The 72089-nt window shown below is 35.3% G+C and overlaps 1 long non-coding RNA gene across 1 annotated transcript; it reads right to left on the reverse strand.

The window, feature by feature from the left end:
- Window positions 1-16553: 16553 nt before the first annotated feature.
- LOC145681660 (uncharacterized) lies at window positions 16554-29687 on the reverse strand. The gene is made up of 3 exons (XR_014130851.1): window positions 29451-29687; window positions 20435-20573; window positions 16554-17711 (listed from the first exon to the last, which is right to left on the reverse strand). It is a non-coding gene; the product is annotated as an uncharacterized LOC145681660 (long non-coding RNA).
- Window positions 29688-72089: the final 42402 nt, after the last annotated feature.

Raw genomic sequence — 72089 nt, forward strand, 5'->3', positions numbered from 1 at the left:
TTATGTTCAAATCTTATAATAAAACATATTGTTGTTATAGTATATTATTATCAATGTTGTGATTATTGTCAGCGTGTTTTCTTGCATCGATTTGTTGATTGGGTGTTAAAAAAATAGAAAAAAAATGCTTAGGTGTACGGTACTGGGGCAAGTTCCTCTATACTCTATCTTTTCTTATAAAAACAATCTTGTTCTATCATATTTTTCAGAAAATAAAGGTGGTCATATCTAACAAGCTATATATGGTGGTAATAAGCTATATAAGGGGCTACCTGGTCGGGGAAAGCACAGTTACTTTTTCTTACATTATGCGAGGTGTGTTCAAAAAGTATTGAACCTTATTTTTTTCCGTGTAAATCAATGAAGGGCGAGAGAATTTCTTCAGTGTAGATGTAAAAGTGACACTCATGCGGAGTCATGAATTTTTCCAATCCCACAGGAATCGTCAGTTGCTGGCAGTCGGCCAACGAGTGAAGACGTGTAGTGAGTGAGTGGTCGTCGGATTTGTTTCTTTACAAAATGACAGAAAAACTTGAGCAGCGATATTGCATTAAATTTTGCCAAAAGTTTGGCGATATCCAAGCGGAAAGAACTCAGTCGGGTCAGTACACTCAATTTTGAACGAGAATTTGGGCATGAGGAGAGTGTCCGAGAAATTTGCTTCACTCTTTCATCGCCAAACACAACATTGCTGTGTGTCGTTAGGCTCTCTACTTACTCGACATGGCTCCGTGTGACTTTTAGTTATTTCCTAAGCTGAAAATGCCACTAAAATGGATCTGATTTGAGTCGAGAGAAGACATCATGTGGAATGCGACGGCACGGTTGCTCATCTTTCCAAAAACTGCGTTCCACAAGTGCTTCCAACAAGGCGGGAGCACTGGGAGAAGTGTGTGGATTATCAAGGAGACTACTTTGAAAGGGGATTAGTATTTCAGATTTCCAAATCAATAAATGTATTTTTGTCAATCATAGGTTCGATTTTAGAACACACCTCGTATATAGACCTGGAAATTTGTAAATCGTGACCTGGAAAACTTGGAAAAGTCACGGAATGCTTGCTTGCCAAATAAGTGGAAATCTTGGAGATACAGCGTAAAATTATAATTAGGCCTAATTTCTAAATGTTTAATTTCTGCTAAACCAAGACATTGTTCAAGAATAAGACATATATCAGACGATAGATCAGATCAAGTTGAACAAAATCTTATGCGTAGTTTTCCAGAAAACCGAAAAAAAACGTACTTTTGGGAGCTATAAAGTACCGTATGTCGTTTGTCGCCAATAATAAATGACAAATTTATTTTGCTTGACCGGAATTGTTATTAACGTACTCTATATGTAGCAAATTGCACTTTTTAACTAATAGATGGTATGTATTGTTGTTCGTCTTATTCAAATAGTAGCATATATAGGCTACTTTTTTCTCTGTACATACTACTTGTAAAAAGAATGAATATTGCAATAACGTTTTTTTTATGGTTTCTAATTCATATTTACAAGTATTATGCTGTCTGCTTAACTACAATTGCTTTAGCAGCACTCTTTAATGGGTGATACATAGGTTAATGGTCAGCATGGTTGGCAATTTTCAATTACTAATATGGGATAAGTTGAAAAGTATGTGGTTTAAAGTGTATATTGGCGAACCAACAGTTTGCCGCCACATTTCCAATAGATCCTCAATCGGATTTTTCTTCGTAGAGATTACGTTGGTAATGGAGTAGGTTGGCCAATAGTCGGCAAAGAGTCTAATCATAACTTGGGACCAAGCATGGGCATGCCCACCGGGACATGTACCGGTGCGCCGTCCGAAACGCGACACTATAAATAAAGGTACAAGTTTTTAACCATAAATTTCTACAGTTGTTATTGGTAAAGAATCCATGAGAGATGCAATGCGTTCTTTACATAAAGAGGGCCTAGCGAAAACACATCAAAGATAAACGGTTTTATTTAGATCTATTCGTCTGTATACCACAGTTCTGTACAATAAACACATATTGTTACTGTTGGATAAGAACCAGTGAAGAGTATAGTGCAACCTTTACATGAAGTGCAATTACGAAACCACACCAAAGATACAGATTTGATTTATTCTTCTGCATACCACAGTTCTATACAATAAATAGATACAGTTACTGTTGGTTAAGAATCCTTGAAGGGTACATTGCACCCTTTATATAAAGCGCCCTGCAAAACAATATACATTATAGATACGTGGTTTTAGTTGTTTTTGAAATGATATGAAATGAAAACTTCCACTTTAACGTTTAAATAATAAATTCATATAGTGGCTGCTGGTAAAAAAAAAAAAAAAAAAAAAAAAAAAAACCCTGTGAAGGGTACAGTGAGCCCTTAATATAAAGCGTCATGCGAAATATCACACTATAGATACATAAATTATGTTTTTTTATTCTTCTGCATATCAGTTTTGTATTATAAACTCATACAGTTTATATTGGCAGAGAACAGATAAAGGGTACAATCACTTTTTAAAAAAATACCTGTATGAAGTTACATACGTATCTATAAAACAAAATATTTATAGCACACACAGTAAATCACTTACATATAGGTCTATTTGGAAAGATAAAATATAAGTTATTTCCTGCTGCTATTATTGATTGCCCAAAAAATTTCAGAAGCTAAGCATAATCGATTATAACACAATTTGAACAATTTAAGTTCCCTTTCCTCCTTTCTTCTTAAAAAAAATGCTATTTGTTTAAAGATTTGATGGTTTCTGCGTGTTCTAGAATAGTGTTCGGATAATCAGTGTCTGTTGTATTTCTAAAATGATCAGTGGCCATATATATATATAGGGTGTTTCAAAACAACACCGACAATGCTTGGGAGGTGATTCCTGACACCAAAATAAGACTAAAAGTATAGACCAACCTGGGTGCACAAATGTTTCCTTTCGGAGTTATACGCTGCCGAAAACATAAAAACAATGAAATTTAAAGGCCCATAGCTCCAAAATTATGGGGCCTACCGTAGTCGGGTCAAGACTTTAGTAAGGAACTAATATGTGCTCTACCCAAAAATACATGTTTCAGAATCCTGCAGTACTTCCGCAACAATTTTTATAGAGGTAGTTAGTGAGTACTTCATATTATATGCCCGTAACCAAATTGCCTGTACAAAAAATTGTTGCGTGAGTATCTTAGGATTCCGAAACATGTATTTTTGAATAGAGCACATATTAGTACCTAAGTAAAAGTTTTGACCCGACAACGGTAGATCCCATACTTTTGGAGCTATGGACCTCTAAAGTTCATTTTTTTTCATGTTTCCGGCAGTCTATAACTCCGAAAGGAAGCATTTGTGCACCCTGGTTGGTCTATACTTTTTGTCTTATTTTAGTATCAGGAATCACCTCCCAAAGGTTGTCGGTGTTGTTTTGAAACACCCTGTATATATACCCATCGGCGCGAATCTATCTTCAGCATTGCACTGACAGAAACAAGCGGTAGCCTAGTGGAGGTTAATGGACAATTTGGCTGCTAGAGCCAATTAACAATTTGCAACAACCCTTCTGAGACAAAGAAGGTTAATTTTACGAGGTCACAGGTAATCAACCGAAAAAGGTTAGTGAAAAATACGTACAAACAATAGAGTGTTTTGATGTTACTAACCTATAAAGGAGGTTAGAAGAAGGTAACCAATTCAAGAAGGTTAATTTAATTTAAAAGACTCTGTTGTTATCAACGGATTTTCAAACAAGGTAAATTTAACCCTCCAGAATTTGTTTACTGGTAACGTTGCATTACTAGAAGCACAAACAGCAACGTCGCCATTTGTAATTTTAAGAACGAAAAGTTTTAACATTTGTGAATACATACGAAGGAATAGGTAAACAGTTATTAAAATATGGATTCTACATGAATTTCTTCATAGAGAAATGTGAAGGAAAATTTATTTATGGAGGTTTATGTATTTTCTGACATTTAAATGAATATAATGTTATGACACATGTTTCTAGTACAAATAATCACACTAGATGGTAGAACTACTTATCATGTAACTGCCGTAAAATAATTCATACACTCACAACGATAATCTCGGGATGTTTACAGGAAACATAATACATTGTACGTTGCTTTACGATACGAATACCAAAAACCTTGTACAGCTTTGCTTATAGGAAAGAGTAACAATCAAACAAATTCTCACTCTTAGTTGTGAGATACTTCTGATATGGGTAGCTACAAGGGTATCACATAAGTACAATGAACAATAACGAACTATAAACTAAAGTAGTTGTTACCTATTTTAATATTGCATTATTTTTATGTTCTCACATTATCAGAGATGGGATTGAAAGATTAATACAAATTATTGTAATTCATTAAATATGTTATATTAATCAAAATACGCGGTTAGAAAGTTCACACATCCTGCTTCGTTAACCGAGAAGTCGATTGTTCTAACATGCTAACTAGGTTACCGGTTACAGGCTATGATCGGTAGTGGTAACTACGTGATCTGTTAGTGTACCCCTGTGAGTAATTACACTGTAACCTAGCAATATTAACATGTAACACAAGATTGCAATCATCTTCTCTCCTTAACCTGCTTGACTTGGTTGCTGTGACACATGACTTTGTTGTCCCTATATTGACAAACTAACTTGGTTAGTGTCCACCTTTTTCTCGTTTACTAGTAATTTTTTTCTCTTTTTTTGTGTGTGGAGGGACGCGCAGGATCGTTTCCATAATCTTTTTTTTTTTAAGCTATGTTCAAAATATTTATGAAGTTGCAAAACAATGCTGTGAAGGATCAGGGGAGCAGAGTTGTCTCCAACATTGCGAGTAGGGCAGATTTGAGGCTTATTCTGGGGGGGGGAGAGCGGTAGGGGGAGAGATGAGAATCACATTACGGTAGATGAATCTGATTTCTGAGGTGAACTTGTTATATTTATACAGCAAGATACATTAATTTCATCTCACTTTTCTTTCATATATCTCCCCACAAAGCAAATTTCAAATCGGATTATTCAGAGGGACAATCCCCCTATATTTGCGCCAACCTATATATGAGCAGAATCATAAGTTTCGTAAGTCGTGAGTCAGCGTTTAAAGATGGAGATAGTTTTGAATCTATCTGAATCAAGATCAAAAACAGCAAATCGTTACCTGGTTTTTTACGTAATTTTAAAGATGAACATAACTTGCGTTTTTTTTTTTTTAAATATCCGAATACTGTCAAATGATGCTCTGGTTAGTATGTTAAACGAAATATTCTCAGTTTGTTGGAAATATGTACGAAAACACCATTGAGAACACACGAGGTTCAGATTTTACTTTAAACAGTAAGTGCGTTTTGGTGCTGCAAATGAATGATCGATTGAAATCTCATTTGCTTCAGACACCATCAAAATCGGATGTACACCTATATTTTATGAGAATATTAAGGTGTCAATATATTACAAGTAAATAAATATTATAAATAAACTATAAATGAGGTTAATTAACTGTTCAATTATTACTTAGTTTTTGCATCCGTTTGAAATCACATTGTTAATAATTATATATGCTAATGGGTGTGCAACAGAATCGATTAAGAAATTAAAGTTAAAGCAATAGTTTGAGAAATTGTGACATCAGTTACATTGCAGTTCTTAAATAGATTGAATTCTTTGTTCTAAGTAAAATATGTAAAATTACGTTAACTAATTCTTACGTGGGACATATATTGAATAAATGATTATGTAATGTCAAATTTGTTGATATTTTTCCTGCAATATTTGTTAAACTTACATTCAATGGCGTACGCAGAACATCTTCGCTCAATTTCATATCCTTTCAGGACAATTTTGATAGTTACAAATGTCTATTTTTCCACTTATATGTTACTCAAGAGGGATTTAAACCCCAACCTCTCTTCCATATTTTACTACACACATTACACTTTAGAAGATGTCTTCAAAGTGAAAAGTCACTGGAGGCCCCAAAGTCGGGGAATAATTTTGCGGCAGAGGAGTGCAAAGCTGGCTTCACAGTCATTGCGAATGTGATTTCCCCTTCGTACAATTCTGGATCTATCATTGTGAAACAGTAATTATTGGTCTCTTTGGTCATTCTTCCTTTGATTTTTCCTAAAAAGTAAGGGAAACTACATATAAACTATATCTTACGAGTTCAACCGAGCTAATCTGATCAAAATCAAACTTGATTATGGTGGTCCGGTAAATTTTCATTTGTAGGGTTTAGGATTTAGATTTCTGGGCTTTCGGCATCGAAGGTCATTTAGCCAGTCACGTTCTGAGGGATGACGTCCGTCGGTGAACACACTATCCGGGAAAAGGGAAGGAAGGAAGTGGCCTGGGACCTATAAGTTAGATACCACTCCGGCATTTGCCTGGTGTGAATGAAGAAAACCCAGGAAAACCTCATTCAGGGTGGCTGGCGTGAAAAGCGTTTTACACTTTTTCGACCGAGTGCCCCCATCGGGAATCAAATCCCCGACCGCTCGCACCGAATTCTCATTTGTAATATGAGAGTGTAAATTATTATGGTGTTCAGGTTTTCGATTCTCGAATTATGGGCAATCAATTCTTGTGTCATAACATCAACGGAATTCATTGGAATTCAAATCTTAAGCATGTAAAATATTATGTGGGTTTCTGAGTTATGGAGTATCAAATTTTCTGTCTTAACGTCATAGGAAATCATTGGGATTCAAATCTTAAGAGTGTAAAATATTGTGTGGTGCAGGCTTGCGGTTACTGAATTATTAACGATCAAATTTTGCATCATATATTTGGAAACAAAAGGCTATCAATGGAACTCATTCGATCGGAATTAAACTTGGCATTGAGATTCAGATTGACTTGCTATATAAGCGTGTGGAATTTTATGTTGTACATACTCGTGGCTCCAGAGCTATATGCGGTCAAATTTTGAGTTATTTTCGAAAAGAAAATTTATGCCGGAGTCATTAGATCAAGATCAAACTTTATATGATGGTAGACCTCGACCTACTATTATGTTGTACAGGCTATAGTTCCCGAATTGTGGGTAATCAAAATTTGAGTCACATTTTCAGAAACTAAAAACATCAATGGGACTTATGCAATAAGGATTTTGAAAAATTATTAAATTTTGAAAACAAAAACTTTGGTTATTCTTATCAACCAAACTATTCCTTGTTTTATTGCAACAAATGGAAATTATTCGATCTTTAGAAATTATTCTTTATTTAAAAGCTGTTACCAATGGAAAATAGCTCTACTCCATGTTAACAGGTGAGTCATTTTTATTTCAATACTTTCTATGTCTCTTAAGCAATCAGTTCGTAATGGTATTTTTAGCGTACCCTATAGTGAACAGGAAAACAATAATGCTAAATGGCTAGTCGCCGTTGAATATCTTCCTCTCAAAGTCATAGAATGGGAAGAAAGGCTAGGTCTCTTCGTCAGTGGATGGATGTACGGTCAGTAATGACATATTCATGATTTCCCATAATTAAAATTCTCATGGCTATTGTCTTCATTTGGCTTTCACTGACGTAGCTGCTACCACGTCATAGCATTTACCACGGAAGAGAGAGCGATTCTCATTACTGGGTTAACAACTAGCAAAAGAAAGACTCACAGAAAACATATTTACACTTATTTCCTCACCATGAGCACTCATATATAGCAGTTTTATTTTCCTAAATAGACAATTTTAAAAGTAAGCATGTGTTTACCCAGGGGTGCCATCCTATAATGGCTACTATATGCTTCCTCCAAATTATATTGTACTGTACTCTATCTTCCCTCCAAAAGTAGAAATATGGTACTACTTCTGAACTTACTGAATGGTTTTAGCTATCAATATCATCCGAATAGACGCGACACCTTGTTGGTCCTTGGAGTTTGACACTTTTCTCGAAGTTTAATAATTTTCGGGGTGGAATTAAGGGATGAATTACTCTGAAATTTCAGACGAACCATTAAGCAATTCATGCCACTCTTCGCTTATGCTTCGGCGAAACAAGATTATATTCTCCGACTTAAATGAAAACCAAAGTCTTGAAATGTTTTGAGAATTATGACACCTTCTTATTACATCTTGTAGAGAGCGACCCTGGTAAGCTATTACCATGGTCGGATTAATCCATCTAGAGGCCCGACTGATTTCGACTAAAAGTTTTCTGTGAAAGTTCAGTAGGGAAGTTAAGGGAATATGTTTCATATCTTTGGTCATATTTTATTTTATGATGATGATTGTATCTCCATGATTTTCTTTTAGAGAGCCAGTTGAGATTTTCATAAGAGTGGAGGCCCCTGTCCACCTGGAGGTTCGGGGCTATAGCCCCACTAAGCCCCCCTTAATCCGGCCCTGGTTATATGTATAAGTTTCATATGTATAAATTTCATATGTATAAGTTTTATGTAGGAGATATAGGAGTAAGAATAATAATTTGATAATACATATGAAATTGAAAATATGTCTAGCATACAGGAAAGTGAGTATGTTTGTGACTTAATAACTCTTGAACCATCCGACCGATCTCAATCAAATTTTCAATATAGATAAGGTTCGGGTCTGGGATGATTTTTTTTTAAATCATTGCACTTTAAGGTTGCACCTTAGGGGAGGAGGAGGGGGAGATATATAAAAATGATCGAAAATGACCGATATTAGTGTCGAATCCATAATTTCGAGGTCTCTGAGATGAAGAGTGACACTTCCTATGCAGTTTAAAACCAAATTCAGCCCACAATCGTAAAATTTAATTTTTAAGACAGAGAACATCGTCTATCAAAGAGCGCTTCAGTAACATTTGGCCTAAAACGTGTCTGACTAACAGAACATATTACTAATTTTTCTTATTTTTACCCAGCGAAACGGATAATTGACGCTAGCAATCTTTAAAAAAATACTTTTTTGCTATAGATCTTAATTACATTTATCTTTCTCAGCTCCCTTCGCAACCCTCATATAGACCCTATTCCGCTCGTGACCTCCATAGGGGTCCCGACTCCCAGGTTGATAAATCCTTATTTAAATTATTTGTTATTGGGAACTATCTTCCTGGAAAATTACGAAAGAAAAGAAAAGCAAAAGGAAAATGAAATGAAATCTTTGTTTTACGTCCCATGCTTATGCCGTTAAGGCTAAAGGAGACGGTGATAATGAGAAATGAATGAAATGGTGGAATGAAGAAAGTGGGAGGAAACGGGAAAACCCTGAGAAAACCCACGAGCACGGTGTTTGTCCACCACAAAAGCAAAAGGAAGCCCATCACTCATTCCTTAAGTATGACAATGTTCTATTGTTTAGTTTCTGGAGTAACTAGACACTTCCCACCCTCTTCTTCGTTCTATGAAATCTACTACTGCTTGAGAGAGCTGTTAGATTGGAATAGGTTGAAGTATACTGGAATAGTTTATGCACTATTGCAAGCAAACTCAGCCTATGACTTACTGAACTACTGTACTCTAAATGTCCATGATACACTTACACTTTGTGCCCTGTGTTAAATCTACTCCTCATGGGAGTGACGACCCTAACCTTATTTTTCATGGAATCCAGGTTCTGACTATGATAAATTGTACAGAGAGGCCAATAGTATAGTATTGTACTTTTGCCTTGTAGCTATTATAGTGTACATTCAAGGCTCAACGATATTCTAAAACAGCAATATTTTGAAGAAAAAAAAAAAAGACCACTAACAAATTTGACTGAACCATATCTTGCTCCAAGCGTTAAATCAGTTCAATAAATTATTTGATTGTTAGCTAGGAAACTTACATTAACTCTAGAAACAATTTGTCCAGGAAATAAAAATTTCATTAAGATTATTCTTATTATTTTAATGGGAAAACTGGCAACTGGACGAAGACAACTCAGTGGTTTCTCGCGCAACACTCAACTGCTGCTCCTGTGTTTCTGTCCCTGTATGTGGATGCTGAAAACATGATGTAGATCATGTCGCATTGGCTATTATAAACGCATTGGCTCGTGTGCGAATAGATCCTTAAGTTCTTAGCAGAAGAACGTTATCTAAACAAATTAAGCAAGTAGAACAATGAACTGTAGAAGTGGATAATAAAATATATAAAAAAGAAGAATGAAAGTAAGTGGAAATATTACACGGTAATATAATTGTGTCCTTTACAGATTATCAAAACTAAAAAAGAGTACTTTAGCGTTATTTGTAAGTTTCCATTATTGTGACTTTTAGGTATAGAAATGTTTCATTACGTTAAATTTAATTTTTCATCTCGATTTACAAACGTCCATCCCAATCTCGATTTTTTGAGATAAGACAGAAACTAGACTCGGTTTCGATATCAACCTAGGCAAGAGGCGCTCCTTCCTGCCCAAATGACTCTTTTGGGTCCGCTAGTGTCCTCTGATAGAATGAGTATCTGAATTCACCATTGGATTTCCTTCGCAACACAAACGAAAGCTTAACCGCTGAGTCATAGTGGAAAACAATGTAAAAACTAAACCAAGGTACTAAGAGATCACAATAGAGATTAATATTTGTATTTTATTACTTTTTCAATGCGGAATCACCCGTTTGCTGTCTGTTACGCAAATCGTCTACATTAGAATTACGTGTCAATGCGAATAAAGCCTTGACCCTTGGATGTCAATGTTTGCTATAGTTTCATTTGCGTTGTTCGTAAATTCAAAGAGTTGAAGGTAGTTGAATTGCTTGTCTCTCATGATCTTCCTGACGTCATAAACAATGCTAATATTTCACCAATTAATTTCCAAGATTCCATCAACACCATCAGCAGTAGTTAGCTATTGTTTATCTAAGACATCGTTTATAGTTGATATTCAAGTTATACAATACTTATGCAGTGAAGGCCCTCTTCTCTAATCTAGTGCCTTGTGTGCCTTTGGTGAATAAGGTCCCGGAATCCATTACTGAAGAAAGAGCTTCGAACGCACAATAGTCGTTCAGAGCTCATTTTAAAATGAGGTCTTACCCTATATAGCATCACTCGTGATAAAGAATGTAATTATACACAGTGTTGCTTACGAGGCGATAAATAATGTTTTGTCGTTTCCTCTAGTAAATTTTGAAAAAGTCTCGTCTCAATTCTTCAGGAATTCTTTCTCGTCTCGTCGATATTCCCGAAAAGATATTCTCGTCTTGTCTCAAAATGTTTTTCATCTCGTCTATATTCTCGAAAAGATTTTCTCTTATCGGGCTGCGGTGACTCAGTGCGTCCTACACGCTGGTCTACTGGTTAGCAGGTGCGCCTTTGGTGTAGGGAGTCACGGGTTCGATTCCCGGTGGGAGAGCCTTTAGAATTTTAATTGTCCTCGATGTTTCTGTGTTCCTGTCCCTGTCGTTCTAGATTACTGGAAAAAGGAAGCGAGTAAAATTAAGTAGACAACTTTAAAGAAAATAAAAAAGTGGTGGAGCGTTCATCTCTGGTGGATGGGGTCCCTGGTTCGATTCCAGCTCACTCCAAGTGAACTTTGTGGTGAACAAACGCAGTGTGCGTGCGTTTCCTCGGAGTTCTCTCGTTTCCTCCCACTTTCTTCATTCCAACGTTTCTAATCATCACCGTATCCTTTAGCCTAGGAGGCATAATCGTGGGACGTAAACTTAAGGGTAAGGATTTTCTCGTCTCGTCTCAAAATGTTTTTCGTCTTGTTTTGTTAATTTATGTGGGGGAGAAGGTCGTTAAGGATTTACTGACAGTTGACTGAGATAAATGAAATTTGGTATGGAAATTAATCCTTTTCTACATAGGAACCTCCAATGGCCACACGCTTTTCCCATTGCTTTAGACACGTGTACAGATCTTGTTTGTAGAAGTCCGCAGATTATATCTGAAGCTATAGTTTGGCTTCAGAAACCAACATTTCATCGTCTTCGAAATTATTTCCGTTCAAAAATGACTTTATGGTTAGGAAGATGAAAGTCAGATGGCGTAAAGTCAGGAGAGTTCGGGAGATGAGAAAGGAATTCATATGTGAAGGATCGTGATTCTACCTGGAGCATTGTCCCGAAGGATAGGGATATCTTTAGTCAGCATTCCTCGCTTCCTTTTTTTATTTTTAGTAATTCATAGTGTCTGCAGCAGTGTATGTTCCTATAATAGTGGTACCCTTCGCCAGGAAATTCATCATCACTATTCTATGCTGATGCCCAAGCTCTCAGCATGACCTTGTTTGCTGAGAGTTGGACACGGATCTTCCGGAGTTAGTAAGATGCTTAAGTTGTTTTGACTTTCCTTAGTCCCTGAGTCATAGTGATGGACTTATATTTCATACTGAGTTATTAGTTTGTCAAAAATGTCCTAGTTTCTGTGGTACAGAGCAGGACCGGATCTAAGAAATATTGCATCCGGGGCAAAGACGTATATCTGTCCTAATTTATCCCAATTTTGCATCGAAATGACGCCCCCTATGTACTCTCAACCAGCTGCACCCCGGGGCAAATGCCCCGAATTGACCACCCCTAGATCCGGCCCTGGTACAGAGTCAAAAATTGCTGGGAGCAAGTGACTCATTCCTGATATATATTTTAAGATTATGTATTTGTGTTATAGTTTCGGCTAAGTAACATAGCCTTTCTCAGACACATTATGAGAGAAATATCCAATTTCGACAGCTTATATACAATCTGAATGCAAAACACACCCACTTTCTCTTTACAAAACTTAAACTTTTAATTGCCTCTAAAAAGTAAATTCTTAATTAGTGTAGTCACTTTCTCTTTTTGCACACCTGTTATGGAACTCTTAATTAAGTGTTTGTCACTTATATTTTCTATTAGCTATTGCCCATCTGCTGTTTTCCATAATACACCGTATATCTGCTTCAACAGCTCGTGTTGATCCTTTTAATTCTTTCTTTCTATTTTGTCTATCATCTTTCCTATAATTCATGTATTACAAGCCCACTAGACCAATTCATCAACTTCTCCTTCCCATATTTCTTAATCCACTGGGCTTCTTTCCACTTTCTTATCACACTCCTTTTTCCCCTTTCTAATGCTTTTATTCCTTCCCAATCTAGCTCATGCCCCGTTTCTTTAATGTTTTTATATATAAGATTAGAAATGGAGAAAAAGAGTGTGATAAGAAAGTGAAAAGAAGATTAGAATTAAGAAATATGGGAAGGAGAAGTTGATGAATTGATCTAGTGGACTTGTGATATTTGAATTACGGGAAAAGATGATATACAAAATAGGAAGAAAGAATTAAAAGGATCAACACGAGCTGTAGAAGCAGATATACTATGGAGAACAGCAAATCGGCAATAGCTAATAGAAAATGTAAATGAAAGACACCTAATTAAGAGTTTCATAACAGGTGTGCAAAAAGAAAAAGTGACTACACTAACTAAGAATTCACTTTTTAGAGCCGATTAAAAGTTTACGTTTTGTAAAGAGAAAGTGGTCGTCTCTTGCATTCAGATTATATATAAGTTGTCAAAATTGGATATTTCTCTCATAATGTGTCTGGAGGGTATGTTACACAGCCGAAACTGTAACATAAATATACAGTGTGTCCGAGAAGTCCTTCCCTGATTACAGAAATTGATAACTCAGGCTAGAAATAAGATACAAATATGGAACTGGCGTTGAATTGTTTACAAACTATAAAAGTTTTTGTCTGCGTTAGGTTTGTTCTGTTTTACCAAGTCTCAATTCCAAAGGTGAATGTTTGGTGCGCGTTATTGCACGATCGAATTATCGGGCCATTCTTCTTCGCTGAGGATACCATCACATCTGCAGTGTACCTGGATATGTTGCAGCTGTATGCTGTTCCTCAGCTGCTTCAGTATCGCCCCGATGTCGTTTTTCAGCAAGACGGTGCACCGCCTCATTTGGGTTTGGACGTCCGTGCCTATCTCGATAGGACATTTCCTGGGCGATGGATTGGTCGTCATGGACCAACAGCTTGGCCTCCACGCTCTCCTGACATAACCCCATTAGACTTCTTTTTATGGGGTTATGTCAAGGATGAGGTCTACCGAACACGTGTACCAGATCTTGAAACCCTGCAGCAACGAATAACCACAGTAGTTGCATCGATCCCTCCAGTGATGTTGGCTAATGTGTGGATAGAAATTGAATATCGCCTAGATGTGCTACGTGCTACCAAGGGTGCTCATGTGGAAATGTACTGATGTGACCAAAACTTTTATAGTTTGTAAACAATTCAACACCAGTTTCATATTTCTATCTTATTTCTAGCCTGAGTTATCAATTTCTGTAATCAGGGAAGGACTTCTCGGACACCCTGTATAATCTTAAAATATATACACTGCTTTGGTCAGTTGGAGTTCTATTAGCAATCTTGAATTTTCCAAAGCTGCAATGAATAGTTTACAAGTTGACTCATTCCCACACAGCAATGAAATATTTTCAAAACGTTTCTAAAACGTACCATCATTTTCCTTCAGAAAATGTATCCTACTTCCCTTAAGGAAATATATTCCATATGTTGTTGAAAACATTTTCCAAATAATACTGAAAATATTTTCGCAATATACTCAAAAACGTTGTAGAAATATTTTATACGCCGTTAGAAAAGTTTTCCGAAAAATGTTTTCTGAATCATTTCCACACATTACTGAAAATGTATTTGAAACGTTTTATACAATGTTAACGGAATGGTTTTTAAAATGTTTCGCATGGAATATTTTAAAATCATTTGCCAATAACACTGAAAATCATTTGTCTAAAATAAATAAATTTTTTCTAAATATTTTTACAATGTATTGGGTACTTAGTTGAAATGTTTTCTGAAGATTTTTAATCCATTTTTAACAAAAATTAATGTTCTGTAAAATAACAATTTTAAAATATTTTCCACTCATACCAAAAAATATTTTCTATACATGACAAAAAATATTTAGTGAATATTTTCCGTACATCACAGAAAATATTTAATGAACATTTTCTGTACATGACAGAAAATATTCAGAGAATATAAAGTAGAGATATCAAAAACATTTTCAAATTATTTTCCTTGGTGTTTTGTAACAGTAGAAAATGTTTAGAAAATATTAAACTAGTTTCAGATATGAATTTGTGCTAAGAAAGAAAATATTTACGATTCATTTTTCCAATAGGAATTGATATGTTTTTGATTTGTTATTGCATGTAGTTTCAGAACGTACTTAAAATACTTTCTAACGAATTCTGGTTTTCACATAGAGTATTTTAAATTCTTTCTGAATATTTTTTCGTAATTACCACGATAACACCTACAGTTTCAAATACATTTCTTTCTTCAATACTGAAGGAAATGCATACTGAACAGTTTTCCAACTCTTGTAAGTTAAAATATCTGGATTTCATTTTTACAAATTGATGGGGTGGTAGAAGTCTGTGTATGTTGGAACCGGTTTAGAACACACGGAAACTTCTATCATCACATAAATTTGTTGAAATAAATTCTAGTATTCTAACTTATGGGTTGAAGAAAGAAATGTATTTCAAACGGTAGGTGTTATGGTGGTAATGACGGAAAAATATTCAGAAAGAATTTAAAATATTTCTCTGCGAAAACCAGAAAATGTTAGAAAATACTTTAAGTACGTTCTGAAACTACATACAATAACAAATGAAAAACATATCAATTGCTATTTGAAAAATAAATCGTAAATATTTTCTTTGTTAGCACAAATTCGTCTGAAACTAGTTTAATATTTTCTTAACATTTGCTACTGCTACAGAACACCAAGAAAAGTAATTTGAAAATGTTTTTGATTTGTCTACCTTATATTCTCTGAATATTTTCTATCATGTACTGAAAATATTTTCTAAATATTTTGTCATGTACCCGGGATCCCTTAATATTACAAGGCGACACCACAGGGGGCACTGTGCAGTACAAGTGGAGAAAACTAAATTATCTCGGACACACATTCTATATCTATGTCAATATTCATTTAAAAATATGGAGGAACAATAACAATCGGAACAAATCACATGCATTTTGTGAAAAGTATTCTTAATGGAACTAAAAAAAAATGCTATAGTACAGTTTCTTACAGAAGTATTAAAAATATACGAAACTTACAAACACGTGTATATAATGAGTTTTTCTTATAAAGAATCACTATAAAACGTGATCATATCATCATGAAACCATTTTATTGCACCACGACTCTTAACACAAGGACGACGTGGACCACTCAGATGTCCACAGTCGAGGTGTCTTAATTGTGCTCTACGTTGTATGTTTTACACAACACTAAAACAGCTATTGTAGTGCGTAGAATAAATGACAGAGCACAAGGAAGACATCCCAGTTATCAACATGTGAGTGGTTCATGTCGTCCTTGTGTTGAAAGTCATGATGGAATAACTCGAGTATAAAGAAATCAGGTCTACTAAGCTAAAGTACATAATTACAAAAGGAAAGAAAATGCAAGACTGGACTAAGATTTGAACCTGTAACTTCAACTTACCGTATCGATGCATTAACTACTAGGCTACTCACTGTTTCCGAATAGTCATTCATTCTACCACTCCTGAAGTCAGTGCTCAAGCAACCAGACCGCATTGACTATACCGCAACTTGTGAAGTACTTGGGCAACTAGTGTCTATACTACAGAACCCCACTGGTGGTAAGATTTATACATGATAAATGGGGAAAATAACTTATTTTATATCATGTAAATATTTAATGCGATATACAATCGATTATTTCTTTGAGTTATCGTATATAATAGAGAAATTATCCTTAAAATGATCTAAATTCCACCATCCTACATTCCTTATGATTACATAACAAACCGAAAGCCAAATAAAGGAATGAACCTTCAAAAGACAATACATAAAATAAAATCCTGTACATTTATTGAGAATAATTACAGTAATAATTTATTAAATTTTACATTAAGTATACATTTGTAGTACACAATATATTTACTGTGAATACATAAACAAAAAGTCTATATTAATTTAAGTCTACTAATTGCATACAGTACATTATAATAGTTTGAAATGTATATACACCTCATCAGTGTATCAATTTTAACAAGTTTTATTTAACATTAAAAAAAAACACTTTGTAAGAAAAGTTTGAACAGAGTTGCATCTTACAAACTCTTTCCCACACCCTAGTATTGTAGTTCAGAAGATGACTGTACCAATCACCGAAAACCAAGCAGCAGAATCATGCGTTTACTTACGTCCCCCCTCCCCTCAACACACACAAAATAAGTTAAACTATTTCTTGAAAAGTTCTCTGTCACCTTCATCTAAGAATATATTTAACGATACGAAGTAGGTATATTATACATTACTTTAGAATCTGAAGTGTGATTTAACTGCCATAAATTAAAACAGCATAATATGCACGCAAATTAGCTTAAATGAGTACCATACACATCACACGAAACGAGCTACGCCAATAATAAAAAAAAATCACAGTCAATAAGAATTAATTAGATCTTCAGTCTATATTTTTAAATTGGTGTTATGTTGACGCTATGAATTTTGGGCTTCCTATACTAAATGTCTCTATGCCAAACTCTCTATATATACAACGTTTTTCGTCGAATCTGCAAATTGAGCAAGCCGCGCGCTAATGATGGGAGGCTGATGATAGTTCATCACATAGGAAGACACTTTGAAATGCTAGGTGAGTCACAACACTTCCTTCCTTTTTCTGGGATTCATCCTTACTTACGGTCAAATTTGGTACCGTCTATGTAGTACCTGTGTGCGGCGTACCTTGAAATCATCTCGGTTGATAGCCTCCGAACACAGTGGACTCCTAAAATAAAGCAATTGTAAAATTACTATTTGTAGCATGTGTGGCAAAATTTAAAAACGAAAGATATCTCAGAATCAAGGTTAAGTCAAACAAAGCGTTTTATGCGTTTTTTTTTATCTTACCTCAGGCTATCCAAAATACTAAAACATTGTTTCCTATACTTTTGGAAGTTATGTACTAAATATCTTAATAAATATCACTCAAATTTGGTACGCTGAATAAAGTTATAGTGTAGATATAGAATTAAAACTATGATCCAAACTTAAAATAATGATATTACAGAACACAATAAACTTGATTTAGGATGAAAATGGAAATTGTAGATGCATGAGTATTACTGAGCGAAGGAAGGAAAGTAACTCAGCTGGGTTACGAGTTTGACAGTTCATACACAGAAATCGTTCGGTGGTTTATATTTCCTGCTTCGACTTAAAAGATAAAGAAGATAAGCTCGCTTTAAAAAGAGTTAAAAAGAAAAACACTTTTAAAAGATTTAATTTATTCTGAATTTTTGTTCAGTATTTGCAAATAAATAATGTAGAAAACCGACACAGAGCTTGCCCGCTGGACTCTGGCGCCCAAATCCCAACTCCGCAATATGCATGCCTGCCATAAAGTAATAGAGATAACTTTTTTAAAAAAGTGCAATTAAGCCTAGCTTAATATTTACATTTTTTAACGATACCTACAGTATGGCGCTAAATTCGTGGTACAAAAGCAGAGGAGTGTTTCCTGAGAGTAAAACAAACAAAAAAGTCCCAATAAACTTACGGCGAAAAGCCCATCGTTCACGTGTTATAGGCTGCCGAAAACATGAAAAAATCAATTGTAAAGGTCCATAGCTCCAAAACTATGGGACCTACCAAAGTCGGGTCAAGACTTCACTTAGGAACTAATATGTGCTCTATTCAAAAATACATGTTTTAGAATCCTAAGGTACTCACGCAACAATTTTTATGGAGGTAGTTGGAGAATACTTTATATCATAGGCCCGTAGTCAAACTCCCTCTATAAACATTGTTGTGGAAGCACCTCAGGATTCTGAAACACGCATTTTTGGATAGGGAACATACTAGGTTCTAAGTGAAGTCTTGACCGGACCAAGGTAGGTCCCAAAGTTTTGGAGCTATGAACCTTTAAAGTTCATTTTTTTAGTTTTGGAGCTATGAACCTTTAAAGTTCATTTTTTTCATGATTTCAGCAGCCTATAACACATAAACGATGGGGTTTTCGCCCTATGTTTATTGGAACTTTTTTTCCTTTTTTACTCTCAGGAATCACCCCTCTGCTTTTGTACACCGAATTTAGCGCCATACTGTATAAATTAATAAGGTAGAAGTATATGTGGTCCTTCTCACTATGCTCACTTATATATATATATATATATATATATATATATATATATATATATATATATATATATATATATATATATATATATATATATATATATCTTAAAGGCTAGTGATAAATAACACCAGCCCTCTGCCTCTATACCACCCTGTGATACCGGAGCAGGACGTTTGGGAGCGAGACGTTTGGACGCAAAGCCGTATATCTAAATAGGTTAATCTACTTAAATGGGTTATATTGTACTTCAAAAATAGAAACCGGATGATTACGTACTAAAAGCCTTAAAAATAGGCATTAATATCACTAAAACTCAAAAAATAACTGCACAACCTAAAATTAAGAAGTTCGGAAAGGTTAAATTTGATCCACATTTTCTTTAAAACGCCATGGCAAACAGTCACTGAAAGTCTCAGTTGCAACAAATGCTTAATTTAGTTCTAATATTTTTTTGTATAATGCAAAAAAAAAAAAGTCTAATTATTTTGTTTTTAGAATGATATATCCTAATTTCAGGAAAATCGGAGACAATGACCTGCAGAAATTTTTCTCAGCATGAATCTATATTGGGCTAAAATAAAATTTGCTGTAGGCATCCTACAGCACCCCAAAGTAAACTTCTGTGAAGTTATCTTTACAATATCTCTAACGTAAAGGATATTCATAACTTCATAGCAATTCATAACACTGCATTACTGCTTATTACTACGTATTTGCAACACAGATAATTGGAAAGGAAACAGTGAAATCTAATATACCTATTGAATAATTTACTTTATCTTATGTTACAATTACCATGACATTAACATTCCATGACGGAATTATGGGCCAAATCCAGCATTATTCTGCAATGTCAACAGTTTCAAAATTCTGTACGGTGAATTCTTTCATCAGCTTGAATCTATTTTCTTCTTTCAGTTCAGTTGAATTTGAGTTTAACGTCCCGTGAACAGCGAGACCATACAAAACGTGAACCTACTGATTAACGTGGAATCCGAACCACGACGTGAGCTCTCGTCGGGAATTTTCTTCTTTTCTTGGACGAATCGTCTTCTTGAAGCATTGCCTCGTGTCCTGCTTCTCTTTTTTTCCTTCGAAATGCATCAATAAAGCGCCAAATCAACCAATGTCGTTTCTTTACGTTCGATATATTATAAAGAACAGAAGTTTGTTTATTTTGGGGTGTCATTGGCTACCTACAATAAATTTTATTTGACACATTCTTTCTATTTAAATGTATAGTTAGTGCCTATTTCTATGAAAATTTATTAATATTATAGTGTCTCAACTTTCCATCAATACAATAGAGTCTCAACTATATGGTATAATGGGCATATCGAATAATAATAATAAAACATTCAATAAATACTCACTTCCTGAACTACCCAATACATAGCATAAAGAACACCATTTTCATTCCAAAACCAGCTCGTATTCATCTTTTCTGATCTCTCGGAACAGGTCAGTACTTAATAAACATTTCTTATGTTTTGTACCATGTTTTTTAATAATCTATTATAGAAAAAGAAAATGCAAAAAATTAAAATATGTACAGTATTTTACTAATTTTAAGTCACATCTTTATAGTAACTAAAAATTAATGAGAAACGTACATTGTTTTTAACTTAAATTAGATATCTGGTGCCTTCCATTTCAATTGAGGCAAAAATAAATAAATAAATAAAAATAAAATTGTACCATCACCATCTCAGATATTGTTCAAACTCTTTTTAATAGAAACTAGACGTGTTTTAAGCGACCCGTATTTTTTTTTTCGGAAAAAAAATTTCCACCAAGTAATGGGCCATCAAGGACGGGGAGTACAATTCATGAATTGTAGAAAACGTGGAAAATGGTCAAATTCGGAGCCTCACAATTCAGCTATGGAGACATGTAGAGTTATCATTCTTGTTGTGGTATGTACATAGGGATATGAATAAACTATATTTTATTATAGTTTGGTTTGCGTATGCGTATCTTTTTGTACATAAATTAACAAATGAACGTAAGTTTATGTGAAAAGTCAGAAGTTTATGCTTTCTTCCGGTTCGAATTTTAAATTCCGTTTTCAAGGTTGGTAAGACCTAGTTACCCGCTTCCTCCCCCCCAAAAAAAGTATCGCTTCTGTGTGCAACCGTTTTATCGCAAAAAATTCGAGAAATCGTCAAATTTTCAAAAATCGTCATTTTCTCGAAAACATCATAATTTAAAATTCTTAAATTTTGTCAGATGCTTCAACTGTACATGAATAATAAACACCAAATAGCATTCTCGACCAATGCTTCATGAATGAACTACAGCCTTTTTAAGTTAGCGAACTTTCTTTAACTTTGAAGTCACAGTTGGCAACAATGAAAACAATGAAAGTGTAAAAAAATGTTACCGCAAAGCATCGTGTAAAATTTCAAGATACAAATTCTATTTTACTGCATGTGAACTTCGCTTAAATTGGACTGTTATTCTGCAAAGGGAAGTTCAGAATGATCACTGGAGAAACGAGCAAATGTCCTTCTTTACGGGAGTGATATATTATTATGAAACAACTGACAGTTTTGCCGTAATAAGCGATGACAAAACACACATTTCGGCTCGTACTCATAGCCATGAATAAGATTCTAAAAATACTCGAAGAAAAGCGATAATATATGTTATAGAAAAAGGTTCGAACACGTAAAAATAAGTGTCTACAATTTCATAAACCGTTTCAGTGATTTCTGATGGTGCTGCATTCCACTTTAAAAATTGCTTTCAGATGTCCAAGATGCAGACAGGTCCGATAAAGCAGTGGCTTTTCAGTGAAACCGGCCGTGGTAACGGTCTCTGCGACGTATTGGGGAGAGGGGGATAAGAATGTGGCAACCCGGGAAAAGGAAAAACAGATTCACAGTATTAAACCTGCAGAAAAATTCGTGAGTACAGTGCAAGTACCAACTCTGGGTATTACTCTCGTCTTGTTGCCAAAAACCGAATTCGACAATTTAAAAAAAAAATGGGAAAGTGTGCGACCGGTAACTGGTATTTACCGAAGTCATCTTTGGCTTTTATGGCAGTAACGGGTCATCATGGACTAACTTCATGCTTTCCCCAAAATCGAGCTTCTGCAATTCAAAATGTAGATTTAAGAAATCTGCAAAAATGAACCTTTGTTACATGCATATATGATAACCAGTGATGGATAGCAGAAATATTATCAATAAATCATAAATTACATGAAATTGCAATGTTCTTTGTGTTTCCAGGAGGCGCGGTAGCTCAGTGGTAGAGCGTTCACCTCCGGTGCTTAGGGTCCTTGGTTCGATCCCAGCTCACGCCGTGTGGACTTTGTGGTGGACAAACACCGTGCTGGTGGGTCTTTCGGAGTTCTCCCGTTTCCTCCCACTTTCTTCATTCCACCATTTCACTCATTTCTCATAATCACTGTCTCCTTTAGCCTAACCGGCATAAACGTGGGACGTAAAACGTCCAAGATTTCATTTTATTTTCTTCTTTGTCTCCACATGGACCTTCAACAGGGTACACGTTTCCAGAAGAGAATAAGAGAAGAGAATATAAGTGTTTTGTGACTATCGACAACGTGCTACGAGTTGTGAGTGCACCAACACCTATTGGAGCATCTGCCATGGTGACATGCTATTAGCGAAGAAGACACTAAGCAAGCAAATAATTACTTCAAAGTGGAAAAAATCAGTGAAACTTTGTTTCCGAAAACCATTTTAAGTAAGTTTAAAATTTGTTTCGTAATCGTAATTTTCACCTCAGGTTACATCGGTTTAAGAAAACGGAGTAGGGGGAGGCTCATCTTATTATTTCAGAGAGCCTTTTAAAATAATAAAAAGAAGCCAGGAAAAACTTTTATCCTTTATTTAATGAATGTGAACCACAAACATCATCAAATTGTTGCACTTTCATTGTTTTCAGTGTTGCCAACGGTGATATTGAAGTTAATGAAACCTCCCTAACTTCAAGAGGCTGTAGTTCATTCGTGAAGCATTGGTCGACAATGCTATTTGGTGTGTTTATTATTCATGTAAAGTTGAACAATTTGACAACATTTCAGGATTTTAAATTATGGTGATTTCGAGAAAGGTGATTTTTGAAAACGACGGTTTCTCGAATTTTTTGCGACAAAACGGTTGCACACACAAGCAATACATTTTTTTTTCGAAGCGGGTAACTAGGTCTTACCAACCGTAAAATAGAATTTTAAAATTCGAACCGGAAGTGCTCGAAAGAAAGCATAACCTTCGACTTTTCAGATAAACTTACGTTCATTTGTTAATTTATGTACCAAAAGATACGCATGCGCAAACCAAACTATAATAAAATATATTTTATTTATATCCGTATGTACACTCATGTCCAAAATGATTGTCGCATATCTATAACTGTCTTCTTGTAAGAATATAATTTGATAATGATTTTGCAGGGTACTATAGATACTGATACTACATGTATAATCGGGAAATGTATACTCGTAGTAAATTTCAGAAGAAAAGAATTACAAACACGAAAATTAGAATGAGTAAAACAAAATATTGCTAAATTGACAAGAAAGTTTTATTTTCGTTTTATTGTTCTTATTTACTGCTCTTTTGACATGAAATTTGCCACATACATCGTCCTTCCCGATTATACACATACTACATTATAAGAAATACCGGCCGAATTCGTTATCAAATTATATTCCTACAACAACATATTTATAGACATGCGATAATATTGTCATGAGTGTACATACCACAACAAGAATTATAACTATCTGTCTCCATAGCTGAATGGTGAGGCTACGAAGTTTACCATTTTCCACGTCCTCTAAAATTCGTAAAATGTACTTCCCGTTTTGATGGCCCATTACTTGGCGGGAAAATCTTTTCCGACAACAAAAAATACGGGTCATTTAAAAAACATGTCTAGTTGCTATAAAAAAAGTTCCAATAATATCTGAGATGGTGATGCTTTTTTTTTTTTTTTTTTTTTTGCTGAGTTGAAATGAAAGGCGCAAACCATTATTTATGTTATTTATATGTTGATTCATTTTGCAATAGCAATCTACATGTAACAATACATCGGAGCCTTATATCTATTATAATATTTATCATAGGTAGAAATACGTAATACGTAATGCATAGTACTCCGTAAGGAAGCTATTATGAACTCAAGGCATTATGTAAAGTGATGATGCAGAACCACAGGAGTGAAGTAAAGCCATATTAGATGTAAGGCATAGTTGTATGGGATATAAAATTTTTACACTACCTTCGGTTACGTGCATATCCACCGTCGCTGACATGCCCGCTCCATACGGAAGCACACTAAGCTCATCCTGCTACGCCCTTGTGCTCACTCTGTTAATAATATTCGTGCTTTTCAGTGGCTATCTAGCACTGGTTGGTTCGTATTTTTAGCACTGTCGTTCTATCATTGCTTTTTTTTTATGATAATCTTTACTTTCAATTTTCAATACATATATATTTGCGCCTGATTTACATAAGAGTTGTACTTCTGCACTTCTGATGCACAGAGTTAAGTTGTTCTAAAGGAGAATATACTTTCGGAAAGAAGAACAGGTTACAAATACAAAACATACCTAAAATATAAAAACTTACTCTTTTCTTTATCATAGCACTATCGTATTCTAGATTCCTCACCCAACTAAATGAGGATTTCACTTACGAAGTATCAATAACACTAAAACTGTATTCTGTAACCATAGCCGCCCGCTGCAGGGAGCACTTGCTTTAACAATGGATTTTCCTAATTAGTATTAAAATATGCTAATTTTTTTATTCACACACAACAGTTAGTAAAGTTAGCAGTGAGTTGTAATAATTGTATTTTACATTAAATATTATGTGGTTCTAGGTATTTGTATCCGTGACTTTGCTTGTATGTCGGTCCTTTTGCCCACTCCCCCCTGTAAAAAAGTCCTGTGGGAGTTACTATGTCTACATTTCCCTTTAAAATTCGCTTATATCCTACATATACATCTATATAGCAACTAATTTTTAATAAAGATGAATATTTTTATGATTACGCCAACCACACGATTAAATTAAACGAGAGCCGTAATTAGTAGACACTACTTTAATTGGTTAGTGCATCGCATACACGACAATGACAACTAGCATATCTGAGGATGTTTCATACTGTGACCAGAAAACTTTACTTCGAAATATCCCATACTGCAGCTAATTTAATATTATATAAGAATTTCGATACTCGAAAAGAAAGATCAATTGAGACGTGTTAATTTATCCTGAATAACTGAGTCCTTCAACCAAGGAAGAGGGGTTCAAATAACTAATTGTCTATAACAGCCCAAGTACCGGCAATAATTAAGTGCAATGAGCAATTACAAAGACGAGACGGCTATTTTTACCGCAAAACTGTACAGCTGTTATTCCTTTTGCTTAATGTAATCAAGTAAGTTGGTTAACACCTTTTGACAATTTTCTTGGTAACTAAAGGTCAGAAGGTATAGCGTCGTTGGCTTCCCGCAGTTGGACCTGCTCCTCACTGGGTGTGTGGTAAGAGGATAGCAAATCACCAGCCACCATTCACTGCGCTCAGCGAGCCACGAGTAACCAAGCTGGCAACTCCCCATAAACGTCACTACAACTTTTCACGGGAAAGCAACGACGTTATACCTTCCGTACTATAGTAATCCAGGAAAAGGCAAAGTATAGTTTCACTGAGTACTGCTCGGTTACTATTCGGCTACACGACTTCTAGCGTAGTTTTAACCGAAATTCGACTACCAGCAGCTAAGTTATCATTTAATTCTTACTCTGCACACGAAAAGAAAAAAAAAAGTTCATATGGACCTGTGGTCAAACGTCTATAGTTACAGGCTGCCGAAAACGTGGAAAAAGGAAATTTAGAGGTCCAGAGTTCCACTACTGTGAGACAGATCCCAGTCGAGTCAACACATTACTTAAGAGCTACTACGTGCCCTATCCAAATATCCATATTTCAGAATCTTGTGGCACTTACACATTAATTTTTATAGAGCCAGTTGAGGAATACTCAGAAAAGTTGAAGTGCTCATAAACTGTCCATTGATACGCAAGCACCGCGGTATTCTGAAACATGGGTATTTGAATAGGGCACATACTAGTTCTTAAGTGATGTCTTCCTTGACTGCGCACGGTCCCACACTGAAGCTATAGATTTTTAAAGTTTATTTTCTTATGTCTTCGACAGTCTATAGCTTCGGAAGTATGGACTTTTGACCACAGGTCCATATGAACTATTTCTTTGCTCTGATGTGACAAATCACCTCTGTAGGTTTGATGCTTTAAATTTTCTTACATCCTATATATATATCAGGGTTGGCTGGTTTAAACCAGCTGTTTGTTTCAAAAAAACCAACTGGTTTAAACCAAAAAACGAGAAATGTTCGTAAAAGTGTAAGTGTTTGTAAAATCTTGATGAACAGACATTTGTGGGTTATCACGTTTCACTCCCATTGTTCGTGTTATATTCAGACCTAAATTTCCCATGCAATACTCAAAAAGATTATACTACAAAAGCAACTTTTTTTTAAGCTTATAAATGTTTGTAATTTTTTTGTAGTTATTATTGTTATGTAATTGCAATCAAAGAAAAATACTAAATATTGCTTCGTTTCAATGTTTACTATTGATAAAATACTTCGAAATGCCGTACTTTGTGTGTGTGTGTGTGGGGGGGGTCATACAGACCCCACGAGAGGCAGTTAGTGAAATGAGAAGTATTTCTGGTATCTATTTATGTATAAATGAGTCTGAGCCAAAGTGGACTCAAATAATTCGGATCTTTATTCACTTTTCTTACTGATATGCAAATTAAGTCGCTGTATTTCTTTAATTTGTATCAATAAAAGTCATTGTTAACTAACTTGAACTAAATTAGTTCTTCTGTACTCCGTAGTACTTTGAAATTGCCCATATGTAATTCTGTATAATAGTTTCACTTGTGGAACTGTTTATCTTTTTGCTCTTCTGAAATTACTCTTGACAATTATATCAAGAAGCATGTAAAGATCAGTTCAACGTATTTTTATGAGGATTCCTTCGTGAGTGAGTCGGCAGACGTATCGCATTTGTGGCTAATTAGTCCTGGTTCCGAGTTCAAATGGAGGACAATTTCTCTCGGATGTAACTCGAGAAGCGGTTTTTATTCCGCATTAAGCTTATGTGACCCCTTCCAGCATAACCCGGTTGTTGCATAATAACATCAAGATGAAACAAACTTATTTCTGTCCATATATGATATGAATATATAGAGCAAATTATTTAAATAAAACAAACCTGGTTTAAACCAAAAAAAAAAAAATTTGTTTTTTTCAACAAAAACATGGTTTTTGCCAACCCTGATATATACTAATATAAAGAAACGTGGAGAAAGTTATATTGTCTACCAGTGGCGTATTTAGGGGGGGGGCTTCCGGGCTTAAGCCCCCCCCGAAATCTTACTTACTATAGTAAAGTATATGAAATATCTTGCAGAATTTTCACATTTTCAGCAAAGCCCTCCCCGAAAGTTAGCAAAGCCCCCCCCGAAAGAAAATCGTAAATACGCCACTGTTGTCTACTGTAACGGTTAGTAACATAACCAAGAAGGCAGCAATCTTCTAGAACACAGGCTCGTTTTCCCATTTAGCAGTAACCTCTGGTGCTTGGGGTCCCCGGTTCGAACCCTGCCTCCGCCAAGTGAACTTTGTGGTGGACAAACACCGTGCTCGTGGGTTGTCTCGGGGTTCTCCCGTTTCCTCCCACTTTCTTCATTCCACCATTTCACTCATCTCTCATTATCACCGTCTCCTTTAGCCTAACCGGCATAAACGTGGGACGTAAAACTCAAAGATTTCATTTCATTTCCATTTAGCAGTAATAAAAACAGAAAACAACGTGCCCTGCGTTGCACTAACCCGTCTCCACTCGCTAACGCTCACTCGGCATTATTATGTGAATTAAATGTAAAGCTTTGGTAAAGAAAAAAAACAATTATTACACTTTTAGCCAAAAAGTAGGCGACGACTAACTTCGGAATAAATAGTTGTTAGTGTGCTAGTCCACTATCATCGTTTATGCGCGTAACCCCCGTCGATGACGCGCCTGCTCCCTACGGGCGCACCCTTATCACTCGGGCTTTCGTGCTGCACTTCTGCCCTGACTCAGTTAGATAGCACTCGCGCTTTTCAGTGGCTACCTAGCACAAACTGGGGCTTAAGTTTAGAGTTGCCCCTCCAGTCTGTAGGTGCCCTTGGACTTTGCAACATACAAAAAACAGTGCTTAAAGTATTAAAAATTATTACATTTCACTTAACTTTAGTACTCCGTTGGCTTTACAAAAATTTAAAAGGTTTTCTTCATTATTTTTGAGCATTCATTACACCTGTTCGCCATATTTTACAACTACCATGCTGCTGAATGCTTCCGCATCCGGCAAATAGTACTAATTTCCACATATCTTTTCTCGTATTAAACATAACTCTCATACCGAACTTAAATTCCTAAACATCAAATAAAAACTTCAAATTATCATTTCTTACCTCATTTCTCCTGTAAATTTTCCTGATTTTTATAAAAAGCGGTGCAGATTGACATAAGGAGAGGTCAGTATAAGGACAGTATGGACGTACAACATAAAAACTACAGTGCATAAGGGTAAGACACGCCCCAACTACGTATCGATAAGTAGGGCCCTTTGAAAAAATATAGTAGAGTAGGGTATGGTAAAGTAGAGTAAGATATGGGGTATGTTTAGTACAAGGGGTCCAGAAGCACGTAAAAACGCAAAATTTACAGGAGAAATGAGTGATACAAGTACTTAGACGTAACATAACGCAACCAAATCTAACCTAACATAAACTAACGTAAGCTAACCTGAACTAACCTAAACTAACGTAATATTAGTAGAAATAAGCGAAATTCTATCATTTTTTGGAAAATTATGCGAGACTCCTACACTAATATAACATAAACGAAACTAACCTAACGTAACCTAAACTAACCTAACCTAACGTAACCTAAACTAACCCTACCCCAAACTAACCGAATGTGAGCAGAAATTACCAAAATTGTAACATTTTTTAGAGAAAAGAGCTGGACCCCTTCTGCTAAACATAGGCCTAAGATATAAATAAGTAGGGTAGGGTTTAGCTTAAGGTTAGGTAAGTTTTGATTCTTTTTCATAAAATTATTAATGTGTAATTTCTCCTTTCTGAGTGAGAGTATCTGCTGGAGCGGGCGTTGTAAATTAATCCGTGCATAAATCACAAACCAGTTTGGGGTTGAGGGGCAACTCTAAACTTAAGCCGTTAAGAGAAATACAAAGCTCTACCCTAACCTGAAAATGGAAGAAATTTGTCAAATGTTATAAATATATAAATAAATAAAAACTTACTTGTTTCAAATGTTAGCTTCTTTGCTTCTTTCTTTCTTTCTTCATCACTATTAACAGTGTTTTTCTCGCCTCCGACTTAAATGTAGTCTTAGTAGGCTCCAAATGCTAAATTCGTTAGGTGATCTCTATTGAACATTTTGACTTGTTACTATTTTCTTCAATGGAAGGAATATTTCAAGCAATTTATTTGTATTCATGTTCACAAATGAATGATCCACCAGTATCTAACACTCATTTGTTTTCAAAACTCGCTGGTTCAAATCAGCGTTGCCAGACTGACAGTTCGGAATTATTCCAAAACCTGATCGAAATTATGCTAGATTCGGTCAAATTATGCTAGATCCTCATAATTACTATTTCAGGAGTTTTAAAAGAAAAAAGAACGAAGTTGAGATACGATAACGTAATTTAAAATACGCAGAGCTCAAGAATGCGTGGATAGAACTCAATACTTCACGCACCAAAGCTTAACTCAACTAAACTAGTGCAGTCGTTCCCAGACTCAATGGCGTATATATCGTATAAATGAATGCAAAGTGTTTGTTTACATATTTTGAAAGAAAATTACCTAGCAGCATAAACGGAGTTGGGAATTGTCTGCTGGGGGGGGGGCAAATTTTTGGTCGGTCCCTGACCTTTCATTTCAGGAATAAAGGTGGTCATGAAGTCAGAAATAAAGATGGTGAAATTGTCAAAAAGCTAACAGGAGATAATGGCCCCCATAGCTCCGACCATGCCTCGCAGTTAAAGAATTAGAAAACCGTGGGTGAAGCCACAAATAATAAAAAAAAAAAAAAACCAAAGCCATTTTTAACTTATTTCGGAAAATAAGACTGCCTGTATGGTTTACCGACTATATGAATCGATGAAAGAGGATACATTTCTGCCGTTTTTTTTCTTCCCACGACCAACTTGTTTCTCATCTTCAGGTTTTACGGCTTTTTGATAAACTTGCTGAAATTATGCTAGATTTGGGTAGGATGCTAAAAGCAAGATCCTAGATCTAAAGAAATGCAAATTATGCTAGATCTAGCATCATTATGCTAGATCTGGCAACGCTGGTTCATATACTTTCCCCTGGCGCTGCATACTACAGGTAATAGAATGACGTGTAAGGCTGCGCCTCCATTGCTTCCGAATGCGAATCAAGTTGCAATGTCTCTTTCAACGCTTCAATGTGAAATATTTTTGCTTCAAAATTCGTACCTTAAAATCTTGAGAGCACGAAGAAGACGAATGCGGATAAATGACATATTTTGCACATTCAAAGGATGAATGGCATTTCCTTTGGGTGCAAAATAGACTGAATGTCGTTCCCTTTATTATTATGCTTTCGTGGTAACCGCTACTATTTTCACTTTAAATAAATTAACTAAATAAGATTAGAGATTACAGAATCAATCTACTTTCTACGTAACTTTTCTCCATGAGTAAAAGGAACCCGTTTTTGCTATTTCAAACATATTTGTCAATAATTACATATATTCCTAAAATCATTATTTAAGGAACAGAAAGGAAAAATAAATTGAATAAAAAGTTGGAGTTCATGTATTAATTAAATCTTCATATTTTAAAGACAAAACAAAGAAAAATATACATACCTTCCACGCCAAGTTCCTTGCTTACATCTGCCCATAATTTGTTCACGACGTGTCGTTTGTGATAACCTGGATAAGCTTGGTTCCACAATGCAACTTTATCAAAAGCACAATTTATTAAAACATGAACATCTACTTCTATCTTAATTTTTATTATTATTATTATTATTATTATTTTTTTTTTTTTTTTAATTTTATCTCCGCACCTTGCAACGTCGTCTGCTATCACGCAAAACAAACTTTATTTCTCTCGTAACGCTCAATTCCTCTGCAGACAAATCTCCTTCGCATGTATTCGGACGAACAATCCCAACAGGTTGGGATCATTCATATCTTTTCGTCGGTTTTTTCACAATTTGCTGGTCGGAACTAGTCGAGGCCTCTCCAATTTATTTACACGTGCTGGGAAATTCGCATTCGCAATCGCATTCGGAAGTAATAGAGGCGCGGCCTAAAAGACATCCACATTTAGTTCGGATTCCGCGTTAATCAGTAGGTCCACGCCTCGCTGCTAAAAGGGACGTTAACTCAATATCAACTCAACAATATATATATATATCAGGGGCGTCATTTCAGATTTTGCTTGAGGGGGGCAAGAGCACCACCAACATAAGACTTTCTCGTATTGTACTAGTACATTAGTAGACAATCGATTAAAGCATATGTATTCCTCAAACTCTTGGGGGGGAATTGCCCCCTCCTGCCCCCTCTAAATGACGCCCCTGATATATATATATATACAGGGTGTCTCAAAAGTCCCTTACCAACCCTATTAAAATCCAAATGGATGTACTTTCAGCGAATTTGATCTGGTAGGTGAATTTGAGGGTTAGAGGGACCCTTTTTAGCGTAGGTTACGCGGACGGCTGCCATCTTGAATTTAACTTTTTTATTACAAACGCTACGTGGGTCATGTGATACATGACCATAGGCTAGAATTTCACCAGGAAACCGAATCTTAAGTCAAAATGCATTTATCTTTATGTGGTAAACAGTTATTCACAATTGAAGTTGTGAATTTGACTGCGTTTCTTTTGTCTTGCAGGTTGTGAATCATGCCCTTAACGAGGGACGAACGCATCCAGATCATCAAAATATGGGACGCGAGAAGTGCCCGCGCTGTGGTTGCCGATTTCAATGCGCGTCATCCACAACGAACACCTGTATCGCATGTTGCAGTGAGACGGTTATTGACCAAATTCGAAGAAACGGGAACAGTTGTGGATAGACTCCGTAGTGGACGGCCAAGGACAGCCACGGACGAAGAAACAGCTACTGCCGTGCTGGCCTCCTTCTGGAAGTCGCCGCAGCGAAGCACACGTCGTTTAGCAATGCAGTGTGCCGTGAGTCACAGTTCAGTGCACAGAGTGCTCCAAAGGTATAAGTGGCATCCATATAAAATGCAATTGCAGCAACATTTGTCGGAGGACGATCCCGATCGTCGCGTTCAGTTTTGCGAGTGGGCTATTGAGCAATTGAGGGTAAATCCGCAGTTCGCTATGCAGATACTTTTTTCGGATGAAGCCCATTTCTACGTAAATGGTGAGGTCAGTAGGCAAAACATGCGCTATTGGTCCCGTGACAACCCCGCTTGGACAGATCCCTCGAAAATGACCGGTGCAGGGAAAACTATGGTATGGGCAGGCATATGGGGAACAAAGATCGTCGGTCTGTTTTTCATTCCAGGAACGTTAAATGCAGACCGACACCTCGCGTTGTTGCAGGAAAACATAATGCCGGCTTTGATGTCCGAAGATGGTACCTTCCCCAGGTTCTTCCAACAAGATGGTACACCTTCCCATTATGGCATCCAGGTGCGTCAATTCCTGAATGAACAATTCCCTGGGACGTGGATTGGTCGACATGGACCAGTGGAATGGCCTGCCCGATCACCCGACTTAACCCCCCTTGACTTCTACCTGTGGGGACCTGTGAAGGCTATGGTGTATGCTGTTAAAGTTCGTGATGTTCGCCATCTGGAACAACGTATCATGGCTGCCTGTGAACAAATATCCTCAGAAACCTTAATACGTGTCCATAGTAATTGGGAGAAGCGTCTGAACACGTGCATTGCCCAGCACGGACAACATGTTGAGCACATTATGTAATACGAAAGTCACACTTGCAATTGTGGATAACTGTTTACCGCATAAAGATAAATGCATTTTGACTTCAGATTCGGTTTTCTGGTGAAATTCTAGCCTATGGTCATGTATCACATGACCCACGTAGCGTTTGTAACAAAAAAGTTAAATTCAAGATGGCGGCCGTCCGCGTACCCTACGCCAGAAAGTGTCCCCCTAACCCTCAAGTTCACCTACCATATCAAATTCGCTGAAAGTACATCCATTCGGATTTTAATAGTTGTGGTAAGGGACTTTTGAGACACCCTATATATATATATATATATATATATATATATATATATATATATATATATATATATATATATATGTGTGTGTGTGTGTGTGTGTGTGTGTGTGTGAGCTTTTGTGAATTTCTTCGCGTTTGTATGGTTAGCATATACGCCTTGAGCACGGGTGACCATGGTTCGATTTCCACTGGGAGCTCATGTAGTTGTTATACCACTTTAAACTGTAGCGGAAACAAACGTAATAGTTTCGCAATTAAAGCTTATAATGTATTACTAAACACGTATTTACTTACATTGTAGTTCCTTAATTAGCTACTATAATGAAAATTTTGCCTACCCATACTCCTTTATCGTGAAACTTCAGATTTTTGTGACACTACCAAAACTTGCAAGTCACTGAAATCACAATGGCTACTGATTCTCAGCCCGCAAACTTTGTAGGATTACTTTCTAATATCAGCGCCTTTTCTTAATCGGAGTAAGTAATGTGCCCAGCACAACACTTCGCTGTTTATGCTTCATAGAGACGCTAGAGACTGGGGTGCCGGATTAGGGATAGGGGGCTGGTATTGGTAACTTTCCTCTCTCTCTCTCTCTCTCTCTCTCTCTATATATATATATATATATATATATATATATATATTCTCCAACATATTTAAATTAGAAAAATGTTTCAGAAACATTTCCGATAAAATTCATTTTAGGTATAACAAGGAACATGTACTTTTATTGTAACAGAAGCATATATTATGAGAATAATGTAAAAGTATTTCTTTGATATATAATAAAATACTATTAGCTAAAAGCACAAACTATATTTCATAAACATCAAACTATATTCATTTTTAATATCTGTTTTAACTTTTTTAATTAAACATTAGATAAAATATTCTGAAAATAATTCTAAAATATTGTATGAAAATATTTTATTTAACCCTAGAAAGTCCAAGCTCGTTTGTATTTCTTGAAAAAACCCCGTCGTAAATCTTGATGGAAATATTGAGAATTTTATTTATTGTGTATTATTACTTCTTTGATAAATCCACATCATTAATGTGCATTTTTATTTAGTAACTTGTAAGTTAAAAATTATTTCAAAGTAGTGGGCTCATCGAACCCACTCCTTGGACTTCCATGTGACATAATTTCTACAAGTATATTTCCTGAAAAACTCCGTCGTAAGTCTTGATTAAAATATTGAGAATTTTATTTGTTGTTTATTATTACTTCTTTGATAAATCCACATCATTAATGTGCGGTATTATTTAGTAACTTGTAAATTAAAAATTATTTTTAAGTAGTGGGCTCATCGAACCCCCTCCTTGGACTTCCATGTGACATATTTTCTACAAGTATATTTCCTAAACTTAGATTTTTTCGTTTGTATTTAACAAGGATTGTGTTTTTATGTTGGGAAACAACATATCAGCCACGAGTAAGTTCTGAATGCTTATTCTATATTCATTTCTTGTTAGATGGCATTATGTGAGTTATAGTATGTTATACGGTGGGTTCGAGGAGCCCCCCCCCCCTTGGACTTACTTGAGACAAAAAAAAATTCTTGGACTTCCTAGGGTTAATTTACAGTAGAAGGTAACAAAAACATTTCCATACACAATTAATAGGTGTTTTAAAAATATTTCTGGAAAATATTTCTCATATTACGAACGAATTTATTTTTAAAATATTCGAAACATTTTTAAAATTATATTTCATACGTTTTCTCGTAACAATAGAAAAGATTGCAAGTAACACGTTGGAAAACATTTGTAAAATCTATGGAATATATTTCCTATTCTGTTTTTTATATCATGTATGTAAAACATTTTCAGTATTACTTTGAAAACATTTTCTCTCTCAACATTGAAAACATATTGCATTACATTCAACACAATAGTAGAATTTGTGAAAATTTTCCTTAGATTATTTTCCTTCTAACGTTCTAAAAATATACTTATTGTACTTCATAAAATGTTTTCCAAACATTTTCTAAAAATATTTCCGGTAAGCATTTGGGATATTTCTCAGATATAACAAGAAATATATTTTCTCCAGTAACGGAAGAGTGTATTCTGAAAACAATGTAAAAATATTTCTATAATATATCATAAAATGTTGTTCACTAAAAACACAAAATATTTTCCAAAACATAACGGAAAACATTTTCTATTCATTTTTAATATGTTTACTTTTCCCTGTTTTAGAGTTTTATATTCAAAATCCGATAAAATATTCTGGAAATAAGACTAAAATATTGTACGAAAATATTCCATTTAAGTTATAACAGAAGGTTACCAAAATACTTTTGTTAAAATTAAGTAAACCTTTTTAAAACATTTCTGAAAAATATTTCTTATATTACGAAAGAATTTATTTTTAAAATATTCTAAACGTTTTAAAAAATATATATTCAATATGTTTTCTTGTAAAAATAGAAAATATTGCAAATAACCTATTAGAAAACATTTTTCAAATATATGGAATATATTTCCTTTCATTGTTTCCCATATCATATATTGAAAACATTTTTATTATCATTTCGAAAATATTTTCCTTCTCAATAGTGAAAACATATTAGATTACATCCAATAAAATATTTCTAATACATTTTGTGAATATTTTCCTGGATATACTTTCCGGCTAGCATTCTCAAAATGTACTTTCGGTAATTTCTAAAATGTTTTCTAAACATTTTTGGGAAAATATTTTCCGGAAATATTCGGAATACATTAGGGAAACCAGCATGGAAATCTCCAGAGAAGGAAAACCTTTTGGAAACCAAGGAAAATATTTTCTTTTGGTTGAGAAAATATTCCTTGCTGTGTGGGTTCCTGCTTTCTGAAAGGTGTCAGTAGTTGGAGAACCCTTTGAAAAGACACCTTATGGATATGCAAATGCGCGTGTATTTTTTTAAAAAAATATATATATATTCTCACTTTTCTTAATATATTCAGCTAGTTGGCGAATGGTTATGCGGCTATTCTCCAAGCTAGCGGCTTCAACATGCCCAATGGTGTTTTCATTAGTGCCGTCCATTTCTGTGGAAATCCAACCACACTTGACCTGATGATGCTAGTGCTTCACACCATCATATGACGGGGCTTCCTCTCGATAAGTCTCTTTCATCTCCACAATCATTTCCTTTGGTGTGCGACATCTCAAGGATAGAAGATGTAGATAAGGTATAGTTTACTCTTGGAGAGAGTTCATTTCGGACAATTTTGTCAAAAACGATTCAGACAATTCATTAATATTTCATTATCAACGCTATGATGAATGCATTCTCATGATTAGAGACCGGATGTTAGGCAAAATACCTATTCTTTAATATTAAAGATATTATCACAAATAACCTTTTAAAGTTTATATGGGGGAGTTATAGTTTCAATTTAAGTCAATTTTATTTTGCCTATTTTACCTATTTCGCCCCTTTCTGCCTAAATAATTGGTTTAGTGCCTAACGTTGCCTATTCTATGCGATTTCTTCAAAATAAGACTTTATTGGGAAAAACATATAATTTTATATATCACGAAAGGATTCTGCAACTTCCGAAAAATGTAAGTGCCGTTTGTAGTAATAAGATGCCGCAGCTATGCTGCTATGTTACTGATAAAGTACTGTAAAACTTTGGACTGCTGTGTGTACTGATAAAGTGTATAGAATTTGGACTGTTATGTGTAGTGATAAAGTGCTGTATACAATGGCGGCTTTAGCGGGTAGGTCGAGTAGGGACGGGTCTACCTAAAAGTTTTGAAAATGTATAAACGCTAAATGATACAATAAAGAGTAAATATATTTCCCACTAGTTATATTAATAGTAGATAATTATTTAACAAATAGCATCAACTACTACTGTAAAAGTAATTTCCTACTGTAATTAATCAATCAAATGTGTATATGCATTCATAAGCGACGGAGCGGGCCTACCCATAATTAGAATCGTAAAGCCGCCCCTGGCTGTATAGAATGTATTTACCAAATATACATGAAATACATGTCAAGCTTCGTTTTTTCTATATAGAGTAAAAGAAGTTGTTAGCAAACAGGCATGTTTTTATATTCTTTGTACATTATCTATGACTTCAATTTATTTGTTTAATTATATTAAGCTTTTATTGTCATTATTTCGAGTGATTTTAGTGCCTATTTTGCTGCCTATTTTTAAAATTTTAAGTGCCTATTTGCCTGGATATTTCTCAGGGTTTTAATGCCTAAACATCCGGTCTCTACTCATGATGAATGAATTCTTGGAATATTCACTATTCCAAACGGGTAGTTTTCTTTGCATGAAGTTTTAGAATAAAAGCTTCTTTCAATTTTGTTCATATTTCATAAATAAATAGTTCTTTTTCCGTTTATGACGACAGAAGTAGATAAGGTCCTAATTTCCACCAAGCACTCAAAACGTCATTGTGTTCCAGAACTGAACTGTGATGATGCGCTTCTTATACTTCTTATGGTCATATTTCTTTCTACAACGTAGATTTTTGCCTGATCACACACTGAAATGCACTCTAAATCTTCACTATACTAGGTTATTTTACGTACTCTACGATGCATTTCTTTTCAAACCTTCTGCTAAAGATATTCTTGCGTATTGCAGTTTTATCTCCGAGTAAATGATAGTTCCATCCACTGGTGGATCCAGAAGGGTCGTTAGGAGGAAGCAAACCACCTCCTTGACAATTAATGTCCAGTTGAAATATGGAGTTTTATATTAAATCAGAATAAAATAATGCAATAATTTATATAAACGCCTATGAAAAGGTAGCCTTTGGGATGGTGTAAACTCCCACTGTCCTCCCCATGGATGCGACAGTGACTGAACAACGCCTAAAATACGTATATACATGATATTTATTGTAGATATTTGTAACATGAAATAGAAACAAAAAAGAAAAAAGATCTGAAACTATTTGCAAAGTATGCCTTCTAATTCTTTATAATTCATGTAAATTAATCTTTAAAGTTTTTATTGTAGGCGTATTTATTTACCTTTCTATATTATTGAGTTTTTGAGTTTTACGTCCCTTCTATATAATTGAATGGTTTAGTTTCAGTATAACTTAATCCAGGATTAGGGCATTAAAAAAAAAGTTTTTACGAATTTTTTGGTGCACCGTTGCAATAATATTACAAGTATCGAGCCATAATAATACAGACAAATTTTCAGGTCTGAAATCCTTGTTTTGTCTCCCGCTCATCTCAAAAATAGTTCTCTGTTCGAAACGGACATCATAACATGGTAATAAGTAGAGCAACCCAAAGGCATAACAGCAATTTACACATATGGTTGGCTTTGAACATGGCTGTGGTTGTCTAAGGATCCAGAAGAAACTAATTTTAAAACCATAATAAAGCATAAGTTTAGAAAAATAAAGCATAAAGCATAATTTAAAATACATAGTACAATTCTTGGAAAATTCTGTTTAACTGCAAGTTTAAAATACTGTATAAATATCTTTTAAAACCAATATTTACAATGCAAAATCATTGACAACATAACAATGCAACAATGAAAAGTTTATTTTTATTTCTGTAAACTTTTCGGTTTAATCCTTTGATGTGGAGAAAAGAAAAAAAGGAAAAGAGGAAGAAAACTTTCTACCAACAATGAATAGTATACAAGAACTCCACACTATGTTGTTATGTGTGCCTCTTGAACTTGAGCACTTTCTGTACTTTTTGGTGGTATCTTTCACTTTCCTTTTCTGTATATATGCGTACACTATTGATAGAAAAACTTACTCGAGTAAAGCATATCTCTTTACAGTGAATTAAATAGAAATTTCATTAAATATGAAAGAAACTGGTTGCATAAAGAATTAATAAACAGATCAAGATATTTCGAATATTTAATGTATAGTAAATTATACAAGATTAATGTAAAACAATGATTGAAATTAACAATAAAGCATAATTTGAAAAAAATAAAGAATAAACAAAAAATAAAGCATAATCTGGGTTGCTCTAGTAATAAGTCATTAATTTTTTGCTTTATATTTTACAGGGTGGAATCATGGTTAAAAAAAAAGAAACATATCAGGAATCATTTTCTCCAATTTCATCCATAACAATTCTTTTACTCTTTGACATAGCACATTACAATGTCTATATTAAATCTTTCTTCCTCAACTAAACCCATTTTGTCTTAGGTGGAACTCAAAATGAAATAAACTTTTGTATTTATTTATTTATATTTTGTCACTAGAAACAACATAGAAAATGGTGCATATATATATATACAATAACACACTGAGCAAGGCTATGTGATAATATGTAAAAAACAGTATCACGTAACAGTTTCAACACAATTACTGTGTCTTCATCAGACTTCCACTCCTTCTGGCTGCTTAGGAGTTGGTCATCACTTATATAGTCTCCGGAGATCAACTTTTAATTAGGCTCCGCCCCTTCATTAAAAAGTAACACTTGTGTGGCTTTCGCTTTCACTTTTTAGCTGCACACGTGTCCAATTAAAAGTTTATTTTTTTCCGTTGGATACATTCTGTCCTCTAATTATCCTTATTTTCCTTATTAATTTTTCCTCTTTCTTTCTTCCTTTTCATTTCTTCTTCTTTAAGCAGAATCTTCTCCCACTCTTTATTTATCGAGAATCCTACATTCCAATTCATCACCTTGTTTCCTGCCCTCATAATCTCCCTAGCTTCCTTCCATTTTCTCACCAAAGTTCTGTTCTCTACTTCTATGACCTCTGCTCCTTCCCACCCTATCCTATGGTTTGTCTCTTTATGATGCTTGTATATCGCATTGTTGTCCCTTTTAAATCTTACATCATCTTGGTGCTGTTTAATCCTTTCTTGCATTTTCTTTTTAGTTTCTCCTATGTAAATTTTGTTACACTCCGCGCATCCTAATCTATATATTACTCCCCTTTGGTCTTTGTCCGCTACTGCTTTTCTCTTGGTTCTTCTTACTAATTCAATTATTCTGCTTCCTCCTTTCCTGTATGTCCTAATTCCTGCTTTCCGAAGCATTCTCTTTATCTTCTCTGTTTCTTTGCCTAGGCTTTCTATTCCAAACCATTTTTTGTTCTTGTCTTCTTCCTCTTTCTTTCCCTCTCTTGCTATGTCTCTTGTGATCTTATCCTCTTCGTTATATCCATTTCTCCTTAGCTGTGTCCAGAACTTCTTTAAATCGGTTTTCCTCTGTTCTTCACTTGTGTTTAGGTCTCCTATTCTTTCTTCCATGCTTTTTATGAAATTCTTCTTTATCCCCTCATCCACATCAGTTCGTTTGTGGCAATACACTCCCGCTGCACACTCTTTTTGGTACCAGAATGTAATAAACTCTACTTCTTCCGACTTCTTAATTTTCATATCTAAATAGTTTATCTCCTTGTCTACTTCTATTTCATTTTCTAGTCTAATCCCTTTCTTTTCATCTTCCACGTCCCTTATGAATTTCTCCAGCTGCCTTTTCGTTCCCTTCCATATTCCTAAACAGTCGTCCACATAACGGCAAAAAAGAAGCAGTCTTTCTCCTCCTCTTTCTATCGTCTCCTTCTCCCATCGATTCATTACTATATCTGATAGTACTGGACTCAAACAAGATCCTATATTAAGTAGTTCCTTCATTTTAAGAATCCTGTCTCTGATTATGCAGTATCCATTCTCCCACAATGCCTCTAATCCTTTTCTTACTTTCTTACTGTCCCGATTTTCTATTCTCTTTTCACCCATTTCCTCTTCTATTATTCTCAATATTTCTTCTCCCTTCTCTCTCTTCTTAAGGAGAATAAAAGTGCAGCTAAAAAGTGAAAGCGAAAGCCACACAAGTGTTACTTTTTAATGAAGGGGCGGAGCCTAATTAAAAGTTGATCTCCGGAGACTATATAAGTGATGACCAACTCTTAAGCAGCCAGAAGGAGTGGAAGTCTGATGAAGACACAGTTATTGTGTTGAAACTGTTACGTGATACTGCTTTATTATTTTTTTTTTACATATTATCACATAGCCTTGCTCAGTGTGTTATTGTGTATTAGTACAAAATGAAAACAAGGCCTGATAGAATAATATATATATATATATATATATATATATATATATATATATATATATATATATATATATATATATATATATATATTAAAAGTACCATTCGTACTTGTATGTTGTTACTTTGTTGTCAATGTCTATTTCCAACAGAAAACTACTTTTGAGATGGGCCTACTTGCACATCTTCGTACCTCTCTTGATTTTGATAGCACCCAAAACTTCCAATATAATCTAATTTATTCTCCTTGACCTCCTTTTTCTTCTTGGATTATGTCAATAACAATAGAGTTAATCCGGAGAACACATACATACCATTTTTTTTTATTAAATTGAGATAAATCTTATTGAAATTATCGTGGAATAGGCACCGAGATACAAACACATAAATGTCGACTGAGTACAATTATAGAAACTCACCACGCTCGCTTTTTTTAAGATAGCAAATTTGCAATTACCGTCACTGTATATTTCAATTTTAGGAGTTTAATACTGAATTTTATTCTTCCTCTACAACAATGTAAGATAAACGGCCTAAATCTCTAAATTTTTAGGTCCCACTTAGGTTAAAGGATTCTTTCTTTTAAGTCCCACGGTTATGCCGGCTAGGTTAAAAGAGACGGTGATTATGAGAAATGAATGAAATAGTGGAATGAAGAAAGTGGGAGCAAACGGGAGAACGTCGAGAAAATCTACGACCACGGTGTTTGTCCAGCACAATGTCCACATGGCGCGAGCTGGGATCGAACCAGGGACTCCAAGCACCGGAGATGAACGCTCTACCACTGAGCCACCGCACCCTCCTTTAGGCTAAAGAGACGACGATTAAAGGAAGTGATTGACAATGAAAGAATTGGTGAAATGAGTTGTGGGAGGAAACGGAAGTACCCCAAGAAACCTCACTGACAGTGTTGTTCACCACAAACTTACGCAGCTGGCCATCGAACCTGGGACTCCACGCACCAGAGATAAGCGCTCTAAAACTGATCCACCATATTTCCCAATAGAAAGAAAGAGAGGATCTATCATCTAATTGTGTTCCTCTTGAATTACTCGTAGCGAGTGCACATAAACGATTGTCTAAACATGAGATCGTACAATAGCATTACTATTCTGAAAATATTTCTCTGTTTACAGTGTAGAAGTTGCGTTTGTGTTTTGTTTTTCCTGTTCCTTCCTTGCTACCATGAAATGTGTATATTATATTTAGAGTTAATCTTTTCAATTAAATTGTAATTTAATAGCTTTCAGGCCATCATATTCCTATAAATAGGATTTATCTATTTAGTTCACACATTTTAATGGCTATATGAGACATGGACCTATAGTTTGTAGTGAGATCCGAACATGACCTGTCGCCTTGAATTCAAGATACATCGTCCACTTGCAAAGCAAGAACAGTACTCATTTATTTACGACCGAAGAATATTGACTCACTCATAAATGCAGTGCAAGCTTCTAAGAGTCGATTTTCTCTCTGTATGTGTTTTTTGTTGGACATGGTGAAAAGGGAAAACATACATTCCTTTTGAGTGTATGTGTGTATGTGCAGGTAACCAATCAGCACGCTGTCTACTTGATCATCCACTGCGGAAAACAAACACGTTTAAGGAAAGGAGATTCAAGATTCGAAGCTTGATTCAACATTAAGCATCACCAGGTTCCATCCAGTACAATGTGTTTGTTTTTCTTTTTCTTTTTCTGTCCCATTCAAGGAAAGAAAGAAAAGATTGCAGTAAGAAAATTTCAATATAACCGTACCTTAGATGTTAATCTACAGTTTAAGATGAACTTCAATCCACCATCTGCATTCAAATTATTAGGTTCTCCCACCGGGAATCGAACCAGGGATTCCGTGCATTATGTTATCTTGTTGACGATGAGAGTAAAGAGGTTCGTTACTATTTCTAATTTGATATACGTTCATTTGTGAATATTATCGCACGAATGCGAGCATATATGGATAAGTATGATGCAGAGAGATTGGTCTAGATATTCGGCCAATTGTGAATAGGATTAAGTTGTTATTGAAGTGGCGTTTGTCTAGAATTTTATTGGTTGGTTAGTTGATTTAGTATTTAGCGTCTCTCTCAGCACCGAGGCTATAAGAGACATGTACCAGCAACTTAACGCGGAATCCGTACCATATGAGTTTCACTAGGAATGGAACCCGGGTCTCCCGCGCAAAATCCACGAATACAAATACATATGTCTGGCAAAAATAAGTTGATCCATTTGTTTCAATTTTGGTAGCAGGAACGTCAATAGCAAAATAAAACCAGCTTAGTAGTATAATCCTTAATGAATAAAAGGAATGTATGTGCTTGGATCAGAAATCCAGAAGATTGTTGGACCAAAGAGAGAATATACCATAGTAATCGATTGGGCGGTTGATTTTAAATGGCACTTGTTCAAAGCATGTGTAGGGTACGTGAGCAATGTGTTATATTTCTAAAGAACTGGAACCAATAATAAGTCGCCGCGCAAAGGCCACCTTGAGCCACAGTATGCCCTAGAAATCATAATTTAATCAGATGAACAAATTTTGTGTTAAATATTTCGTGATGTTCGAAAACCTTGTGCAGAATACGATAAAACAAAATGCCATATATATATATATATATATATATATATATATATATATATATATATATATATATATATATATATATATATATATATATATATATATACCGGTATAATAAAGAAAAATGAAATGAAAATTTTCAATTAAACGTCCCAGGATTATGCTTTTTAGCTTAAGAGAGGCGAAAGATTAATGCAACTGCATGATGATGGAGGAACTAGTGAAATGAGGAAATGAGAGTACCCCCGAAAAAACCCAAGGGCACGATGTTGTTCATCCCACAGATAAACTTACTTGACCGAGGACTGAACCAGGAACCCCAAGCACCAGAGGTAAGTATTCTACCACAGAGCTACTATATATAGAGTCTGTTGTCATTGTATGTGTAGTCATATGATATCTAAAACTTTTTCGGGGCCGCGATAGCTCAGTGGTAGAATTTCACTTCTAGTGCATGGAATCCTTGGTTCTCTTCCAGCTCGCGCCCAGCGTGTTTTGCGGTAGACAAACACGATGCGCATGTGTTTCCTCGGGGTTGTATCGTTTACTCCTATTTACCATTTCATTCATTTTCAATATCACTTTCTCGTTCAGTCTATGCGTCATAAATGTGGGAACTAGAATGCTTTGTATGAAGTATTGTATTGGACAGAAAGATATACATTAAAAAAGGAAAGAAAAATAATAGAAGATAAAAAGAAAGGAAAATGAAGAAAAACAAAGGGAAAGAAACAAAAGAAAAATAAAACATGAAAGAAAAATCAAACAAAAAGGCCATGATAAAGCATTAGAAATACAGATAAAAACATTGAAATAAGTACAAAAAGAGAAAAAAAAAACTGACTAGAGGAGATTACTCGAGGACAAATTGTATCCTCAGAGATAAGATACAAGATATAATGAAGAAAGAGAAAGATGGGTAGCTGATTGGTGCATTGGACGGAAAGGTGTTCTAAAGACGTCTTTCATTAATTGACCTGTCAACACTTGTGGAATACTTATTTTGACGGGGATTGAACTAGACAAGTAAAGCGTTTGTTGTGAAAAAGCATAATTTTATTTTGCACAAAGAAAGAAACAGAAAAGGTTAAAACAGTTGAGGTTGAAAGGCCGTCACGCAAGTTAATGTTTCGTACGTCATACGCTCTTACGTAACCTTTGGCAATGAACTCAGGTATCATCTAGAAGTTGTCTAATTGTGATACAAAATACAGTAATTAGCAACAGTATTATTTTAAAAGAGACACTTTCAATTTATGCAATGAAACTAGGATTTCCTTTCAGACATTAGAATATGTTCACTATAAAAAAATATGGAAACTTAGTTCTCCAATTAGAAGTATTAAAATGAAATTATTTTAAGTAGAAAAGGCAATAAGCAATTTAACCCTAGATTACTACCGTGCGAAAATTTAAGTCCAAAAATAACGTTTTTCCTCGACCTCTGTCCCCATTGCTTCTCATATAGTAATTGCTGCCATGAGTTAATTAATTGCGGTAGAGGAGTAATGGGAGTGTGATTATAAGAGTAGTAATGGGAGGAAGGATGTTGTGAGCAAAAAAGGCTGCACGTAAATTTTACACAAGGTACTAATGTAGTGTTAAAAGAATATATTATTTTCAAAAATATGTAGTCAAGGCATAGGTTTTTATGTTTAACAAAAAAAGTATTAAGTGTGAAGTTTCGATACTCTAGCTGTATCTTTATCAGACACAAGAATGCTCGTCCCACAAGAAGAATAAGAGTCATTCTTGTATCTGATGCTTATGCTACTAGAGAACCTAAATATTTCATTCAATACCAGGCATGCAAATAACCACTCGCCCGGGGCGAGTGGTTTATCGGTGCGGGCGAGTATTTACGAATATCATACTGAAGGTACGTAAATGATTTCTATTGTGGGATGTGGACTAGTAGCTTTATTTCTTGGTAAAATTTTGTTGCTTATTTGCATCCCTGTTCTATATAGTTTTTTCTTAAGTGCACTGTTGACCATTATCAGCTTAATAACACATATTCATATCTGAAGCTGTGGTTTAATAAAAATACTCTACAACCAATATTTTCCAAAGCATATTTTTCTTAAAATCATCTTGGATTTTGATTTTTGAGAAGCATTTGATAAGATCATGAATTTTTGCGAGATGGCATTTCGATCGCTAGTTTCATGTTGTAGTTGAAACTCTTCTTCTTTCCCTCCGTCTTCTTTCACTTCTGTGAGATCGACGTTCCTATTGAGTCTTGAAAAGCGCTATCTCCCCCCCCCCAAAAAAATCCTGGCTAGTGTTGCCAACTTGAAAAGGGTGCCATTTACGCTAGTTCAATTCTATGGCTGGGTAGCCAACTCGAAAAGCAACACTTTCATTACCTTGAATTGTATCCGTAGCTGACATTTGGGAAATGAAAGAAGGAAAGAAAGAAAGAAAGAGAAAGGAAAAAAAATATTGGGTCGCCGTTATTCCTTCTTACGCTATAGTTCATAGGCCAGTAAACACAATGCTACTTACTCCAGATTCTTGTACACTAATGGCATCGTCGATGCTGAGGAAAAAGAGATGAAAAAAAAATCATTTAGGACAACACCACATATCTTGCAACTCTGTTTATTTAACTTTCCTTGTAATAACGTATAATACTAAACTCCCCTTTAACAATTAAAATCATGGACAGCTAGATTCAGGAAAAAAAAATCTTTGTATTCCGTTAAATTTCTCAAACCTTTAACGCCAACACAACTCAAAGGTGAGTTACAGTAGGAATTAAACAGCACTGTACTAACAATAAGAGAGTTGTTTACATTTCACTAGACAATAGCACCAAAACCTCGACGGGCTACTTCACCAAAGGGAAATTTACCAATTACATTACTGCTCGTAAACATCTCACTACAGAGGAGAGTAGACCTACGGCTGTGTCGATTGACCTTCCCCCTTTACGTACATAACTTCTCCACTTTGTCCGCATCCAACTGTTAAGAAGGCATTTCCCTCAACATAATTTACAATTAACAGCGGCGGTAATAACAATACATTCTGTAGCACATTATGGGGAATACAAGACCAGCCAGTGAAATTTAACTCAACTTCTGACACTTTCGCATTAAAGTACGAGCGGTATCGTACACCCACCGTCTCGACGTGCCTCACTGATCTAGTGAGCAACATTATAGCTAAACATGACGTGAAAACAACTCGAGGATTTAATGCAAATTTTGTGGTGTGGCGACTTAATACTTAGATTGTGGAATATATAGATATTAATAGACAATACAGAATACCCGTTACTAAACAAACATAAACTAGCCATCGCTAGGCTCACTTCACTTTGTCAAATAAAGCACCTTAGAAATAGACAATACGGAATGCCCACTACTGGGCGAACATGAGCTAGATGGTATCGAGTGATACGTTATACATCTAAACATCTCTGGGGAATGATTTTATTCAGAGCAAGAAAGGAACGGTGTTGATATCAGACTACCCCGTCGGCGTATGATTCGACTTACTGGATAGAGACTCACTTTCGTTTACTCGGACATGTTACGGACAGAACTCACTTTAGACAATATTATAGACATTGTGAACTGACGCAGATAATATGAAAGCACTGAAAACCCAGAATTATTGAATGTATATTATTGTTTGTTTATAAACGATTGTATCAGTAGAAAGAACACACGAAAATATTAATATGACGTTAAGTATTGTGGTTAAAAACGATTTGGACAGATTATAAACGGTGGACGAAATTCCTTTCACAACTTCCTGGACGACATCAGTTTCTTCACTAGACGGAATAAATAATAGGAGACATAATTACCTGAGAAACAGTTACCAAACCTTACTTTCACTTCACTAGCAGGAACACTGCAGAAACATTGCACAACAATGTCCCAGGGCGGCGACAAGTCCTGACGACTTCTCCAACATCTCACCATACAGCAATCACAACCACCATTCGGCACAGATTGACCAGAGGGTAACGTCTCCTTAGTTGATTCCAAGCAAACACCCTTCCACCACTGCTCAGGTAGACAGAAGTTCGCTGCAAAGTTGCCACAACACTGTTGGTAAGTGAATAGGCGACGGATCACTCAAGAAACTTCAACAAAATTGGATGAGAACCGTTTGTCCATTGGCAGTCCAGGAACGTTTAATTCCACAGAAACAGGTATGACCAATAACCGGTGACATGGGATGGAGTCCCTTACTAAGAAGGTCTGATGACAATGAATCGTTGTATCAGAAGACGAGGATTCCCAACTTCAAGAGGACGAAGCCATACGTAATCGAATGTGGTTTGGAGACAATAGAGAAAGGTTATTAGACTTCAGGTCTCATCACAGCAGTGATTTACGAGTATTACACCAATCCCAGTAATACGTCAGACACACACACGCCGAGCAAGTTTTTGTATGTATCCTTTATAATGCACTAGATATTCTTTCCTCTGACACAATGTTTAACCACAGTAATACTTAAGATGGGCACTGATAATAAACACACACTCGCCCACTGCATAATTCGCAAGGAACCTTATGTCCAAAAACATGGACAATTGTACTTCTCACTACACTCCGCCATGTTCGTTACAGTACAAAGAAGCTAAGTCGAAGGGGGGGGGGCACGCTCCACGGCCTGCTCGCTTCTGATTGGTCATTCCATGCTGCGCATCAAAGCATAATACGGAAACGACAACTTTAATAATAATACAGATATAACTAAGGGGGAATAAAAATTATATGAGTGAGCATTTATATATATATGTTCATAATAATCCTTCCGTTTACATGAAACACAAAAAAAATAAATTATTTCAAACAATCAGAGCTACTCTCAAAACCCGCTCAACGCAAAACATAGACATACAAAGAAAAGTAGCATACTATAACTACACACACTAGTCAGATTGTCGACCATCTTGAATCCTTCATGAGAGTCGAGAATTGAGAAAATATAGAAAGAAATAACGTTAACTGAGAGCTAATTAACATTTCCGCAAATATTCTCTTTGAGAAAATGTAACGCTCAAAGAGGAACGTTACAGTCTTCTCGTTAAAATCCTGTCCCGGAATCGTCCTCCTGTTATACCTTTCTCACAGAAGCCACTCCTGATCATGTCTATCTTTCCTTCTTGGTCTCCCTCTTCCATTCTTCCCTTTCACTTCCAGTGCCATCACTCTTCTGACCACATAGTCATTTGTTCTTCTCATTAGATGGCCATACTATTGCAGTCTTCGTTCTTGAACCCGTTAGATATTTTCATAACCTTGGTTGTTTTCGTTTCAGTCTCATTCCTCACTTTGTACCTTCTTGTTATCCTTCACATCGAGCGTAGCATTCTCATTTCGGTAAGATACAATCTTTTTTTTTTTTTTGACGTACTTTCATTATTAGCCATGATTTTGAATCGTAAACCGTTGATGGTCTAACCGCGGTTACACAAAAAGCGCACATTTTATTTCAATTTTGCTATCTCACTTGCATTCTGTGTGTTATTTCCACGTTCACGTCACCATTCTTTGCACCAGAGAAGATTAAATATTTAACATTCTTTATTCCATTCAATCTTCTTGACTCTTATTCCCTATTTCCTTCTCCGTTAAACTCGAGATATTCAGTTTTCTTGCTACGAATTTTTAGACATCTGTCTCTCAAACACTCTCTCCAACTATCTACTTCCTTTCAGCTTCTTCCTTGTTTGTATTTCATACTACAATATCATCGGAATATCAAACTACTTCTTACTTGGATCGTAGTTTCTCTATACATACCTTTGATTGTGGTTACGTATTTCTCTGGGACTTCTTTCTTCCTCAGACATCTTCATATTTTCTAATGTGGTGCTCTGTCGTAGGCCTCTTCCAAATCAATAAAGACTATATGCAATCTTTCTTTTTGCCTGATGCTTTACCATAATTTGTCTTAGTATAAAAATTGCATCCATTGTAATCTTTCCTCACATAAATTCAAAATGTTCTTTTTCCTATTGATGTTTTCTCCGGTAATTGGCCATTTACAACTTTCTCCCAGACCTTCATCGTATGTGACATTAGTTTGGCTTCGCTGCAAGTTCTGCAGCCCTGTACATATTTTCTTTCCATAAAAATGAGTAAACACCGTTTTCAAATTGACTTGGCATTTTTTCCTGTTAATAAATTTTCTGCACCAGATCACCTATGTTTATATCTTCTCGTCCCAAACTGTTGCACGCTTCAACTGGTATCTCATCTAGATCTATCACTTTTCCTACCTTTATTTTTTTAATGCTTTCTTTATTTCTTTCCGCTTTATTTTTAGTGTTCCTCCAATATGTTTAGATTCTTCGCTGAAAACTTTCTTCGGATTTTCTTCACTTAAAAGTTTTTTGAAATTAGTACCCCAGCTCTCTTTGATCCTATCTTCATCGGAAAAGCACCAGTCCTTGGTCATTTTCCATTTGCCTAATAAACGTAATATTCTTCGTTGCCTTGTCTCTGCTAATTGCATAGATTGTTCATTCCCCCTGATATTTCAAGTTGATCATACAGTTCGTTCCAGGCTTGCGCTTTTGCTCGAGCCATTGCCCACTTTGCTGCATTAAGTGAACTTTGTGGTGGACAAACACCGTGTGCGAGGGTTTGCTCGGGTTTCTCCCGTTTGCTTCCACTTTCTTCATTCTACCATTTAATTCATTTCTCATCGTCACCGTCTCCTTTAGCCTAGCCGTCATAATCGTGGGACGTAAGACTCAAATATTTCATTTTTTCATTTATTTATTATCCTCCTTGAAGCTACATAGGATAAGTGAAAAGCAAGGGATGTCCATGTGTGTGCTTTAACGAGTGCTTTGGCCTATCTGTTGGTGACTCTGGGTACTATTTTACTGCATACAATAACAAATGCACAATAACCTTTAACTTTATTAGGTGATTGTTCGTGTAATTCAACAATATTCATTTTGTACACGGTTTTCAATATTAAAAAGCCGTTTTCTCGAAAATGTAGTTTTGAGACATTCCTTCTTTTCAACCCTTACACTTTTATCCTTTTCTGTCCTAGAGACATCCCAATTTTTGTTTGCTTCTCTCTTTCCGTTAATAGCTTCTTGCACTTCCTCGTTCCACAACAAGGTATCTTTTCCTGCAGGGAGACTTTTCTGAAAATCTATCCATAGTCTTCTTTGTGGCCATCTGCGTGATTCTATTGTTTACATCCAGATTCTCTTAATCTATCCTCTTTCTGTCTCAACCATGTAATTTTCGGTTCTCTATTTCATGGTCTGTTATTGAATCTATCCGTCAAGTACCAGTTTAAGCTCACCATTCTATGGCACGGAGCCAAGCTCTCATCTTTTATTATCCTGCATTTTTAATTTTTTGAGATATTGTCTTTTACACAAAATGTAATCGACTTGACTTCATTTTTCACTACGCTTTTATCTTCTGAAAGAACATATTGCAAATTGCCAAATCGAATGTCGTCGCCCACTCTTTGTCCTTCCTCGTTGCTTTCTCCCACATCCCAGCTACTTACTATATATCCTCTCAATACTTTCCGGGCTTCCACATTCAAGTCATCATTCACAATTACTCTTTCCTTTATCGGGATGCTGCGAAATTCATTGCCTAAAATCCTCCCAGAATTCTGTCTTTTCTTTCGCTTCATAGCCTAATTAAAAAAAAAAAAATAAATGCGCACATTACTTTGATAATTTCGTCCCTGAATAACTTGAAATTTGTATGACTGCCTTTCCTAGTCACACCTACCATATCTTTCAGATCACTGAAAAGAACAACCTCTACGTCATTTTTTCTTGTTGATTTGTTCCACTATACAGTAACTTGTAACCACCGCTTTGCTCTCTCTTTCTATTATCTTTCCATCTTGTTTCGTCACGCATTGGATCTTCAAGTTTCTTCTTTCTATTAGATTTGCAATCTCTCTTCCTCGTCCATTCATTCTCCCAACATTAAGTATTTCCACTTTTACTTTCACGTGGAGTAATTTGTTTACCCGAACCAGTCTTCGACTTTGTATCAGTGGCATATCCTGAAAATTTATTCATGTTTATCGCAGCTTGTATAGGACAATATCTTAACTGTACAATACCATTTCTCACTATATTTCATATTTTTGAGCACCTTAACTGTATATTAACACAAGAACTGTATTAGCAATATATATGCTAATTATAACTTAGTTTGTGTTAGGCTCAGAGATAAAGGCCCGTGGCGGCTCAGTGGTAGAGCGCTCTCCTCTAGTTTGTTTCTTGATTAGATCCCGCCCACCAAGTGGGCTTTGTGCTTAACCAGCACTGTGTCTGTGAGTTTTTTCAGGGTTTTCCCATTTCCTCCCATTTTGTTCATTCCATCATTTGGTTTATCATAAGCTTCACCGTCTCCTTTAGTCTCAGTGCATAATAGTTGGACATTAAACACAAGAATAAATAAATAAAATGGAATACTGGTTACTTATTGATAAACACAATAGAATAGTTCATAACTTACCATAAGCTATAAAGTCTATTTCCTCTTACTTTCTGTAATCGCTTGTAATTATTTCAACACAAACTCCAGTCTCTTGGTCTTTTTTTTGTAAAGTTCATTTGATTTGATATTAGCGTCCCCTTCAGTAGCAAGGTTATATGAGACGTTTACCTACAGCTTACCTGGGATTCGAACCACTTGAGCTCCCGCCGGAAATCGAACCAGGTCTCCCATTGTAACGTTCGTATTAACACCATCATAAAATTCGAAGCATACATTTCGTCTTATTTATACAGTATTTGTTTTTCAATGGAACTCAAAGCTAAGGAGCTGTCTTTCGTGTCCTTGTGTGGATGAAGTTTTCATTCTTTTCAGGAAGGGAAAGGGACGGTCTATCCAGGCTCTCACAATCAGAATCTGCGATGAACTTTGAAGATACCAGGACAAATAGGCCTACTTAAATTCAACATTATTGCTTTCACAGAGTGAAAACAAACCAAAGTGAAAAAAACACTACCCCACCGCGCAATCAACACTAAAGCTCACAATCAAACGCTACTCAACCGTAGAACGTAAAACTCAAAGATTTCATTTCCACTGTAGGTTTTTGTTGTCTTTTCCTTCGTTTCATATCTTGACCCTTCCGCCAACTTGTTCTGTTTTGGAGGAGTGTGAGTTTTGCAGTGTTCAGAATAGGTATTACAGAAGTCAAAAATTTTAATTTATTCAAATATACTAAATACACATTTAATTATTTACTTTGTGTAGATGAAAAGAGCAGATTTCTCGTCGTCTGCTGGTGAGTACAAATGTATTCACGAGATCTCGTTATAACCACTAAAACCGCTTCTCCCTCCTCTGGATGTTGCTTTCCATGCTGTTTCGTCAGATGTACTACTATGAGCAAAATAAATGACGCGTCTCTTTATTTTGAAGTTTTTTGAAAATATCTCCGTTTTCTTTATATGTTCTAAATTTCGAAAGGTTTATTCAACAGGACAGGTGAATAACAAACCCGTTTTTAATATTTGTATTAGATATTAGCTTAAAATAAATAAATTAGAAGCAAAAAACATTAAATCGACAGAAATCTCGAGAATTACCAACTGTGCTAAAGTAGGAAATTTTGAAGAACGCGAGGGAATTCTGCAGTTCAAAATGAAGCAGCGACATCTATGTCATTCAGGGAAACGTGGATTAGATCTACAAACGAAACTTTTAACGACACATTTCTAATATGTCTTACTACATGCATTATCAGCGAACTCCAAATATATGAATCTATGCTAAGTATTAACGTATAGATAGAGCAAATAGTGGAAATTACCTATGGAAAAAGACGTATTCTTAGCACAATCGTAAGGAAAATTTCTCTTTACCGTAGAACAGATTCAGTTCACGTTAGAAAACAATTAGCTCAGGCAGTTAAAACAACTAGTCTGTATGTCGAAGGTAGTGGGTTCGAACCTCATGGAAGTGCCGTTGTCATTTTTATTTGTATGGTTATTTTATTTATTTTTTATGTGGGAAAGATTCAAATTGTAACATATGTGTAAAACTCATGACTCAACCAATAAAAAGAGAAAATGTCGTTGTGGCACATGCATTAGTGTTTCTAATTTTTGTTTGCAAATAGTTTCGTAATTATTTCCCCTGTGCTCGCTGCTCACTACATGCTCACTGGTGCATAACGAATGTTTTTCAGTAAATGTTAATTCTAATTTGGAGAATTTTATAAAGTTTCACAATGTTTCTCACTTGATAGTCTTCATCTACTTTTTTGGACACTTTGATAACAGATTTCCCTATATATATTTAATTACGGAAAAGTTTTACAATGTATTTGTCTTAAATTGAAATTGTTTTGAATTTACCACATGATGTAAGCAGCCCGAAGGAGGAGAACTGAAGTAACTGATATTCTACGTAAAAGCAACCTGTTGTAGAATGATTATGCTTCTTACCTTCAGCACATAATCTTTACGTTAGAGAGTCATACAGAGAAAAATCCTGTTTTTTCCTCTCCTATGACCACTCATCTTAAAGCTCTACATGTAATGATTCGTGTCACATAATTTCGGCTCTCCAAAGACATTCATATTTATTATTATTATTATTATTATTATTATTATTATTATTATTATTATTATTATTATTATTATTATTATTTCTGAATATGCCACCCTTACATAATGTAGTAACTTTAGACATCTTAGTTTAAAGTGCTTTCTTTAGTAATAATTTGAGCAACCACGTAACAAAATTTATGATGTATGAGGAGGCACGAAGTTTTATTTCCCCCCTCTCTTTTCAGCACCGTCCCAACAGAAAGTATATAATTTGGGACCGTCCCAACAGAAAGAAGCAGGGCAGACAAAATGAATAAGAAATATATTTAGAGTATCCTTTCCTCCTTCGTGAATGGAATATCACGTAGCATTTTTTATTCTACCGAAGACGACTCTAGGCCATTATGGTTAGGTAACAAATGAAATACCTAATATATTTATTGCGTCCCTTGACTGTAATATTACCTCTTCTTTATTTGTTCGAGGCCGCCCTACACAACCAAGGGTGACAAAAAGAATAGGAAAAGTGTCTAAAGATTACAAAGCACTTTATATTTTGTCAGAAACAAGGAAGTGTATATACAGCATTGCTTTCTTTAACAAGTGTTTCACCCTTGAGTTGCTTATAAAATTAGGCAGAATAAACTTTTGCCGATCATTGTTCTAGAGGGATTTGTCCAGGATGGTTTGGTGTCGGTCTAATAACGATGAGTATCCGGTATGTTTATTTACATCGCCGTTAAAGAAATAGCAAACTTTCTGAAAGGAACTTACTTAGGAAACATCAGATCCTCCTACTTAATTTCATCTAGCGTTTTGAGTGGAAGTTCTATAGGACTATTAGAAAAATATATATTCCCGTTTCCACGCTGATGGTAGAATTTCTTAAGCAGTTATTGAATTAGGTTTGAACCATAGGCGTAAATACCGCCCCCGCAACCCTGTGCAAGGGGACCGCACAAGCTGCAAGGCCAAAAAATATACAGAAAGTACGCAGGGGCGGACCAGGCCAAATTTTCACCAGGGCAAAGAGACTTTTTGGCGCCCTCCCTCTGGTACTAGCCTATATTTTACATTTTACCATAGTGTTTTTAATATTTTAAACCCATTTTTGAAAAAGACATTCATTACCTAGGAAAACTTCACAAAGGATATGGCCCGCTATAAACAATACGAACTCCCTCCCCCACAGTTTGGTCTTATGGCTAGCACGCCAGCCTTCTGTGGCACCGGGTCCAATTCCTCGTTGATTATGTAACGACCCTTTCCTCCCAGTTCCGCCACACGAATCCAAATCGAGAGTCTCAATAAGGAAAAAAAAGAAAAAGAATTATAATTCAACAATCGATTTAAACTCGAGTAGAAAACCTGAAAGAAGGGTCTTGGCAGAACAGACACATAAACCCAAAGTCGCTTCGATAGGCTATACGGATTGATATTCCTTGTGAATATGTTAATGCAAAGCACAGAATAAACAGGATATAATAAATAATCATAAATAATGGATAAACCAGATTTCAAATTTTTAATAACAAACTTTATTTTAACAGAGATGGTTGTGTATATATACTAATAAGTTAGATTAATATATATGCACAAAGCAGCAATAACAACAAAGGAAAAATATAAAAAATGTATATATATTTAACTCGCGAAATATTTCTTAAGTGATTTCAAAATTTAAACTATAATTTAATTTGATTCAAAAAATGATCGTTAACTTAATTGCAATACCTAATAGCAATCTCGGTATCTCAATATGAATCTAAATTCATTTGAATATAACACTAAAAGTTAAAAAGTAATTTCTCGAAATAATTGAAAATTTAATAATAATAATATAATAAATCTGAAGCTAATGAGACTCAACAATATTTCATCAATTCAAATATTTTGATTAGAGAAAAATTCTTCCTTAAATATCTAGTGAAAGTTTCAATGTTGACTCAAAATCTATGGTACCATTACTTATGCCACCGACTGTACTTCAATCGTTAATTGGTGACATCAAGAACTATCACAGTTAATTATATGAATTTCTTTCCAATCAAATTCATAATATTTATAACACAACACTCGTTACTAAAAATTATACCTAGTCCTATTATTTTTGGACCTGACTGTACTAACTTGAAAAAATTTACTAGATTTCCAAATGACGTAGAATACTGATTCCACAATTACTAATCTTTTATGATAATCAAACATTTGCACAATGAACCATCAAATTTAAATGTTCTTCGCAAAGTTATACTCTTTTGTGCACAATCTAGAATATCAATGGAAACCATTCATCAGAAGTAAATTTAATTACGAACGAATTAACGAGTCTTAATAACGCATCAATATTCACAAACATATCCGCAGGGAATAATGGCGAACTTCTTACTATTCTTCAAAATAATTCGGATCAATACTCCCGGATTATCATTCCACCAATTTCAAAATAACATTCTGGGGAGGATTTAACTAGAATATGAAACAGATCTCTACTATGGCAATTTAAAACAAATGTAATTAGCGTCCTAATCAAAGCGAAAACAACTCTAATCACTACCAGACAGGATTTGTTTACAAAGTAACCTACATCCTACTTAAATTGAAAATTCACTCACCCAAATTTTCCGTCTTCTTGTTACCTTGTTTCACGATCTTACTGCATTGGAATTGGCTTCGTTGACTGGCCATCGACACGAAACTTGAAGCGAACAAACATATTGGTTAAACGGCACTTTTTAAGTAGAACCTTTGAAAAGATTCTCGCCAAAAATTCAAACTGAAAATAGTTTTGGCATACGAACGATCACTTGCAATAGCAGTTGAGCTCACTAAGAAAAAAGCTTCCTGCATAAAAACCAAAGCAAGTAACTATAGTTCCTCAGTTTCTTTCTTTTCTTTTTGCAGATTTATTGTCCCACAAAATAATGCAGAATTCGTCCTTTGGGGCAAAAATGCTCCACAAACCAACCAAATATAATGAAGGCTACCGTAATCAAAACGATTACACTGGTTATTAGGACAAATTCGTAACATATAAGCGGGCACAAAGTTGACCTCCTTTGGTCCCCCGCACAACTCCTGCCTCGGCTCCTATTCTCCTATAATCTTTCTGCTTAAAATATGAAAAAAACCTTAACAGAAATGCTTGCTTCTGAGAAACTGCAATTAATTTCATAGCACAAAACACTATTTTCCACACTTTTCTTTCCTTTTGCCGTTATGCCCAATACATTCATTGCCCCCGTTCGACATCTCTGTTAAACACAGACACAGACAACGACATCAAGCAACAACTGGTACACGTTTCGTTTCATAACCGTCACCACACATGCAACTATGAGTAAACGATCCGTCCTGGCTGACTGTAAGGGCCTGGTTCGTATCTTAAGTTAATCTTCAAAATAATTCAACGCGTTTAAAACTTTCTTAACTGGCTTTTAATATTTGACCATGAGAAGTGTACATAATTAACTTTTCTGCACACCCAACAAAATATCTAAACCTTTATACACACACTTATTTACTCGTCAAGATGTCTACGTACATGTATATTTATTTATATCATTGCTATTGTAACAACAACTCTTATTTTAGTTACCGATTACACAAATAATATCTCGAAATCTCTATATGTCTTTCTTTTTCTTTATACATAATATTGCTCACATAATTCGCCTCTGATCCCTTCCTGTAAATAGGCACAGATTGCTAATGTTACATACAACGTTATCGTTGTAGATGTCGCCTCGAACGGGACTTCCATAATAGTTCTACTATGAAGGAAAGAACCCTGGGTTAGATATCATGAAACATTTACCTTTTGAATAGCCCTCATATATATAATATTACCTTTAATACACATATTCTACTTTTCCATTTACATATATTATAACATTACACATTTTTATATTTGTTAATATATCTCAATATCAATAACGACAAATTATAATTATCATGAGTAAGACTATTCAAGAATTAAACCTAACTAGTAGTTTCCTTCTAGGGTACAAAATTAACTATTCCTTCATATACAAACAACACTATTTAAAAACAAAGATCTTCATAATATTAAATATTGATAGGATCAGAAGTCAACAAAGTTGGAACATATAAACGCATTGATGGTCATCATTTAATACATATAATAAACTTTTGAAAACTTAAGAGATTCAATATTCATTATTCTTACTCTTTCCATATAATAAGGTGCATTTATTTGATATATCTGTCATTACTTTTATAAGTTTACATTAAAATTATGATTTTTTATTTTTAAATATTCATAATATTCAAATAAATAATTATGAGATAACTTCGTAAAAGACATGAAACGCAAATTATCATTTCTTCAATTAATGCTATAAAAGGAAATTGCAACAAGACTATAAGGAATAAATTCAATAATATTTTTAGTTAACTGCCAATAATTAACTTCGTGAATATTCAGTAAATAATGAGTTTTACCCATAATCAAAATATTTCATAATTACATATGTTTTTAACATACATTTTAATAATAAATCGACTGAAGAACATATCAACCATAGACGTAAGCAAAGGTCAATTTAATACAAATCCATCGGACGCCTTTTTGACAGTTCAAGTTATATGTTCGAACGGCTCATTTAAGCAACATTGTATGGCACAATCTTGTGTACGTTCTTGTCTTTCATAGGATGATATCATATTTTGACTCCTATTTACATAAATCCTGCCATCTGCAAATTGATTTTGTGAGGATCGACGGTAACTATTTCTCCTACTGAAATTACTGTTGTTATTTTTAAAATTCCTAGCTCCAATTCTATAGTTGGGTTGCGTTTGATTTCCGGTACCATTATAACTACGGTACCATTCTATTATTGAAACTACGAACACTAGAATCATTTTCAGGTTGTATATCTACATTACGAACAGATGCAGATTGTGTCTGATTACGTGCATAATTACTCTGACCTCTATCCTGCATCTTATTGTTATTCTGAATTACAGACTGACTCTCATAACTCTGAATGAGCATAATTAATGGGTTGAAGTTAATACACTGAGCCGACATTAACAACTGTTGTAGTCTAAATGGCAATAAGATCCTAATGGAAGCTATAATTCGGGATTCCGGATGATTCGGATTTAATGATCTTAACTCATGATATGTCGATACTACAAATTCAGTAATACTCCGGTGTAACTTTGGATTGTAGTGGTTTGTTCGCAAAACAGCATCTCTATTTGCTACCATAAAATCGTTTTCATAATTTGACAAAAGAGCATTCTTAAAATCTGAATACGTATGAAGACTACTTCTAATAGCTTTAAACCATGTTAAGCAAGGTGACAAGATATGCAGTAATAGTTTTAAGAATTGAGACTCATTTACACTGATGATCTCACATTCATCTTGAAATTTTTCGAGAAATGCCCTAGCGGATATATCTCCTGGCACGCCACTAAACTTTGTGAGCGACTTAACTTCGCTAAACCACAAATGTTTACCTGTGGATGTCTTCATACCTCTACTGGAGATGTGTCTGCGCTTGGATGTTTGCCTCACTCGTTCTTCTCCGTCACTACTCTCTGCACCACTCGAAGATCCATTAAATTCCAATGTTGTTCTGGGATGGTGATCAGGTACCCAACCTGTGGCTATAGGATGATTCGTGCCTTCGGTATCCTGGAATGAAGTACCGGGAATACACCTTTCCTTGATGAAATTTACTTCTTCTCGCAGTACTTTAATATGGTTTTCATGAGCGTTAATTGTTGATTCTAAAACATCCATGGATTCCTGCATTTCTGTGCTTCTTTGTACAACTTTTTCTATTTTCTCTTCATACTTTTCAAGTTCTTCCACCACATGTAGGTTCATCTGATTTAACTGATGCTGCACATGCTCCCATCTGTCTTCATTACATTGATTCAATTTCACTATTTTTTCGTCAAAGTCCTGGGCTAACTGAGTTAATTTCTGGTGCAATTTTTCATCCACATGCTGAATTTAATGGTCCAATTTTTCTTGAATTGGTTCGGACTGGTTCTTCATTTGCTCAGATTGGCTCTAAATTTGTTCTGACTGATTTCTTATCTGTTGCGCCAACTCATCACCTTTTCGTACTTGGTCCTTGATTTACTCGGACTGATTTCTTATTTGTTGTGCCAAGTCTTTTAGAATGTCGGCGAAATTGTTACTCGGAGTCAATTCAGGGTATACACTCTGTTCACCAATTATATTATTACTTTCCGTACTCATGGCCATATTTCGCTTAATTACTTTTCCACTTCGTAATATAGTAATATTAAGGTCGCGTTGAAAGCTTGCCGTTTTTTTACTAACCTTCGAAACGACACTTATATAACTCCCGTGGTGAGGCACCAATTTTTGTAAGGGCCTGGTTCGTATCTTAAGTTAATCTTCAAAATAATTCAACGCGTTTAAAACTTTCTTAACTGGCTTTTAATATTTGACCATGAGAAGTGTACATAATTAACTTTTCTGCACACCCAACAAAATATCTAAACCTTTATACACACACTTATTTACTCGTCAAGATGTCTACGTACATGTATATTTATTTATACCGTTGCTATAGTAACAACAACTCTTATTTTAGTTACCGATTACACAAATAATATCTCGAAATCTCTATATGTCTTTCTTTTTCTTTATACATAATATTGCTCACATAATTCGCCTCTGATCCCTTTCTGTAAATAGGCACAGATTGCTAATGTTACATACAACGTTATCGTTGTATGACCAACTAAGAAAGAGTATGCGGGCACAAGGCAGCCGCATAAGACGAAGCTTTGATTTATCACGTGACGCGCTAGCAGACATGAATGATTTCCATTTTAGTTCTTAGATACGCGCACTCCTACTCTTTCCTTTCTATATTTTTAAAAAAAAAGATTAGCTGAAAAATACAAAGATTAAATATGTATGCATGTTAGAGCTAACAAGTTTTAAACAACACTATTACATAATGTTAATATCTATTCCCTTATTATTTCTTATTATTTTATAACAATCTCTCGCTTCTCATAAGTCGTCATCATGGGACGAGTCCATCTAGTCGTAGAGCCGGGGGGTGTCCTCAAGGCGACTCGTTACATCCACCCCACCGTAAAAAAAATTTTGCCAGATGCAAAAATTTTCCACCAATTGGCAAGGAATATAACAATGGCTAAAATATAGAAAAAACATATTAACATATATACAAAGCAAATATCTACATAATTCAATAAATACTATTTGCAAATTATTAAAATAAACATTAATACACTCTATAATTAGTCTTATCATAATAGCAAATTTTTGTTGAATCCGTGGCCAGGGTTTCAGAATCGTCTCAACAAAACAAAGAAATATCACACATTTCAAAAATATATACATATATATGATTCCTTGCTATATTCTCAATTATATAATTATCTATCCCTTACCATAAATTTTCTTATCTCTTCCTGTACTAATTTCGATCTAATTATCTCTCGATCTAGGTTCACGATAAATCTTTACGTCAAATACATGACTCCTTCTATAAGAAGTCATAGAATCTTTCTCGTCAGAGACAAGAATGGTATTGGGTGTGAGGAACTTCCTGACAACATAAGGCCCATGCCATTTGTCACTTAGAGATTTGGCTATACGATCCTTCAAGGATGATTTAACATGTGTTCGGAGTAAAACCTTATCTCCGATATTAAAGTTCACCTCTCTTCTTCGGTGCATCATGAGCTTCCTCCTATTATTCCAGCTTTTTTCCATATTGACCAAAGTTTTCAGCCAAATTTCTTGGGTTGACTTACCAGCGAGATAGGACTCACAGATGTTCTATCGGATTTCCAAAGGGGTATAACTCGGACGTCCATAAAAAGCTTCGATTGGACACATCTTTAGCCCAGAGTGCTCGCTAATATTTAAAGTGTACTGAAGGTCTGGAATAAGCGTAGCCCATAAATGTTGCTTATTAAAAAAATAAGCTCTAATGGAGGGTTTCAAGGTTTTTATAAGTCTCTCCGCAGCGTTACCACCTGGATGGTATGGACTCTGTTTGATATGATTAATTCCAAGCCCAAATAGGAATTTCCTGAAATAATCAGAAACGAAGACTGAGGCATTATCAGTCGATATTGCTTCTGGGGAGCCAAGTCTACTGAAAATCTCAGTCATCTTACAGGCTATAGATGTCGATGTTAAGGTTCTCAATTTCTCCAGTACTACAAAACGACTGACATTATCGACACCTATTAAGATAAACTTATACCCTTTAGAATTGGGCTAAATTCCTATAATATCAAATATCCAGTGTGCACCTACTCTTTTGCTAAACTCCGACACAAGAAGACCCATTTTTCGTTGATTCTGTTCTTTAGATAATCGCACCTATGACAGGTCCTAACAAATTCTGTCACCTCCTCTTTCATTTTATCCCACGTAAAGCGTTTCATGAGCTTTCTCAGAGTCTTATAAATCCCGGAGTGTCCACCAACCAACTTATTCTGGTAATAGTACTCCAATAAGACTCTCCGTAGGTCCTTGGGAATTACTATCTTATAGGGATTGAGGGCAGAATTAGTTCTCTTCATGAGAATTATTTTAATTAAGGATGTATCCTTGAACAGAATCACCACTACTAATTTTATCTATCAACATTTTTAATTCCGGATCTTCCTTTTGTAGTTGATCTATTGGCTCTTTCACTAATGAAAGTCTCCAAGAATACGCCAATCTCATATTGTTATTAAAGGCTGCCAAAACCATTGGGCCATCCATAACGTTAAATTCAAACGGGTCGTAAACCCTTGTCAAAACATCGGCAACTAAATTGTCGCTAGACTTCACATGTGTTATTTTAAAAGAAAATTGACAAAGGGTCTCGACAAAAGGTCCATACTTTAATAAACGTTTGGAATTACTCAAGATCCAAGTTAATGCCTTATTGTCCGTCAGGACATCAAACTCACGTACTAAATAGTGTCTGAATCTGGCAATGGTTTTAACGAGACTTATGAACTCTATTTCATAAATACTACGGTGTTTTTCTGCCTCAGACAATTTCTTACTGTAGTAAGCGACGGGTTGCATTTCCCCTTAGCTATTTTCCTGAGAGCCCGCGATACATTTTCCAGATCTGTCAACGTTAAGCGTGAACCTTTTATTTAAATCCGGAGTCTTAAGAACTACATTCTCCATCTTCTTCAACTTATCTAGAATATTCTGATGTTCTGAAGTCCAGACAAATTTGCTATTTGTAGACTTCAATTCACTGAGAGGACTCATGATCTCTTGCATCTCAGATGCAAACTTAGCATAATAGCTAAAGAAACCAAGCATTTTCATAGGGCCTCTCCTATTTCGAGGTGGTGGTATATTTTTAATCGCAGCGACTCTAGCCGGATCAATTTCCATCTGGTCACCGGAAATTACATATCCTAAGTAGTTTATTTTAGTATGGAAAAACATACACATATCCGGCGAAACCGTAACATTACATTTCCTAAAACGTTCTAATACCTTTCGGATAGTTTCTTTGTGACTCTCAATATTATCAGAGGATATCAAGACATCATCAAAAAAAGATTTAACACCTTCATTCTCAAGATCACCCAGTATCTTATGCGTAACACGCGATAGAATGTTGCTACCAGTCTTAATACCGACAGGTACCCTAGTATATTGATATAACCTTTTAGGGGTGACAATGGTAGTTATGTCACGCGAGTTAGTGTCTAATAATATTTGGTTATAAGCTTTTTTGAGATCGATTTTGCTGTGAAAACGCTTGTCTGGAAGCCCAGCTAAACACTCTTGAATATTGGGAGATGGATAAGGATCGTTGACAATGAGTTCATTCGCTTTAAGGTAATTTCCCACGATCCTAAAAGTGTTATTTTTGTTCTTTACGAAAAAGCAACTACTCGCATAATTCGAGTGATCAACCTCTACCAATATTCCCTGACTTATCAAGTCCCTGGTTTGATCATCAAAAAGTTTTTCTTTATTTTTGGGAATTGGAAAAGGATTCTGCTTAAATGGCTTGTTGTCAGACAAATAAAGCCTACCAACAAAATCTTTTATACACCCAACGCGCTCAGTTACAACATCTGCATATTCGTTCTTAACTGATTCAATAAATGATTCAACATCCGGATCCCGATAACTCCAGGTATCGTCACTTTTTGGTTTTTCAACCTGTATGCTATCATGGTTTTTCACCTGTCCGGAATGCTCAAGCTTAAGTGTCTGACGAGGTAAGTTCTCCATCACATACTTCTTATTTCGTTTTAAAAGTGTCCGAAAATTTTCAGCTAATTCAACGTCAGCATCTGAAGCTTCCGACGAACTGCCTTTCACTTCCTTTTCATCAACTGGCTTTGAACATTGTTGGACCGAAGCGCCTTTGTCGTCTTCATTCATTGGCTTAGCATGTTCACTACGATTCAACATCTCTTCGGAATGTTTCTTCTTCTTTTTCTTCTTCTTCGTCTTCTTTTTCTTCAAAGTTGATCGACCTGAAGATTCTTTACAAACAGTGGAATCCTGTTTGGAGTCCAACACTGACGAAGTGTTTCCATCCAAATGACCGTTGGGACTCGTACTGACAGTCGATCTAGGATGATCATCAGTCTTTTCAACAGGTTCATAGTTAGTTGAAATCATGGCTAAATCAACCGAAGTATCTTTTCGATGGTTGATGGCGTCACATTTCACTAAGTCCTGATTATTATGATTATCAGCTGTCACCAGTTTCTTTTCTTCCATCTCGGGATACGCTACCACTGCATCAGTATGTCCCTTAGACAAGTTGCATTCGATCAAATCTCGCAGTTCTAAAAGTTGCGAAGAACTCGGAGCGTTAATTGTTAACATATGAGATTCCAGCTGCTGTAATTCCAAATCACACTGGATCCCTTTCTCTTTAATCCCCATGGAAGATAAATCGGCCCTGAAGAACAATGAAGTCTGGCCCGAAGAATTCTTATTGACCACATTCGCAGAAGACGACTTATTCTGCCAAAACTTTCGCTCACTACCACGATCACTGGATTTAAATCCATCAATATTCTGTTTAAACACATCCCGCCGATATAGTCGTAACCTCTTTTTTCCATTGTTCAAAATTAAAGGGTTTTTATCATAGTCTAATATAGCAGACGTAGTTCGAAGAAATGACATCCCAAGCAAACAATCACAAGGTAATTGTTTGACCACCTTGAAGATTACAGTTTGGAAATATACCGAAAGATTGATACTAAGCACAATTTCTTCTTTTGTTACGAAGTTTAGACCCGAAGGAGCATTAACAGTTTTCTCTTCAACTTCGTAGATAAATTTCTCGGAACCACAACGCCTGACCATATCAATGGTAACGAGGTTGAAACTTGACAACCCATCGACACAAACACTAGTTAGTGTATTGTTCACTTTGCCAACCACAAACGTCGCAACAACTCCATCCATTTCAGATGGAATTCGGTTAAAGTTTTTATTAAATACTTGATCAGACCGATTATTTTTGGATGAACGAAACCCTGAAGAAATCGAACTCCTAGATATTTCATTCATTGAATTCAGTTTTATATTATGATTTGATTTAACACTATTATCTTTCGTCTTAATATCTCGAGTCGATGAACTATTATTTGATAATACCATATTTGGTTTGCCTTTGTTAATCCCACAAAATCTATTGTATTCTAATTGTTCTCTATATCTTGAAACAAAATTCTCAGAAATATCTAACAATTCCCACCTATTCGAAGGCACATAATAATTCAACATTTTGAATCTAATACTTGGATTCATTCCGCATAAAATTGTTTTGACCAAGTCTCCTTCCTCAATACTCATGTTTAAAACAGACATGGAAACTATAATTGATTTCACATAATCATTTACAAATTCAGTTATTCGTTGTTTTCTATAAACACGTTGAAATGAAATGAAATCTGTAAGTTTTACGTCCCACGGTTATGCCGGTTAGGCTAAAGGAGACGGTGATTATGAGAGATGAGTGAAATGGTGGAATGAAGAAAGTGGGAGGAAACGGGAGAACCCCGAGAAAACCCACGAGCACGGTGTTTGTCCACCACAAAGTTCACTTGGCGGGGGCTGGGATCGAACCCGGGACCCCAAGCACCAGAGGTGAACGCTCTACCACTGAGCCACCGCGCCCCCCTATAAACACGTTCTCCTATTAGTGAATGAATAGTAATGGGGTTACAAATTTCATCAAAATACTCTACTTAAAATTTACCCAACTCATGTTTTCATTTAATGCTGAAGTTACTACTTTTAATACTTCCGCTTCACATTTAGGTATCAAGACAGAAAGTAGCATTCCTAAAGAATAACTGCTATCCATTAATATTTCTTCTAACTTGAATAGCATTTCAAAGACCTGAATACTGTTTTTGCCATTAACATTCTTAATGTCTCGTAACCTATTTTCTAAATAACTCAATGATCGCATATGAGTATATTTGTCCATTAGCTTATGCTCAATATCAGAGTTAACGAGTCTTAACGAGCGATTAGACTCTACATGAGAACCTGGGTTTGAAAAAACATTAGGTCTACAGGATTCGGTATTTCTAATCTCTGACCGAAAGTTGGATTTCTGAGCAAACTTATTATTACTACCCACTCGAGGAGTTGAATTTCTAATACAATCTAACTCTTTTGTAATAGTTTCCTAAATTTAAGTATCTATGACGCAACCGCTCATCACCTACAGGATTATTCTCGGAAGGTATTGAATTATTTTCATTTAACGTCGGTTCAGCAAAGGACACCTGTCTCTGATCCATTCTAGAACCATCTAAACTAGTCGCATTAACCATGCGGCTGAAACCAAAAGTACCGTTCGACAATTGGGTGGATCGTTTAGACAAATTAACAAAAGGCGATGGTATTTGACGTATATATAAGCTACCCTGTGTAGGAGGAGTTAAATCCATGTTAACAGATCCAAATTCTAAAGTTCTATCTAAATCGACATGCCCTGTGGCATCCAACGTTAAATATTCGGATTCAGGAATATCAATGACTGTATGACCTCTAAGATCCTCCATTGTACTGAAATTCAATTTACATAAACACAATACAAGTAATATATAATAAATGTTACTTAATATTAACATAAATACATAAATAACATAACAAGACTAATACTACTACTACTACTACACAAATGAAAATAGATTCGACCAAAAACTAGCTGCGAGATTTCAATATTCGGAACAGACAAGAAATCACAATTATTTCCTATTATTTCAATTAAATCGCAAAACCTTTGCATAAGAGAAGCATAAACAAATTAAGGGAATAGACATACAAAATTTTATTATCAAAAAATATTAGAAAACTGATTCTCTTTTTACTATTATAATACGGACTAGGTATATTTCTAATTCTGGTGTTTTTTTTTGTAAAGATGATACTCTTTCTTAGCTACTGTAATGACCCTTTCCTCCTAGTTCCGCCACACGAATCCAAATCGAGAGTCTCAATAAAGAAAAAAGAAAAAGAATTATAATTCAACAATCGATTTAAACTCGAGTAGCAAACCTGAAAGGAGGGTCTTGGCAGAACAGACACATAAACCCAAAGTCGCTTCGATAGGCTATACGGATTGATATTCCTTGTGAATATGTTAATGCAAAGCACAAAATAAACAGGATATAATAAATAATCATAAATAATGGATAAACCAGATTTCAAATTTTTAATAACAAACTTTATTTTCACAGAGATGGTTGTGTATATATACTAATACGTTAGATTAATATATATGCACAAAGCAGCAATAACAACAAAGGGAAAGTATAAGAAAATGTATATATATTTAATTTGCGAAATAATTTGTAAGTGATTTCAAAATTTAAACTATAATTTAATTTGATTCAAAAAATGATCGTTAATTGCAATACCTAATAGCAATCTCGGTATCTCAATATGAATCTAAATTCATTTGAATATAACACTAAAAGTTAAAAAGTAATTTCTCGAAATAATTGAAAATTTAATAATAATAATATAATAAATCTGAAGCTAATGAGTCTCAACAATATTTCATCAATTCAAATATTTTGATTAGAGAAAAATTCTTCCTTAAATATCTAGTGAAAGTTTCAATATTGACTCAAAATCTATGGTACCATTACTTATGCCACCGACTGTACTTCAATCGTTAATTGGTGACATCAAGAACTATCACAGTTAATCATATGAATTTCTTTCCAATCAAATATATAATATTTATAACACAACACTCGTTACTAAAAATTATACCTAGTCCTATTATTTTTGGACCTGACTGTACTAACTTGAAAAAATTTACTAGATTTCCAAATGACGTAGAATACTGATTCCACAATTACTAATCTTTTATGATAATCAAACATTTGCACAATGAACCATCAAATTTAAATGTTCTTCGCAAAGTTATACTCTTTTGTGCACAATCTAGAATATCAATGGAAACCATTCATCAGAAGTAAATTTAATTACGCACGAATTAACGAGTCTTAATAACGCATCAATATTCACAAACATATCCACAAGGAATAATGGCGAACTTCTTACTATTCTTCAAAATAATTCGGATCAATACTCCCGGATTATCATTCCACCAATTTCAAAATAACATTCTGGGGAGGAGTTAACTAGAATATGAAACAGATCCCTACTATGGCAATTTAAAACAAATGTAATTAGCGTCCTAATCAAAGGGGAAACAACTCTAATCACAACCAGACAGGATTTGTTTACAGTGACCTATATACTACTTAAATTGAAAATTCACTCACCCAAATTTTTCGTCTTCTTGTTACCTTGTTTCACGATCTTACTGCATTGGAATTGGCTTCGTTGACTGGCCATCGACACGAAACTTGAAGCGAACAAACATATTGGTTAAACGGCACTTTTCAAGTAGAACCTTTGAAATGATTCTCGCCAAAAATTCAAACTGAAAATAGTTTTGGCATACGAACGATCACTTGCAATAGCAGTTGAGCTCACTAAGAAAAAAGCTTCCTGCATAAAAACCAAAGCAAGTAACTATAGTTCCTCAGTTTCTTTCTTTTCTTTTTGCAGATTTATTGTCCCACAAAATAATGCAGAATTCGTCCTTTGGGGCAAAAATGCTCCACAAACCAACCAAATATAATGAAGGCTACCGTAATCAAAACGATTACACTGGTTATTAGGACAAATTCGTAACATATAAGCGGGCACAAAGTTGACCTCCTTTGGTTCCCCGCACAACTCCTGCCTCGGCTCCTATTCTCCTATAATTTTTCTGCTTAAAATATGAAAAAAACGGTTAACATAAATGCTTGCTTCTGAGAAACTGCAATTAAATTCATAACACAAAACACTATTTTCCACACTTTTCTTTCCTTTTGCCGTTATGCCCAATACATTCATTGCCCCCGTTCGACATCTCTGTTAAACACAGACGCAGACAACGCTATCAAGCAACAACTGGTACACGTTTCGTTCCATAACCGTCACCACACATGCAACTATGAGTAAACGATCCGTCCTGGCTGACCAACTAAGAAAGAGTATGCGGGCACAAGGCAGCCGCATAACACGAAGCTTCGATTTATCACGTGACGCGCTAGCAGACATGAATGATTTCCATTTTAGTTCTTAGATACGCGCACTCCTACTCTTTCCTTTCTATATTTTTTTTAAAAAGATTAACTGAAAAATACAAAGATTAAATATGTATGCAAGTTAGAGCTAACAAGTTTTAAACAACACTATTACATAATGTTAATATCTATTCCCTTATTATTTCTTATTATTTTATAACAATCTCTCGCTTCACAAAAATCGTCATCATGGAACGAGTCCATCTAGTCGTAGAGCTGGTGGGTGTCCTCAAGGCGACTCGTTACAATTACTGTTGAACGATAGAAGTGGTTGGGATTCCACTATAATTAGTATCCACATCTCCTTTGGCCTAACACTGTGTGCGTGGGTTTTCTCTGGATTCTCCCGTTTCCTCTCACTTTCTTCATTCCACCATTTCATTCATTACTCATCATCATTGTCTCCTTTAGCCTAACCGGCATAATCGTGGGACGTAAAACTCAAAGATTTCATTTTTTCTCCTTTAGCCATTAAGGCATAACCGTGGAACGCTGAACTCAAGCAAACAAACAAACAATGCTTACTCCCCCGCCACTCTTTATTCTACATGCCATCTCTCCATTTTTCGATACATCCTTTTTAGTACTATGAAACTCTCCTCTTCCATGGTTACGTAATTGCCACTACTTTACAAGAATATAAACCAAAAAAGTCAGTAGAAAACACGCTATAAAATTTACATTTGAGGCTTGTTTTGGCGCCCGTCTTTCTGTGGCGCCCCGGGAAGTCGCCCGGCCCTTGGTATACCCATGGATGTACGGACGCATATCTAAGGACTGCGGAGGAGAGGTTAACGTTCATGTTATGCCACTGGTTTTACGTGTTTGAAATGTTCAGTGACTGATCGGTTAGCGAAATAATTTCGACGGTTACTGATGTTTAACGTTTAGCTAAGACAAAGTTACCTAACCAAATACATTTGATATCGCGATGTCACAATTTGATTTTTCCTCACATAAAAACAATAGTAATAAAAACCCTTACTCGTAATGGGCTCTAACTACCAACCTAATTCGTACAGACTAGTTGCTCTGACCAACTGAGTTTCGATTTCTTACGCGAAAGAAGTGTGCTATATTACGAAGCATGCTTTTCATTCTCAAAACTGTTCGAAGTAATACGAACATGGCTTAAGAACAGAGACGTAACTGAATTACCACTCGTTTGACCTTGAGGGCAAATCACCAAAAGGTAGCTATAAACTTAAGTTCAGCATGCATTTCTTTGGAGTTCTGTTCAGTATTCCTATCTGCCAATCACGCTTGTTCGTTGGAGTAATATTTTACAAACGTAACCTTTCGATAGAGCACAATGACAGACCAAAGAGAAGTAATTCTTGCCCTTGTGAACGTTGGATACCACAATGTGCAATAAAACTGTCGCGTCTCCTTGAAGTGATTTCCTATATATATCCGAAGTTTTTGAGGGTTTCAAAATGAGGAAACGTTACTGTCAAACAAGGACGCATTTAGGGGTGGGTCCAGAGGGTCCGAACTTTTCTGAAATCTCAACTTTTCTGTAAATTTAGCCTTATTTTGGGAATTATTTTTTAAAATTTTATTATAATTTATCCTAATATTGAAGTCGGACCTCTCCCGAAATAAATTACTGCATACGTGCCTGCTGACAATTTTCAATATATTCGTTAAATAATAAAGTAAAATAATTAAATTAGGAGCAAAAAGCTTCAACATGGGCTAACTTTTGTCCACTGCCAATATTGTTAGAAGGGATATTAATAGCAAAAACTGCTAATCAATGCTGAACCTTGGAACTTCACCCCGAACACCAAGTCTATTATTGAGAACTACATATGAAACATTTTATCAAAACTTATCTAGCTTTTATCTGGCATGAAAT

This window comes from Thermobia domestica, chromosome 3, assembly GCF_964235325.1.
Source record: "Thermobia domestica chromosome 3, izTheDome1.hap1.1, whole genome shotgun sequence".
Taxonomy (NCBI): Eukaryota; Metazoa; Arthropoda; class Insecta; order Zygentoma; family Lepismatidae; genus Thermobia; species Thermobia domestica.